A 72,089-nucleotide genomic window follows, 5' to 3' on the forward strand; every position below is an offset into this window, starting at 1 on the left:
ATGTCTAGACTGGCAAGTTTTTCCGTAAAAGCAGTTGCTTTTGAGGAAAAACTTGCCAGCTGTCTACACTGGCCACTTGAATTTCCACAAGAACACTGACGATCTCATGTAAGAAATCAGTGCTTCTTGCGGAAATACCATGCTGCTTCCGTTCGGGAAAAAGTCCTTTTGCGCAAAAGCTTTTGCGCAAAAGGGCCAGTGTAGACAGCTCAGATTTGTTTTGCGCAAAAAAGCCCTGATTGCAAAAAGGGCGATCTGGGCTTTTTTGCGCAAAAGCACATCTAGATTGGCCACGGATGCTTTTGCGCAAAAGTGCTTTTGCGGAAAAGCATCCGTGCCAATCTAGACGCTCTTTTCCGCAAATGCTTTTAACGGAAAACTTTTCCGTTAAAAGCATTTGCGGAAAATCATGCCAGTCTAGACGTAGCCAGTCAGCATAATTGTGTTAGAATTAATGAATAATAGAAAAAAATCAATAAACATTTTTATTTTTACATTGTTCATTTCAAATGCCAAATTAACAAAGGTAAAATTTCATTTTAGACTTCTAATTTTTTTCTACATTGAATGTGGGGAAGAGGGTGCCAAATTTATAGTTCACTTAGACTAGGTCTACACTACAGACTTTTCACGCGAAAGCTCACGGAGCATTCATACCTCAAGCACGCTTTTGTGCAAGTAAAACGAAAGAACAGAGGGGTTTTTCTGGTGTAGGTACTCCTCATTTTATGAGGAATAACTCCTTTTTGTGAAAGAGTTCTTTCGCAAAAAGGTGTGTGTGGACGGGGAAGAGGAGTTTTTTGCGCAAGAAGAGAGAAGAGGTAAAAGCACAGGTGCCCTGGTGGCCATTTTGTCCATAGCAATCACTGCTTACTTGTGAGAGAGCATCCAGGCAGCCTGAACACTCTCTTTCATAAAAGCGCATCACTTTTTCAATGCGCTTTTGCAGTATGGACGCTCTCTTGTGCAAGAAGTTTTCTTCCGCAAAAAGCTTCTTGCACAAGAAGCCTGTAGTCTAGACATAGCCATCACACCTTTGCCAAAAACCTTTGGGCCAACCATGTATGGGGATAATCTGTTGGAGTTCCAGGAGAGGGAATTTAAGAGAAAGAGAGAAGAGGATAAAATGGAAGGAATATACTATGAGTGTGAGTGGGAATAGAAGGATACATTTTTATGGAGGCCTCCTGGAAAAATCAAGCTCGGTAACCTTTATTTTTTTTCCAAATTAACCGTTTTGCAAGTGTGATGTTTGCTGTGGTGAATAGAATACTTGACCTTTAAAAACTGTAATGTTCATATAAAGTTCAGGTACTGAATGTATCATTTTTTCAATAGAAACAGACCTGACAAATTCCACTATAATTAAGCATTTATAAAATATGGACAAAATTTTCCTTGTCAAGCCACAGAGTTGTCTCCTGCCCTCACTGAGAAATCCAGTATATGCTCCACAGCTAATCTCTCACTTAATATTCAATAAGTAACAGCCTGCACAGAAAGAATGTGAAATAGAGATCTATATTGAGGACAAAATAGGAATTGCTAGCCAGACTAGATGAGGTGCATGCTCCATCGAGGTCAGTTTTGCCTCCATCAATAGCCAGAATCAGATACTTCAAAGTAAACAGCTCCTTAGTGAACAGTTGTGGAATAATCTTCCCCCAAAGAAAGTTTCTTTCTCAAGGTGTGTCTACACTGTGGTGCTAGCTCAAAATAAGCTATGCAATTTGAGCACCTTATTTCAAGCTTATTTCAAAACAGCCTATTTAGAAATTTGGCTCTGTCTACACAGCACCAAATTTTGAAATATAGTGCTATTCCAACAAGTCCTTTAATCCTTGTGGAACAAGATTTATCAGGATGTCAGAATATTGTGCCTGTTATTTCAATTACATTTCAAAATAATGGGCTTGATGTCAAGACACAGAAAATGCTATTGCGGTATCCCGAATAGCACCGCAGCGTAGATGTACCCGTGCAGAAGTTAGTGATTGGCTTATGTCCTGAAACATCAAGGTTATATTCATTTTTATATTCATTTATATTCATTTTTAAAACAGGGTTTTTTTCTACATCTAATTAATGTATTTGTGAATATTTTCATTGTTTGCATAAAGGTCTGATCATGGTTAGAATGTAAGTGGTAGGTTTTCATTATATACCATGGCAGTGAATTCTATGGGTTTTGTGCCTTGTGTAATTTTCTTGTACTGGTTTTAAATGTGTTACCTTTCCTTGTTCTAGTGTTATGAAAGGGTCAATAAGAGCTTCTCTTTACTGTGCTTTCTCTTTACCTTTTGTTATGTACATCTGAGTTGGGGGGAGACAATTTAGTACTAAGTTTATTCACCATTCAGATTGTAAGTTCCTGCTATGTATTGTTACTGTAAACATGGTTCATTATTCAAATGGATGCCCTTGAATATTTCCCCTACAGTAATCTATGTGGTTTCCTTTCACTCTACATCAACTAATTTTTTCCATCATTCTACTGCAGCTTGTTTTTACGCTCCTCTGCACCCAACAGTTCTATTTGGCTGCTCCTGTTCTTAGTTCCACACTTTATTTCATGCTGCTCAGCACACTGACACTCTTAGGCTATGTCTATACAGCAGTATTATTTTGGAATAACTGATATTATTCCGAAACAACAAAGAGCGCGTCTACACAGCAAGCCATTATTTTGAAATAATGACAAGCTGGAGGACTTCTTACCTCAACTCCTATAACCCTCATTTCACAAGGAGCAAGGGAAGTCAAAGGAAGAGTGTTCTTCCTTCAACTTCCTGCTGTGTAGACAGCACCAAAAGTCAAATTAAGCTGTTTTGACTTAGGTTATGCAGTTGACATAGCTGAAGTTGCATAGCTTAATTTGATTTTAGCTCTGCTGTGTAAACATGCCCTTAATGTGCTACAAACCCTTAATTTGCACTTCTTTGTCTTCACACCTTCTTGGACCTGAACCATTGTGCAGTTCATGCTATTTGGCTGAGCATGGGCTCAGATCTGCTGAGTTCCAAGTATCTCTTGCAAAATGCTGAGTCCCTTCAGCTCCTGTTGAAATCTGTGGGAGTTGTGTTCAATAGTTTGCAGTATCAGGTCTTCAAATGGCTAGCTCTTATGGGCAGGAAGTTTGACCCAAAAGAACTGCTAACACAACTCCTTTGAAGTCGATGGAGTTACACCAGGGATGAATTTCTCCTGGTGTCTCTTTCTCATTTTGTAAAGGGCATTGCACATTCATCACTCTCTGTAAATAAGAAACATCTTTAAGATTAAAATAACTCCAAACAAAAACTAGGCTTGTGGTACATGGTTAGGTGCCCTTTCACACCCGATTTGCTCCCCACCCATCCACATGAGTTTCTCAGTGCTTAGTACATTCTGTACACTTCCTTTTTAATCATGGCCTGACACTTACTGAGTCATTCTCCACCATGTAAATGATATGGGAGGGGGCATTTCCTGCAGCTAAGAGGCAAAAGTGTTCCTCAGCGGGGATTTGCCTAACTTGGAGTTTCAAGGGACAGCACATGTTCACTGTGTAGGACTGTGGGTTGCAAAAAGACTATTCTAAAGGAGTCAGGCAAAAAAAGAGAACAGTCAAGTATATTTTCCTTTGTAATTCTTTTTGGTGAGTTGTTTCTCAGTTAGTTCCATTGCTGTCACTCTGAATACCACTTTGCATGACCCTCTAGAATGGAGTTTATGTCTGTGTGAGGGACGATAAGACATGATGGGTGGTGGTCTTACCCCACCCACTCTGACCACATAACCTTTTCCCTTCTTCCTTTGTTTTTTTTCTTATCCTCTTCTCTGGATGGCAGGACATATGGGAGGAGGGATAGCTGCCTGCTCTTTATCAGCACACTGCAGAGAAAACACACAGCAATGCATCCCTTACAGTATAGCCACCTTTCATACAACTTCTTAACTTCACTAGCTGTGTTGTATGCTTCACATTGCCAGGCCCACTGCTAAACACTTGTACTGTGGCTGCACTTCAGCACAAAACAGATAGGGTTGCCAGATGGTTTCAACAAAAATACTGGACACACTTGACATTACATCACAATCTACATTACATCTTATTTAGAAAATACCGGACATTTATATTTTCTCAATGTGTTTCCCAAATAGAAAGCTCAAATACTGGACTATCTGGTCAAAACCGGACACCTGGCAATCCTAAAAACAGAACATTCACTCAGAACATGCTATCAGCAACGCACAGGCAGGGCTCCAAACTATGCTCTACGCTCATGCAAAACTTCATTGGGAGTTAAGTTTGAGCAAGGGATCAGGTCGGCAGTATTGTGTGTTCCTAGTGATTGCTATCACTAGAGCTGGTTACCTTCCAAAAGTCTCTCTCACCATTCAGGGATATGCCTATAAATGCTGTGGCTTGTAGTCTTCTCATCTATCCCCTTTGGACGGCTTTACCCTTCTAGAAGCATCCTCCCAGGACTTGCATTCTCAGAGTTCATTCATTTCTTCTTGGCTTCCACAACTAGAATTTATTTAAAGGAAAAGTTTATCCTGACAGGTATTTGTAAAGATCCCACTGCTGTGCTTTCAGTGGCAGGTTAACACACTCCTCAGTCCATTTCTCACTACCTGTAACAACCTCTTTAATTTTTTCTGTTCCATGAGTGCTTTTTACTCTGACAGCAGGACCTCATGTTTATTACTTTCCCTGCTTCCCCATTGCTTTTTCCCACCTGGTTGGTTTTGTCTGAATTTTTACTGACTGGGCTTTTATGTTGTTGGTTATTTTAAATAAAAATGTATTTTGTGTTGTTTTGAGGATATTGCATTGCATCCCAGGCACTTTGATGTAGTTTTATACAAATAGCAATGTTGGAGTACAAATAGGCTAGGGAGAAACCTAGTAAACAAGCAGACAGTGCAGTTCTGTAGATTATGGTGTTAAATTGATCAGTAAGGCTATGTCTACACTGGCGCGATCTTGCGGCAGAGCTATGCAAATGAGGCTAAGCGTAGAATATCGCCGAGCCTCATTTGCATATCTCATGAGCCGCCATTTTGCGGAAGAGGCTTTTGCGCAAGAAGGAGCTGTCTACACTGCCCCTTCTTGTGCAAGAAAAACCCTCTTGCGCAATGCTGTTACGCTGATTATTTTCAGGAACAACAGCATTGCGCAAGAGAGTTTTTCTTGCGCAAGAAGGGGCAGTGTAGACAGCTCCTTCTTGCGCAAGAGCCTTTTCTGCAAAAACGGCAGCTCATTAGATATGCAAATGATGCTCAGCGATATTCCACACTTAGACTCATTTGCATAGCTCTGGCGCAAGATCGCGTCAGTGTAGACATAGCCTAAGAGTTTAAATTCAACAATGATAAATTTGGGAATCCAAAGGAAAGAATTGGAGACTGAGATCGAGTGAGCGAGAGAATTTTCAAAATGGTGTGGATTATCTAGAAAGGAACTAGTGCTTGGGTGGTGATAGTGGCTTATATACTAGACTACAACTGAGGAGATCTGGGTCCAAATTTTGGCTCTGCCACGGGCTTCATTTGTCTGCACTCTCTCTGTAAAATGGGGGTAATAAGACCTTCCTGGGCTATCATATCTGCTTAGCCCCTGGTCTTGCAATGACTTACACACATGCTTAACTTTAAACTTGTGTTTCATTGGATTAGTCAAATTTACGAGTTTGTAGGATCAGACTCTAGACTGTAAATTCTTCAGGACAGAGACTGTGTGTTCTTATGTGTTCATACAGAGCCTAGTAAAACAGGACCCTGATCTTAGCTGGGGCTAAGATACTATTATAATAAAATGATCAAAAGTAGTAAACCTGAAACAGCCAGCAAGGCATGATGACTAATCCATATTTCAACAACATCTCATGATGCAAATCTTTGTGCCTAACATAGACACATTTGTTGCCTCTAAAAAGCTTTCTTAACTAACTTTTTATTGGCTGCGCTCTTTGGCTATAGACTGTCCTAAGCCAGTTTACCATACTTCTTGCTATCTTACCTGAGCAGGAGAAAGGGTATAATTTACCATACTCCAATACATATTAATCTCCAGTCAATCCCCTTTTATTTTATTCAGATTTGCATCATTGATAAGTGTGAGCTTTCTCTGTCCATTCACATTGTTGTACAACATGAAGTATGTTTAATAGGCAGGCACAGAGAGTGCCAGTGCTAGCCCATTGGAGGTCCTAAACAGGAATAACCCCCCTCCCCCGAACACTTGCTGTAGAACTGCAATGTCTGCTTGTTTGCTAGGTTTCTCTCTCACCTGTTTTACCCCAACATTGGTATTTGTATAAAGCTACATCAAAGTGCACGGGGCGTGATGCAAAATCCTCAAAATACATATTTATTTAAAATAACCACTAATTTAAAAGACCACCCAGTAAAAATTCAGACAAAACTCATCTATAGGAAAAAGCAGCAGGGTGGGAGGGAAGGTTCTTATTTAACTAAAATCCCAGAGGCGTCAACAGAATCTAGCTTAAAAATAACAATAGTACCTAGCTCTCATAAGGTGCTTATTGTCAGCAGAGCTCAAAGCACTTGACAAAGGAGGTCACTATAATTATTTTATGAATGGGGTGGGAAACTGAGGCCCAAGGCAGTGACATGGCTTCTCCAGTGTTTCCCAGCAGACCAGTGACAGGGCCACAAAGGACTGCAGGCTCTGGCCCCTTCTCTTCTTTTCCAATTCAAGCAGGAAAGATTTTAATTATGGAGTCTGTTGTCATGTGTCCTAATCAGTTCTCCCTTAGCTATTGACCTTATATCAGTTTACTCTGACCCATTGTGGACATGTTTCCTTTCACTTATCCAATATAGCCAGTCATTTTCGTTTCTCATATTGTCCTTTTTTTTTCAATTTGCCAGGCTTCTGCTCTTTCTGAATTTAATGCTGTTATCTTGGAAGAGGATTTTCCTGCTCAGTTGCCATAACAAACAAGGGATCTACTTGCAGTCTGCCTTGGGTTAGTGTAGGCATTAAGCTCATTTGGATCCCTATTGCTTATGACTGGCTTTGAACAAAGATACGTTTGTGGGAGGTGAGGCTAGTAAATTAGGAGGGGAAAAAAAGCCCTGATACAATTCATTCTGGTGAAACTGACCAAGGAGGAGTGGGGCTGTTTGAAGAAGTGAGAATTTACTTCTGACCAAGAGGTAAGAGGAGCAGCTGTTGATGGAGGAAAAAGAGTGACATGGACAGTCAGGCTGTACAGTATTTTAACTCTGTTTTCTTGAAGTGTGACTGCTCATTAGAAATAACCTACTCAATTTTCTACTACAGGTTGAACCTCTCTGGTTCAGGAATTCTCTGGTCTGACAAGAACCAGGGCCAGGGCTGGAAGTGTAGCCAGGCCATCCGCCTGATGGCAAGGACAGGGGATGGGAGTGAAGCCAGGCTCATGGCCAGTGGCCAGGAGCAGAACTAGGCTTGGAGTGGAGCGCGGTGGCTGGGGCCAACAGTGGGGTCAGCGGCCAGGAGGGGAGCCCAGCTGGGAGAGGCCAGTTGTAGAGGGGCCAGCATTGGACCTCCTCTGTATCAGCACACTCCCTTATTCAGGAATGGTCAGGTCTTGAGGGTGCTGGACCATGGAGGTCCAACCTGTATTACTACCACTTATAAGTATTTCATCTCAAGGGGAATTGGATGAGAGAAGTTCAGCTGTTTTTGTTCTTTGCTTTGTTACACCTCATTAGCGTGGAGACATCAGAATACCTGGCAGCAGTAGAAAACAAGGAGCATTCCGTGGTCCAGCTACTGCTGATGTATCAGTCTCTGAAGAAGGTGGATATGCTGCACGTGATGGCTGGAGAGGAGCTTGCTGACTGCCACTTCTCCAAAAGTTCAGGCTGGGGAATAGGTCAGACAGTCACCCTTTGAAGACACGAGGAGAAAGGAGATGTCACAGGCTGTACCCTATTGTTGTCCTAGATCAGTGGTTCTCAATCTTTCCAGACTACTGTATCCTTTTCTGAAGTCTGACTTGTCTTGTGTACCCCACATTTTACTGCATTTAGAAACTACTTATGAAATCAGACATAAAAATACATCTTAGCACCAATAGCTGAAAAATGGCATATTTTCCTCACTTTTACCATATAATTGTAAAATAAATTGATTTCAATGTATAGCAGATAGAGCAGCATAAACAAGTCATGACGTTTTAGTTTGTATTGACTTTTATATATATTTTTAAAATGTAGCCTGTTGCAAAACAAGGCAAATCTCTAGATGAGCTAATGTATCCTATGAAAGACTTCTGGGTATCCCCAGGGGTACATATACCCTTGGTTGAGAACCACTATCCTAGACAAGGATGAGTTGAGGGCAGAGTTCTGTGCTCCCTAGCACTATGCCTATTGTGGCATAAAAGGAGCTTTGCTGAGCCAGACTGTGCATCTGTGGTTTGAAACTATTCAGGAACAATTCTGTTAGAAAAGAGTTAGAAGCAGCTGAGCTTAGTTAGACTCAGAAATATGCAAAGAATCTGGACTAGCTGGAGGCGTTGTTAGGCAGAATCCAAAGCAGGGAGTGCTACAGGACACTAACTAAGGGTACGTCTAGACTACATGCCTCTGTCGCCAGAGGCATGTAGATTAGGCTACCAGGCATAGGAAAATGAAGCGGCGATTTAAATAATCGCCGCTTCATTTAAATTTACATGGCTGCCACGCTGAGCTGACAAACAGTTAATCAGCTGTTTGTCGGCTCAGCGCGGTAGTCTGGACGCGCGGGTGTCAACATCAAAGGCATTTGTCGACCACCCAGGTATACCTCATCCCAGGAGGCATACCTGGGTGGTCGACAAATGCCTTTGATGTTGACACCTGCGCGTCCAGACTGTTTGTCGGCTCAGCGCGGCAGCCATGTAAATTTAAATGAAGTGGCGATTATTTAAATCGCTGCTTCATCTTCCTATGCCTGGTAGCCTAATCTACATGCCTCTGGCGACAGAGGCATGTAATCTAGACATACCCTAACTGAGTTTATGTTCCTAATTAGTCCTTTGTATAGATTTAAACCTCATGAATAGAACATGGACAGAGCCTGCAACATCTCTGGGGTCTGAAGTGTTGTTTTGCTTTACATGATTCTTGTAAAAACAAACCTGAAAGCTCAGTAATTTCATTTCTGTTCCAATGGCTTTCTGGTGAACTTTCTCTCCAGCCACTCAGACCCTGCCCCTGTCAAACCAAAGCCTGGTTCACCTCCTACTTATACCAATATAACTCCATTGACTTCACTGGTGTCACTTCTGATTTATCACAGTAAACATGAACAAAGAATCAAACTCAGGGGTTTCTTTAGGAATCCGGAGAAGCTCTGGGAGTTTCAGGTTCATAAACTTTTAAACCACAACCCTACTTTTCTCCTCCAAGACTTTAGCACTGATGTTTCAATACATTTGTTTTGAGGAATGTTGAAAGGTATGCGTGACAATTCATGTTACAAAGGTCCAGAGTGGTCTTCACAGTAGTTTGCTGAAATAATAAAAAAAAGATTTCTTACACAAACTATTTATTTTTATTCATTGCTGCCCACGTATCATGCTTCATGAACTTTCCTGACACTTAACATTTGGATTCAATCTGATCTCTGTTGCTAATCGTATACAATATACTTTTGGGAAAGGGATGGTTCACAAGTTAGTTCCTTGATGCTATTTCTGCCCAGAAATCCATCAAGTATACTGCTTCCTTATTGCTCCATAATGCCCTCTGTCCGCATTGTATGGCAGAGGTGTTTTCTTACAATTTCAAACTACGGTCTTTGTGCAGTCGCTGAAACAAGGCATTACATTGTCAGTCTGTCATTAGTATCTCTCAGCTATCACCTGTATAACAAAATATATAGGAACAAAGTCCAGTGTGTAACTGTACTGACTTTAATGTAATTACACCAGATATTAATTTGGCCCATTATTTTTGCCCCCTTGCAATGAGGCAATATTGTTCCTGGTATGGCCATGAGCTGTATCAAGTTTCTGTTTATCATCCCTATGGATACAAAAACCTTGATAGATTGAGATTTCTTGGGTAGGTTTCTGTGATCAAAAAGGTCCATTTTATACCCAAACACTTAATTCCCAGGGAAGCAGTTTACTCTGTATGACTGAAACAACCCAGAGCTCCTAGGCCTAGCAGAAAGCCATAGGTGTTGGAATCAGGGGTGCTGCTATACATCGTGGTTTGAAGTAGCAACAACAACCCAAATACATGGTTTCTGCTTTCAGCATCCCTTTTTTAAAAACTGTTCTAGCACCACTGCAGAAAGCCCCAGAATCAAAGCCAAAGTTTGACTTGATACTCCCATTTTGAAGCCACCATAAATTCATGATACCCTGCTAAAGTCTGTATTCTGTAATCAAACCTGCATATGAAGTCTTTGACAAATGTTGGCATCTGAAAACGGGCACATTAAATGTATCCAGTTATAAATCATGATCTGATTCCCCTAAATGAAGATCCACACTGGTGGATACAGGGAGGTATTTATATGTTAATAGAGTAACTGGTCACTTGACTGTATGTGCAAATATTCAGTTGGCCCTTTAAAAACCTGCATTTGCACATGCAAGTGCATGTGCAGGCAAATCTCGTTAGGTAAGTTTTCAGGGGGTTATTTCAGTTTCCTTTTCAGTTTTGAAAGCTTTAAAGTCAACAGTGAACTACTTTAAAAGTACCTCATTCCCTTCCAGTTCAGTTCCTGCCTCTGCCCTTACACTGCACTGCTTATTTGCTATTCAGAAACTTCTCACTGTTACCCGGTGGTCCCCTTGTCTTCTTTGTAGTCTCCATTTGTTGTCTCTTTTCTTATAGCTAGACTAGCAGACTTACCTGGTGTGGTAGCATATGCACACCCCGTCACAAGTGTGAGGATATCCTGGGGTGAGGCTGCTGTCTGCTCAGCCACCAGGTCATTTGCTGCCTCTATAGTCCGTAAATATCTCCTCACTTCAGGTTAACACAGAATCCGTACACAGCCCTGGCCACAGGGCAGTATGGCATATTCATCGGAGTCTATACACAACTCTTGTCTCAGGGCAGTGCAGCTTAGTAGCCAGAGTCTGTACATGGCCCTCGGTTCAGGGCAGTGTGGCCTAAGGGCCAGAGTCGGTACAGGGCTCTCGGTTCAGGGCAGTGAGGTGTAAGGGCCAGAGTCAGTAGGGTCAGGGCTAGCGCCCTGGTAGGGGCACCCAGGCCCACCCTGCTCTACCAGGTCCCGACCCAAGGCCGTGTGAGTGGCAGATCGGTCCACCACTCCCTCAGTGGGGAATCTAGCCACAACACACCAAGTCGCTCCTGTACCCTCCCTCGGTCACTTCGTACTAGTGCTGCGGAGACATCATCTCACATAGCGGCTGGGTCTCCTGGTCCGTCGGCTGGGGCTTCTCCCTAGGGCTCCACTGGGGCCATGTGGCAGCAACATCCTGAGACTTTGGTGCTCACTGGCTGTTGCAACTCTGGCTGGAGATCTTTCTCCTTTGCTGATGAGCCCAGACCGCATTGCTCTCTTGCCTTTTCTGCTGCCCCAACACTTGGAGCATGCCCATTCTGGTTGAAGGGGGGGACTTCCTCCACCCACATGGTTTTCACCTGTCCTGCTCTAGTGCAGGGTATGCACACCCTGTCACACCTGGCATTGCTCAGGTCCTTCAGGGAAAGGGGCTGGTGATGTGTAGGGTCCAGGACTCAGGGAAGGGCCTTGGGGATAAGGCTGGAGGTGGGGGGTGTGAGAGTGAGGGCTTGGGTGTGACAAGAGTCTCAGGGTGGGTGGTCCCATCAAGCATGGGGCTTTTCTCTCCTCCCGGCTACCAGCGGCCTTTTTTCTCTCTCTCCTCCCCGACCACCTCCAATCTGGCATTGCAGCCAAGGGGAGAAAGGGTTTAGTGCAGGGGGGCTATTTACCTGGTGTGGTGTGCTAATAGGTAAGATGGCAGAGCCCCAGCCTTGCTGGCCACTCCCTTGGGTGGTGGTACAGCTGCCTCCAGTGGACACTTTGAAGGATAGCTGTCTCCTGTGGGCTCACGGACCCCAATGGTCACTCAAATTGCATCCCTCCAACCGGCAACCCTTCCCTTTGCATGTTATGGAAAACAGTCCTTTTTCCAGGGCTTCTAGTTGACCAGGCACAACCAACCCCTGACCTTGCTTTAAGTTATGATAGGAGGAAGCTGTATACCAAATGTGGTGGTCCTAGCTCTTACCATTCAGGAGGAGTTCTTGAACAAATAGACTCACCATCAGACAGACAGACACACTCTACAATATATAGAGAGATTGTAAACTCTGAAGCAGAGACCATCTTTTTATGATATTTGTGTATTGTACTGAACACAGTGGGGTCCCAGTTCCCAACTAAGGTCTCTAAGCTCTGTTACAGGACAAATCATTAGCAATAACAGCAACAGACTCAAGGCATAGCCAGTGGAATTTTCCACACAGCCACTCTTAAGCAACATTTTTGCTATGTACTGAAATAAAGGCTGATTGGAACAAGAATCTCTCTCCTAACTCCCACCACCATCTCCAGGTTACTGTATCAGCAGGAGGGGTGATTGATTGATCAAAAAAGAAGAATGAGGGAAATGAAAGAAAGCTGCAAGGAGCATTTTCTTGCCACTCTTATGCACTTCCCTCATACTGCACTAAAGATAAACAAATGGTTCATTTGTTATGGAGATGTTGCACATCTGTGTCTGTGTCTAATCACAGTTAATTATAAAGAGTGGAGTCTCCATAATATTCCTGGTCCCAGAGCTCTGGAGCTCTGGAGGGCCCATTGCTTTATTCTTCATAGGTTTCATTGCCAACTCTTGTAGCTGCCTTTTTCTATTATAAATCATCAAAAAGGTAGAGACTTTACAGGATCCCTGGCAAGTAACACAAAGTATCCTGGCCTAATACTATAGCAATGACTAATCAGGGTGTTCCATGAGGAAGCTTTGCAATAACTCTTACAAGGGTAATAAGGACAATTTTCACAGCTGTGACATATTTAAGCCAAGCAAAATATAAGCAACCAGGTTTGTTCTCTCCTGGCAAAAGTGTTATGGGACAACAGGTAAATTACCCTCCAAAATAAAAAGGAGTCTCTGTAGGAGATGCATGGTACCAAGAATGACCAAATGACTAGCTGTAATGCTTGTGTTATTTTATCATAGCAAAGCTAATAGCTAAATTCTATTAATTGCTGAATGTTGTTTTGTTTGGCAAATACAGGAAGCAGTTTACATGGCTACGTGGTGCTCTGGTTCATAGTGCCTCTGAAATAGTATTATTGTAACGGGATAATACTGATTAGGGACAGTTCCCTGAGGAAGGAGGGCCTTTTGATGATTGAGTCATTTCCTTTCTCTGCTCTACTTCAGTAAGATAGTGCTTCTCTCACCACAGACACACACCCTTTGTATCCATAGAGTCCCTAGCATGGAGTTCAAAGGTGCACGCCCTGGCCCAAGATGGAGATGCTTGAGTTTACAGCTCCTAGAAAATGCAATAAAGCAGTGATCTGCAGAAATATGTCACAAGTCCAGGTGCTCCTGTGTCACATAAAACTAACTCTATGGGTACTTTGTATTTATCCTTTCACAAAAGAACCTCAAAACTCTTTTTAAAATCCTCTGAATCTCAAAATACCCCTGTGAGGCATTTAAGTAATATGTTCTTACAGTTTAAGGGATTTGCCCAAAGTTACACGTGAGTCGGGGCAGAACTAAACAGAATCCAGAGGTGAAATCCTAATTCCACTGAAGTAAAGGAAGCTTTTCCACTAGTCTCAGTTGAGGAAAGTTTTCCTCACAGGTGTCCTAAGGTCTGGTCCCTGCTGTAACTACTAGATTACACTCCTTATTAATTTTGTATCTATCAGATACCTCTTTCCCAGAAAGCTGTTTAAATGCTATGTTGAAGACTTTTGGCTTAGAAAACTAAGATTCAAAGAATCTGCCTCCATAAATCAGAACTCCTGGGCTAATCAATTCACAAAGAAGAGTGAAGGAGTCAGTGCAGAACTTCACATAGCTTGTCCTTGCATGTGAAACTGGATGACTGTTGTTAGCCTCATGTTTCTGCTTTGCCACATTGGGGTATATCTGGAGTAACTCCGCTGCAGTCAGTGGAATAACTCCAACTGGGGTATGTGAGAGGAGAATCAGGCTCAGGGTTTTTATCCAGTCTTTGAGTTCCAGAGTTATCCAGCTACCATTGTATTAACTCATGAATATAGAGTTTTTGCTAGCCTCCTCTCTACTACTCCATGTCTGCCACTGAATCCATTAATCAGTCTGCATTCTAGAGAGTTCAGGAAGTTTTTGTGCAGATTAGAAGCTGTCAGCCTTGGTTCGCTTGTTTAATGTTTTCTCAAGTGCTTATAACAGGTGCCAGTCCTAGAGTGTGAAGGCCCCACTTCATGCACAAATTACATACAGCATAGGCAAGGTAGTGCAAACTCATCCCAGTCTGTCTTCACCGTACCTTAGTCCTGGCCTGGCCAGACCACTTCCATGGGTTAGAGGGTGTGTCATTCCTTCAGTGTTGGGTTTTGTCATTAAAATTATAAGCAAGGAATTAGTGTGACATGGACAGTCACCATCGTGAGGGACATGGAACTTGTCCAGCAGAGGAAGACCATCAGCTTGTTTTGCATAGACCACTGAACATACATTACATGGTGGCAACTGCTGAACACTACCAATTTGGGGCTAATTCTGACTAGTGATCTAGAGGTGAAAGGTTACATCGCCTGTTACTGGAGAGAGGCCCAAATCAAAACCTCAGCTGCTCTCCTGAAAAAAAAAAGGGGTAGGGGATTCAGCTCCAGATTGAGATATTGCAGCTAAGTCCATCTCTATCCAGTCTCCAAACCTGAGCCCGCCAGCCTGCTTAACATTGTGCATGTAGCCAGAGGGGCTGTTTTAATGAAACTTAAAGCCAAACCATTGATTAGCAAGAAAATGCTTCTCTTACCACTTCCGAGCTTAAAACAGGATTCTCCAAAACTGTTTTCCCTTTCGAGGTGCAGTAATTGTTTTACGATTAGACAGGAAGCTGTACCAGCATTATTGCTCTAAAGGAGCCAGTGTTATCAAAAAACAACACATCAGGGCCTGTCCTCACAGGAAAGGAATTGTGAGTAATCAACAGTGCTATAATCCAATTGGCTGCTGGTCCCTTTGTGCGGACAGTACTCTAGGCAGGAAAAAGCAGTTTAGGGACTCTTGTTTGCAACAGAAGTATTTTCAGAGTCCAAATTCCCCTCTGCTTCTTGTTGGGGCTTTTCCAAACATTTATAGTATTTCCTTAATCAGAGGATCCACAAAGCCACCCCGGTGACTATGGAGTTAAATGATGCCATCTCACATCTGTCCAAGGCCTTTCATCGTGAAGGGTATTTTATAAACTACGAGCCTGACTGTCCCAGGCCACTTCAGCAGTGCAGAGCTGCCCTAGAGCCACAGAAGGGAATTTCACTAGGGAAGGAGGAGCTTGGGTGACATAGCCACAGGCATCAGCTCCTATATCCTGCGGTCTGTGGCTAGCTGGTCTAAGAGTTTTATATAGGGTTATAACGTGTCATGTATCTGTACGTATGTGCTATGCAGAGAGTTACTGAGAGAGAGGCGATGGCCGGGGTAAGGAAGTATGGTCAGTTATACAGGGCTGATTTCCAGCTATCATATTGTCCTCTTGGCAGCTGGGATAAATTAAAACTATGCTCAGACTATTACATGCCTAGGCTCAGAGACAGCGTAAAGCCACCCTGCCACCATCTTGAGGCACACCACGGCTACGTCTACACTGACATGAATTTCCGGAAATGCTTAAAACGGAACAGTTTTCCGTTATAAGTATTTCCGGAAAAAGAGCGTCTACATTGGTAGGATGCTTTTCTGGAAAAGCCCTTTTTCCGGAAAAGCGTCCGTGGCCAATGTAGACGCGCTTTTCCGCAAAAAAGCCCCGATCGTCATTTTCACGATTGGGGCTTTTTTGCGGAAAACGCTACTGTGCTGTCTACACTGGCCCTTTTCCGGAACAGTTTTCCGGAAAAAGGACTTTTGCCCGAGTGGGAGCAGCATAGTTTTTCCAGAAAAGCAGCTGATTTCTTACAGTAGATCGTCAGTGCTTTTCCGGAAATTCAAGGGGCCAGTGTAGACAGCTCGCAGCTTATTCCGGAAAAGCGGCTGCTTTTCTGGAATAAGTGGCCCAGTGTAGACACAGCCCACATGTTCTTTGGTTAGAAGTAAAGATCATGATGACCAGTGAAATGCAGCCATGTCTGGGATTCAGAGTCAGGGGTGCATATATTCCACTGCATAGCAATGGGGGGAACGGATAATTCAGCCAAGGACTGTGCCTGATCAGAAGACAAATGTGATTTTTTAAGGGGCTTTCACTTAACCTTTTTTTCCATGTTATTCCATTATGGGATTCATGATTAGTTGAAGACTTGAAGTTGACCAGTTAGAGGGCTAAGTTCTTGCCTATACTGTCACATCAGGTACTTCTGTCTAAATGGTATGTCTGTGCCTCTGGCTTTGGGGTTGTCAAGGAGACTGTGAGTCAGAAATAACATTGAATCTCCAGCCACTCACTCAGGTGGATTTGTGTCCCTGAGGTGATATAGATGGAGCGTGATGGTCACTTATAACTTGCATAACCCCTCGTCTTGGCATTGTATTAATAGCACTTTTAAAGGGAGGTCTTTCATTCCAAGAGCCTAGCTGAAGCAAGAGTATCAACACCACTGCTGTCTAAAGACATGAGGGCAAAAGCAGGGTATTCTTAGGAGTTTAACTGAAGTTGCTAGGAGCCTGACTATGTCAGTTATGACCAGGACATGGGCAGTTTGACCTTTTGGACAGAGCAGAGGTTGGGAGTCAGGCGGGGTCAGACGCCAGAGAATCAGAGTCCAAGGAGGGTCAGAAGGCAAACCAGGAGTCAGATGTCAGGAGACAGGCAATCAAGTTTCCAGGAGATCAGCAGCAAGCAGGAGGAGCAGGCCTTGCCTGGAAGCAGTCCTAAGCAGGTTGAACCCACTTACATGGACAATTTCTTGTTCCTGGGCTGTATTTAAACAGGATCTGTGAATGAATGAGCCCCGCCCCCTGTACTTAGCCAATCAATTCCAAGGACTGGGGTCCTCTGTCTGGGGTAAGCTCATATTCTAGTGCCAGTTAGTAGGCTAGAGGGTGACAGGTTGGAACTTACTGATTCTAAAAAAGCCCTCTGGCCCAGCATTCAGGATTCATGGTTCCTGACAGAATAGAATGCACAGCAAGGAAATATGTCTCTGCTGGCATAAAAGTGACTAATTGAAAAGATAGTCAGTACAGTTTTTCAAAAGCCCAAGAGTGCAAATGATCACTTACAAAAACGGAACTTACACTTCTGAATCACATGGGAAATTTTGAAAATTGTGCCCATGATGATTAGCAGTGATGAGTGAATCTCAAACTATTTGTGTCCTTGTTCAGTTTGATTAAATATCCCAAGATCTGAATACTGCTCCAGAACTTACCCTGACTAATCTACTATCTTTGGGCTACTAAATACCACTTAGATTTCCCTGATTTTCATTGCTGATAATAATGAGAAGTCCTGTGGCACCTTAGAGACTAACAAATATAAAGGATTCTGCTGATAATGCAAGAATTTGGCACCACCCATCACAGCTGTATTTCAGAAGCAAAGAAATGAACAAAATTGCAAAGTAAAGAAAAAGGAATGGAACAGTTTGGAACCTTCAAAAATGTTTGCTGTGGGAGAAATTCTAGATATGGGCGAATGTGCAAACGTACAATATTATCTCAGAAATAATTTGCCCTTGGCCTAGTGGCATGACTAAAAGAGCATAATAGACAATCAGGCAGCCAGAACTCCCCTCTATTTTGATTATCAGCCTCAGAAAGACATGGAAAGTAATTGGATTTAATAAAAAAATTCTGTCTACATTCTATCTATCCATTTATGGTTTTTCTTAGGCTTAGGTCCTGTAATGTTTGCACACTGTGATGGGGCACTACTGCCCTGCACTTTAAACCCCCCCATGCCAGCCATGTACGGGGCGGCGAGCCGGGGGCGGCGCATGCACAGCATGCTCTCATGCCGCCAGACAGCCGTGCCGGGCGGCGCCCGGGTAAACAGCGCAGGCGAGCGGCAGGAGAGTGACGTGGGAGAGGGGACGGGATCTGGTAGAAGACGGACGAGGGCGGCGTCCGCCGGGGCTGGGGGAAGACGCCGAGCTGGAGCGCAGGCAGTTTAAAAAGGGAGGTAGGAGGAGGCAATAGAAAAAGGAACAAGAGAGTCAGGTAAGGGGAGAGGAAGCAGCCCAGGGCAGGGCATTTGCATATTTCCCGCAGGCTGGCATATTTTGGTGGGAAGCCCTGCCAGCCAGACAGGACCGCGTCAGGTCTGAGTCCTTAGGGCCGTGCGCTGGGGTCCGTGAGTGAGGATAGGCCCGGACCCTCCTCTCCCTGCTGCCCAAAGCGGTATTACTGGACTACATCCCATCCTGATTTAAACTAGATCATGATTGAGAAAGAGTAATACTGGATAGACACGGTGCGGGTCGGACTTTGGGACTCGCAAAATGGGTGGTGGGTAGTGTGGATAAATAAAAACACCGGGTGACAAACATTACACACATGAAAGCACCTCTGTGCAAAGCCCCATTGTGGCAATACACAGAGGGATGCAAGGATCCACTCGTTCAGTACATTGCAGGATTAGGGCCCAAGGTATTTATGCAGTAGTATCCATGCACCAGTGACATGTTTCTCCTTATGTTCATTTCCAACAGTTGAGATCATTTCAGATGCTCTTGCTAACAGCCCCTACATCTGAACTCTGAGGAGTCAAAATCAGAGCATTCCCTCTGGCAGGTATCACAGCTTCCCGGGTGGTCTGACAAAACCAGAGAGCATTGCCTCACAAAGCTCACTGCAAAGCCTATCTACCTCCAGGGGCATCCTGTGGGGCTGAGTCACTGTCACGTGTCATTTGCTCTCCTTGAGTTGACTTTTTGTCAGATTAGTTGTTTGTTTCATCAGTGGTGCCTTTAAGTGGATGCCTCTGCCCAGAGGAGAAGTAAGCCACGAGGCTTTTAAGAACCAAAAAATAAATAAAAATACTATTTTGATTAAACAATAGGTCTTTTTCATAAATTCCATCCATTCTTTGATGGAGACTGATAAACAGTCAGAATTTCCTAGTGCATTAATGCCACAGTGCCAGTTAATAGGAGACCTTACATCCAATACTACTTATGTGACCAAATCAATAGATTGCAGCCCAGCACTTATTTCCTTGAACACATTTCTTTGCCTGTCTTGGCCATGTCAGGCTGCTACTTTCTATCAGAGACATTCTTCCCAAAAGGCTTGGAGCATTGCAGTATCTCAGTGGCCTAAATTCAGCCAAAAAACCAGTAGAATCAATGATTTGGCCCCATATATTTAGAAAAAGCATTGCTTTTGTTTCATCGACTAAATGTTCACATTAAACCTGCAGTGGAATGTGAAATGTGAACAATCCCGCTGCCAAATAATTCCACTTACATGACTGGAACAAATCCTTTCCCAACACATAAATCCTTACCCAGCAGGGGAGGGAACAATGGCTTACTTTTCTGCACTCCTTTCTCTATTGTGCATCTGCAAAATAAAGATGCACCCTTTATAGGATTCAGGAACATACATACACAGGAGCAAAACTGGAATTACATGACAAGAAGAACTAACATGGGGGGATGTTAAACATAGGCCATCTCATTAGAGTATGATATTGAATACTTAGAGCCTAATTTTGAGAGATACTAAGTACCCTGGCTCCCATTGACTACAATGGGGACTAGTATACTCACCGCTACTCACATCTCAGTCAACAATATCCCCAATTATGGCTTAGTTATAATAATGATACAGATGCTTCTGTTGAAGTGCAGGGAATGGAAATTGCACCCACACATCAGGAGCCTATACGCTGAACTCTGTGGTGACCACTTTGACATTTCCTGGAGTATTTTCAAATAACTCTATTTTCTTTCTGCCCTAATTCCCCCCTTACTCCCAGCACTTCAGATTTCTCCAGTGATTAGAGTCTAGCCCCAGGATTTCCGCTTCCAACAAATTTGATCTATGAGCATGTTTTTCCCAATTGTTCTCCATGCTCTAAACCAAGGGCAAGTCAAAACAGACTGCACACCCACCAGAGGTTTTTGTTTTTATAACTCTCCCTGAGCAGGTCACACCCAATTCATTTTTCTTTTTCAAAGTCTCAAAACAAAACACTGTGTACCTAATAATGGAAACATATGCATGCACAACACTGTGCAAGGCAGAAATGGGCAGCGTCCCATTTAAAAAAATACAACCTGTGCAAGTCTGGACGCAGGCAGCATTCTGAATGTGTATATGTGTGTGTACCTAGCTTACTGTTTGTGGCTTGGTAATGGATTACATAATATAAATGTTATTTATTTTCTGTGTTCATTCTGTCATTATTGCTTATTACAGACCTTGCATAGCACTCTAACCAAGATATTTTATCCTGTAGTAACTTCTATAGTATGGTTCAAGTATTCACTAACAATCTAAGGCCTGGTCTACACTACCATGGCTAAAAGTGAGGATGTGGATGAACCATTAGAGCAAATGGCAGTAGCCTGATACATATATACACCTTAGATCTCTTGAAAGGTAACAGGCAAATAAAACTGATGCCAGAATTCTGACAGAAGATGGCCTTGTCCATGCCCTTCAGCGTATATAAATTGTAGTTCATGCCTTTTGAACTCCATGGAGCAGTGACAAGTTCCAGAGCCTATTGTACAGGATACAACCACTTGGGCAGCATGCAGCTAGCGACTGGGATGACCTTGACTATAGACAACAATATTGGGGCAGCTACATAAAGACCTCATAGTAGTGCTCTTGACCCTCCCAGATGCTAGCCTAACAGTTAATCTGGGAGAAAGGTGTCTACAGTCACTAGACAGCCAGGTCCAAGCATTGACAGACTGTGCCCACAGTGAAGAAATATGTCTGGCACTTCTTGAGTCTGGCAGGATGCTATTGGTGCTTCATGCCAGGTCTGCAACCATTACTGTACCTCTACTAACCTTTGTAATAAATGAATGGCAAAGGACAGGACAGTGGCTGGAGGTCTGTGATAAGACCTTCAAGACACTGTAAGAAGGGTATATGTCAAGAACTGGTCTTTTTAATTGGGATTCCTCAAAAGGATTTATTCTGCAAACTTTTGTCTCAGATAATGGGACTGGGGCAATCTTTTTGCAGGCAATTGAGGGCAAAGGACAGAGGATGAAAAATGTTTCCCTGAGAGAAACAGAGAAGGCAATGCTGGTGGTAAAAGGAGCTATGGAAGGTGTGTGCTACATAAATCTCACACAAATGTGGAAGGGGTTAAGGAGCTGTTTGGGGCTAGAATGACCCTGCCCCGCCACACCTGCAAATCAAGCCAGGACTGGAGGAGGAGTTCAGAAGAGGAAATGCCACTCAGACGGTGCCAACCCTGGGAAGGGAACACATTGCTGATCTTCTCCAGTCCTGGAGAGAAGACTGGCAGCCTGCAGAGCCGTCCCCTTGCAGAAGGAGGGTGAAGAACCCCTGAGTTGAAGAGGAAAAGAATTGAAGCCCAGTGAACTCTGAAGTAGACACTGATACTCCCAGAGAGTTCCCTATCCTGGGGGCGGCTGCTTACGGGCTTTTCTTTACTTTTATTTTGCTTATCACAGGGTGTTTGGTAGTATCAGGGGGCCCACAGAAAGAGGACTAGACAGTCAAAAGGCTCCAGCTGGAAGGTAAGCACCCACCCATTAGAAAGACACCCCACAGTGCCTCCTGGGGGGTGGATAAAGTAATTGGACTGATATGGGTGCACTCCCATCCTCACTTTGCCTATAAGTGGTGCCCTACCATGGGCATATTTGCCCTTCTGCATTCTTCCCAATTCTGCATGTCCTGCTGTGGTTACAAAAACTACAGTGTGCCCCGAGATGGGTAACTCCCATTGAAGTGCAGGGAGACATGAATAAATATTTCACCCGCACTTCAGAAGCCTATAAATTGAGCTTGGGGGTGACCACTTTGACATTTCCTGGAGTATTGTCAAATAACTATTTTTCTGCCCTCCCTCTTCCCTCCCTGGGTTTTACATTTCTCCAGTGATTAGAGACTAGGCTCAGGATTTCTGCCTTCAGCAAATTTGATCTATGAGCATGTTTTTTCTCAATTGTTCTTCCCTCGCTAAACCAAAGGCAAGTCAAAACAGCACACCCACCAGAGGTTTTTGTTTTTATAACTCTCCCTGGGCAGGACACACCCAATTCATTTTTCTTTTTGAAAGTCTCAAAACAAAACAGGACATACTGTGTAATTAAACCCTATACAGGCATAGCAAGGCAGAAATAGACAGCAGGCAGATCCTATTTACAAAAAATACAACACTATACAAGTCTGGACACAAGCAGCTTCCAGAATTTGCGTAGATACGTGTGTATCAGAAGAGAACCCTCATCAGACTATTTTGTCCTCTAGTAGCTTTCATAGGTTTAATGGTACTTCACAAGCAACCAAAGAAAATGTTAAAATACGAGAATAGGGAGAAGTCAGACATAAAAATATTGAAAGCAAAGTATGTGTATGAATCCAGAAATGAGAGAATTCTGAAATGATTGGTCAGTATATTGTTATTATATCATAAGAAAAGCATATTAACATCCTAGTAAAAAGCATTGACATTTATCTGCTCTCCTGTTTGTATCAGACACATTGTTTTGTTCCTAGGAAGGAGAGCCAACCATCATAGAGCTAGGACACCCAGCCGAGCATTTGCATGAATGAGCATCAAGGGGATGTGGGTCAGGTGACTAAAAAGTGTATGTGCAGATTTATTAAAGATACAGATGGATTGTTGTTACAGATGCATGAGAGAATTCTAGCTTCTTCCATGTAAAAAGGAATTGAGGAAGCAGTGTTCAATCTGACTCTGACTCCGGAGTAGAGTTAATCTACATTTTGGATGTGAGGTTGAATTAAAACTTGGATTCATATTACATAGTCAATGTAATGCCCCAATCATTAATGCCCCAAATGTCAAAAATCACTCGATATCTATTGCTTTCAGCTTCCCACCATCTTGAACTGTAATTAGCTGAGAGCCGCACTGCAGTTCTTCTCAGAGCAGTTGAACTAAATCCAGAACATACTGTAGATCTAATCTTTTTTCAGTTTGGCATCCTACCCAGAACCGAAAGAACAGGGTCTAACACCCTTTCTGCCTTCTCCCAAACCCTGCATGCTGATAGTTGCAGAATGCGCTCAACTTCCATTCACATCCCTGGGAGCTGAATGCACATCACAGGCTCAGGTTTCTGACGGGTAAACCTGGCTTTGTTATGATCAATTCTCCCAGTCATAATTATTCGGAGAAAATATTGTTCAGTGGCTGTGTAAACAATTTTAATTGGCTCAGGCGCCTAAAATGTGCTTTTTTTGTTTTGTTGCCAAGGTTGCTTTCTCGCTCGCTAATTATGCTGCACTTTACCTTTCAGCAAAAACAGGAAATAAAGCATCCATTACTCGAATGACAACTTTTCAACAAGCCAACATTTCAACATCCGTTGTGTAATTTCCTGACCAGCGTCAGTTAGGAGCTAAATGCCTTTAGAAATTTAGAGCCCCTCTTGTAAAGGCCTGCTTGGCACTTTGTGCTACTCAGCAAGAGACAACAATGCTTGCAGCTCTGAAATATGCTCTGAAAACTTTTCCAGGAGGCCCCACCAACAGTTTCTCCAAACAGTTTGCATCACAGCAATATACTTTTTACAGCTGATTTCCCCCAGTTTGAACATCCTGCCCGTACCCTTCAGAAACTAAGTCTGCCACTTGCACATGCGGATCATCAGTTTCCAAGCTTGGGAATCAGCAGTTCCTCCCATAGCACTGGGAACATGAATGCTAGCTACTGTTCTTCAAGGATTTCCCCTCACAACAGGTATTCAATGAGCCCTGCTGTGAGGTATCAGCTGCCTATAGGGCAGACCCTATGCACCCAACAGACTATGTCCAACAGCCAAAAAATAGGTTGCCAATCATTCTAGTGAGATTTAGTGGCCAGCTGATCATTTTAGACTTATTCCGGTGAGGCAAGAGGTGAAGGAATGGAAGTAGGAATCAGAGAACTGACCTCTGACTGCCCTAGGAAGATGCGATCTACCAAAGAAGAGGAATCTGGGGTCCTTAAACAGAAACTATCCTTTTCTCAGATGCTAAGTCACAAGTACTTGCTCCAAGCAGAGAGCTGGCATGGAAAAATAACAGATTAGTAATATGACTAATGCAAGCCCTTTTTGTGTTTGCTGAAGGTGCACTGAATTTTACATCCCCAGGACCACGATTTTCTGTAGATGCTGCTAGTGCTGCATCCACAATGCATTTTGGGTAGTAGATCTAAAGCCAATGCAATAATGTCATCATGACAAGCTCACTGACAGTTGAAACCATGAACCTCCATCACACAAGATTCCCTAAACTTAGCAGTTCACTGGCTACTCCTTTCACTTTCTCCTATATCCTGGTTTTCAGAGCATACTTTTTCATAGCCAAAATTTCCGCAACATTAATTTGATAATAATTTTAATGAAGTTTCCTTCCTCCTCCTTCCTACACAGTAGTGAGTCATATTACTTCTCCAGTTGTTGATAGCTTGAGTTTGTAAATGCAGCGATGGAACATTCCTCACTTAGGCATTTGTCTGATTTTAGTGTGGACCATTTGGAGCTGGGAAGAGCTACCATTGTGACCAGCTTTACATTACATCAAATATATTGTAACTAATTATTCTAACTAACTCATTTACCTCACCACTTATCCTCAACCCAGTTCATTATCATGGGAAGCTCATGAGTGTGTTTACAGCTCAGCTAGGCATGTGACTTCTAATTTTTAAAAAAAAGGTACTTTCAAAATGAAGTCTTTCTTCTGTCAAATCTCTGGCATAAAGCACAGTAAATTACAGATTTACCCAGGATGCCTGAATGTTAGACATCTTAGACCTTATGAGAAGATAACTTACGCCATTTCTGACACAATTGGGATCAGGTTTGAGTGGCCACTGTGACCCAAGCATCTTGCTGTAAATTCTCACATGGGGCCAGATACAGGAATGGGAAAGAGATATTTTATTTTGCCTAATGTATTAAAAATACATATGGCCCCCAAATTACAGCACAGATAACAGTGATGGGCCGAGGAGGCTGGGTGTGAATTTGTGAAAAGGTGTTGCTTAGGTTTTGATTTTGCAAACCTTGGTTGTTAGGATCCAAGATCCATATTATCCAAAATATTAACATTTAGAGGGATAGGGGGAATTTCAGATCATGGACCAGATCCTTGACCCATTTTTTCTGGTAAAAGGTGAGTATGTGCTCCAGAGCATGGAAATTCCCCTTTGTTCTAGGCCATAATCCTCTTCTTCTAGCATAATCCTCTTAGTTCATGAGCGAGTACAGCAGATCTCAGATTTACTTAGAATCCAGGATTTCTCTGACTTTATATTCTGCCTGACCCTGAACTTGCGAGAAGCATGATGTTGGTGGAGTGGTCAGGGAAGCGATTTTCTGTGTAGGGCTTCAGGAGGGACATATGAAAACTGGCTGGACTTTCAATATTTGGGTAGGTGAAGTCAAAATGTTAAGGAGTTAACTTTTCAATAATTTCAAATGAACCCATTTATTGATGGCCTATTTTGACAGATGGGTGGGAGGATTTGAGATGTTTAGCAGACAGCCAGATTGAGTCCCTCACTCTTAGAGTTGGTGCAAATTGCAATTAATGTTGGTGTGACACTTAAGTTTTTTCTTAACAGCTTTCAGATGCTCCCGGTGAATCTGGTGAAAGTGATTATTGAAGTCTATTGCTGCAGGAATCTCTGAGTCTGCAGCAGTGATTAAATAGAAGAGAGGGGGTATAGCTAGACTGCGAGGATCTATCGGAAAAAGATATGCAAAATGCAGAGTGCATTTTTGCGTATCTTTTTGTCGAAAGAGGCTTTTCCGAAATGTGACCTGTCTAGACTGGGCCAAATTTCAAAAGAACACTCTTTCAAAAGCCGTCTTCTTCCTCGTGGAACAAGGAATACAGGGGCTTCCAAAGGAGTGTGTTTGCTCTTCTGCAAGAAAGTGGAAGTGCAAACGTGTTCCTTAGACATAGCGGAGGTTTTTTTTGGGATACCTTTGGGATCCCAAGAAAACCCTCCAGTCTAGCCATACTCAGGGCAAAAACCATAACATAGGCATAAAATGGTCTTTATAGATAGTGGTATGGATGGAGTTGGAAAGTGACGAGTCATCTTGTTGATAGTTAAGGAAGCATCAGAGGTAGTACTCATTGATTTGATGTATCTGTCTGCCTGTTGGTCTGCAGGCGGACATCTGAGGAGGTGAAAAGTTCAGTTCCTTTGAGTTTACAGAGTTCACACCAAAACTGGGAGGCAAACTGTGGGCCCCAATAAGACACTATTGTGGTTGGCAATGCATGATGCTCAAAAACATGGTTTTGGAAAAGGTGGGCAGAGAGTGAAAAGAAATTAAACATGTCATCTTAGTGAACAGATTGACTGCTGCCATAATGCTAGTGCAATTTTAAGAGCAAGTTACTTCGACAATGAAGTCCAATGAGATCTCACACTAGGATTGAGGTGGGGTAGGCACAGGATGGAGTAGACCAGGGGTGGACAAAATATGACTCGTGGACAAGATTCGGTCCACCAAGCCACAGGATCCAGCCTGCAGCCCATTGGGAGCCTCAGCCAGGCCCCCTGCCTGCCCTGTCCCCACAGGCTGCTCAGAGCAGCCATATGCAGGGGCCATGTGCTTCTGTGAGTGCTGCGAACCTGGATGGAACAGGAGAAGAGGTTTCGCATGCTGCCTGCGCTCCTCCCATTGGCCAGTTTCTATTTCCAGGACAGGCAGCACACTAAGTACCCCTTCCCTGGGGCTTGCAGTATTCAGAGAAGCATGTAGACCCCACAGCTGTATGAATTTGGGCAATAGCTGATCTGGTTTTCCTGTTATCCTGCCCCACAGACAAAAGTTGGGGTGGACGGAGGAAATCATGAGTTCAAAGTATTTTAAGCAGTAGAGCCAGGAGTTCCCTGTTCACAGAACAAGTACAGGCTAGTAGCAGGGCAAACTTCCATCAGACTGTAAGTTAGGGATGCCAACACTGTATTTCAGAATTAAGGGATTGTTTTCTTAGAACCCCTGTTCCACCCTGTCTCCTGATATTAGTAATGATTATTATTGCTAATAATAATATTAATAATTATTAAGCAGTGCTCCACTCATTTGACAGCAGTATTTCTTGCTGATTTTGTACAGAAATGAAACAAATAAGGGAAGTCCCTTGTAATAAGGGACTGTTGGAAACCCTAGGTAAGCTCTTTAGGGTACTGATAGTCAATTGTTATGCGTGTGTACCTTGCACAATGAGACCCAACCTGAGTGTGGACTTTAGAGGTTATTTTAGTATAAGTGTTGTAAACAGTAGTAACAGCACTGCCCAGCTTCCAGTGTACCAATGTCCCATAGCACCATCAGTCCCTTTGTGCTTGGAAGTCTGGTCCCAAAGGCCCTGGCTTCTGTGGTCTTAGAAGACTGTCAAGGTCTGTCTGTACAGCAATTAAACACCCACAGCTGGCCCATGTCACTCCTGGGGCTCTTGGGGCTCCTTCTGTGGGGATGTAAAACCATGGTGCAGACATTTGGACTTGGGCTGGAGCCTGGTCTCTTGGACCCTCACCCATCACGAGGGCCCAGAGTTCAGACTCCAACCTGAGTCCAACTACATGCAATTTTACAGCCCCGCAGCCTGAGCCCCATGAGGTCAAGTCAGCTCATTCGGGCCAGCTACTGGTGTTTAATAGCCATATAAACATATCCTAACATTAAGACCTAGAACCATTTACTAGTCTGGGTGTCTAAAGGAGGTTCACATTCTCCTCAACCAGCATTCTCAGTTGCAGCGGGCCAAGCAAGCAAGAGGTATATTCAACATCACAGAGATGAATGAGGATGCTCTTTAAATTACCTGTAAAACACTTTGATTCAAACTGCTGAGGTTGGCATGGACAGTTTGCTAAGCTTATTGATCATCTTCTGTTTAAATTAAAGCTCGATGTCCTGGAACAGGCTATTCAGCACAGAGAGCTAATGGGATGGGATAAGATACAGGCAGCAAGAAAGAAATATACACATAGGGGAAATGGATGATGTTCAAACAAACAAAAAATAAAGAGGATTATGTGCTCAATAGGTTCTGTGGATTCATTGATAATGAATACAATGCCAATAAAGAGTTCAGCATATCCTGCAATGAAGGAGGCTTTTGCCTTGTGATTAAAGGCAAAACAGGCAGTTTATTAGACATTTAAAACATCAGCGCAAGGAGAAGAAAAGGAAGATTGAGAGAATGACTGTAAACGTGCATACAAGCTAGGAAATTTCAGTCAGAATTTCAAGGCAGTTTTTGGGGAGGTGGCTTATATGTGATTCTGTTAATATATAAATACATACAATAAAAGAAAGGCTGGTAGATGACAATATTTTGTGCCTTCGGGATAGACCCTCTTTCTCAACCCCTGTTTATCACACTCATCAGCATGTTATGAGGAAGAAGGGAAAGAACCATTAAAATGGAAAAAAAATAATTGGGTTAGGGAGAAGAAAACAGAGATTGTCAGAAGAAGGAAACAGTCCAGGCAGTGAAGAAAAATGCAGCAGGATGCAACATGGCAGGGACAGAGAAAGAAAGAAAGAAAGAAAGAAAGAAAGAAAGAAAGAAAGAAAGAAAGAAAGAAAGAAAGAAAGAAAGAAAGAAAGAAAGAAAGAAAGAAAGAAAGAAAGAAAGAAAGAAAGAAAGAAAGAAAGAAAGAATTCATGACTGGCAAATGAAGGCAGTTTTAATTTAAAAACTGCCTGCAAATGTTGATTAAACAAAATTGTTAGTGGAAAATCCAGGCAAAGTAGAACACACACACATTGAAAATGTTCTCATAGATTTAGGATTAGGGGGATCTGGGAACAAACAGAAAATATCATATGCAAAAATATAATACCAAGCAAGAGATGGTATAGAATAGATGGTATGAAGAGTGGCACACAACAGTCTTGGGCAGATGTGATGATTGTCACTAGCTTTATGTGACTTGTTCTTAGCATAGGAATGTAATCACTATTCAGAAAGTAGGGAGACGCTCAAACCAAAAGTCTAGATTGCTGCATGCCAAATTTGAGAAAAGTTCAGCTATGAAGATCAATGTTGTGGCTTGGGTCATAGCCAGAAATAACACTCAAAGCCAAAAGTTTAAAAAGTGTCCATTGACTTTGACATCTTGTTTTCTGGTTGCCTACTTGAGACACCTAAGGGCTGATTTTCAGAGGTACCATACATGCTGAACTCTATCTTCGAGTAAATGGGAACTGCAGGATCTCAGCACCTCTGAAATAAAGACCCCAAGTGTCTAAAATTGGACACTGCAAAATTGGGACACTTAAAATTGGGGGCTGCTTTTGAAAATTGGACTACACATTTCCAGACCTGAGCAATGCAATAAGCTGCTTTTTAGGAAAGGAAATTAAAAACAAAGTGAAGAAGAAAGCAAAACAGCTTCCGCTACACATAAACCAGTATCCACAATTACAAACTCCTATGACATTAATTCAACAGCAGTGTTGACTTTTCTTTCCTGCACCAGTACTAAAGATGCAAGAATCCATAAGGAAGTAGAAGGAGATGAAAGGAATCAAAATAAGGTTTTTAAAATGTATACAAATAAAAAGGTTCATCCTGGTGATTTAGAAAATGTCTTGCCTCTTGCCCTTCTGCCAGATTTACAGTCTTTCCTCCAAACGTAAATCCAGAAGTAACACATAAATCCTTGCATATTTTTTCTATTCCATCTCCCTAATCACAGCTCTAGGAAATGCAATAACATTTATAAGTCTAATACTGATGGCCACATGAAGCTAGAATAGAATGAAAAGTTGTCTGCTCTAATTAACATACCTCCTGAAATGGGCAGAAAGGGCTCGATTCTCTTTTGCCTCTCTATGCTGCTTCAGTACCAGGCTGTGGAGAGCTGGAGGACACTTCTCTTGGCCTGTATTACCAGCACATGGAGCCTAACCCAGCTGGCACTGAGCCAGGAGAAGCTGACTTGCGCTCATGGGGCTCAGGGAACTATAGAATTGTGATACAGATGTTTGGGCTCTGGTTGGACATGAGCTCTGGGCTCCCATGATTGATGAAGGTAGGGACAGGAAGGGATTAATTCCACTGGTAGGGTGGAGGAGGCCACATCCCCTGTAGCTTACTGGGCTTGCTCCAGCTGCTCTGGGATAAAAGAGGGCTACACAGGACAATTGGGGCAGACCACCAGAAGGAGCTCGGTTAGGAGCATCTGATCAGCCATCGCCGCAGCAGCCCCAGGAGCCACAGACTCTGCAGCAGCCACAGCTGCAGCCACCCCAGGAGCAGCAGACGCAGCCTCCACGACAACCCCAACCCGGGAGGACCGCTCCGAGGCCCCAACCCGCCGAGCCTGGCCCCAAGAGCGGAGCCACGCTCAGGGGCGGCAGGAAGGAGCCCAGGGCGGGGGATTGGCCTCCGGGAGCTCAGCGCCCTTCGGATGGAATCCCGGCTGAGCAGGCAGCAGGGCCCTGGGCTGGGACCTGGTGGAGTGGGAGGGCCCAGGTCTCCCTACCACCCCCTCCCCATGGCAACCCAGCTCCCAGGCTCCTCGGGAGGCCTACCAGTGAGCCAGGCCTGCAAGGGCGTCCGTACCCTGAGGAGGTGACTAGGCCAGAGAGGCCGTATATACCCTAATAGGGGTGGATCAGATTTGTGACTGGATCTGAGAAGCCGCATATACCGGGGTGGACTAGGTTGGTGTGAGGCCATATTGACCCTGCTAGAAGGGAAACCAGATTTGGGACTACAGCCCGTGAGGCTAAACTAACCCTGACACTAGGGGCCGCACTTGGCGAGGGACAACAAGGGGTGTTCCAGGTACTACAACACCCCAGGGTCCCAGAAACCCAAATATCTACCCTGAAATTTTACAGCACAGTACCTGGAGCCCCAGGTGTACAAGTCAGATGACACGAGCCAGCTGTGTAGACATACACTTAATGTCTTATGAAGCCACAAAAGGGGTTGAAACCCCTTCTCTCCCTCCCCCAGTTAGACGTTAAAATCAAAGTCTGTCAGGGAAATAGATAAATTAAAATATTCAGATGGTGCTGTGGGACAGTGGGGCACCAAAAGGTGGACAGTGTTAATACGGCACATAGCATTTATGTTGAAGTAACCTCTAAAGTCCACAACCATGTAAGGTGTGGGCCAGAGGCGGGAAGGGACACCCTTGGAAGGGGGAAGTGGCTGGAGCACAATGCATTCTGGCTATTCTCTGCTTCTCATGGCCCATAGGGTCATTAGAGTTAGGCTGCTCTAACTTACAGCAAAGCATGGGCCAGCCCCTGACTACTCCAGAATATGGGAAGGGCAAAGATGGCTTAAAGGCTTCCCCCATTCTATTTCTTTACTGAGTAAGAAAGTAACTCTGAATCAGGGCCAATATGTCTGTTACATGCACATATGGCTCTCTGTGTCTGTGTGCTCGCTCCAGAGTGGATCACACATCTGACCTAATAACGCCAATGCTTACAACAATCCAGTGGGTCTGATTCTCCTCTTTATTCATTGGAGGAAATCAGAAGTGATTAAATCAGTGGAGTTCTCTCCAGAGCAGCTGGAAAACAGTCAATGGCATGTTTTTCTGTTGAAAAATATTGATTTATCAAAACCAGATTTTTATGGACAATGGCCAGCTTTGACACTTTTCTTGTTTCAAAAAAGGTGTGGGGGAAAAGAAAACACTTAGAAACAGTCAAAATGTCTCATTTTTATATTTTTTAATTAAAATTTTCAGTTTTTGGTTCAAATTGGCTTTTTGTTTTGAAAATTGTTAATTTTCAATATCAATAATTAAAAAGGTTAAAATCTAAATAAAATGTTTGGATTGACCTGAAATGAATTTTTTTTGGGAGGAGTGAGGGGGATGGTTTAAGAAAAACAATTGAGAGTTTTACTTTTTTCTGTATTGAGGATGGGAAATTGTTTTGAAATCTTGCAATTTTCCCCAGGATAGGGAAACTTGTTTCCCACTCAGCTTATATCAGTGGATTTGAGAGAAGAATGTGAACTAGTAATTTCTTTGAACTTTTCTGAATATAACTGAGAGGGTAATTTGGCCTAACAACTATAAAGAGTGGAATTCACTTCATGTGAAGAGCTATGCAATGCCCTCTGTGCCACTATAGTACAGCTGGTCAGGGGCACTATTGGCAGAGTAGCTGCCTTGGGAGTCCTCTCACACACTGTATGCCCTAGCCTGGGCCCTCACACCAGCCTACTATAGGTGTTGGCAGAAGATGGTTTTGGGAACAAATCAGGGAACAGGCAGTGGGATCAGCCTTTGTGTGGATCCAGTGATGTTAATCTTGTGCAAGAGATATGGAGGGGTGAAAGCTATTATTCTAGCCCAGATGAATGAATCTAACTGTATGTGGCTGAAATGAATTTCACCAAGTCTTATCATCAGGTGATTCGAGAGCCCTCAAAGCTTGTGAAAGCTGAAGTAGTCTCGGTAAATATTAGATCTGAGAGATGTACACTAGCAAAGCTACCTCATTATTCAAGAGTCATGCATGCCCAACTGACTGTTACTGCTCATTTGCATCAGAAAAAATAGGGGTTTGTGCCCCCTGTTCTCTATACTTGCCAACCCACCTCCCTCTGGGGATAGACAACCCCAGCTCTCCCCCTGGCCACCGTGGAGGGCCGGGCCACAGCTGTGCCAGCCCTGGCTCCCTTTCTTTTCTCCTGCCCTGGCTGTGGCCACACCAACCCCGGCTCTCTTTCTCCCCCACTCCCGTCTGCTGAGGCCCAACCCTACCCTCCATCCCCTGGCTGAGGCCATGCCAACCCCAGCTCTGTCTCCAGTAGCCAGGAAAGGCCGAGGCCATAGCACATCAGCCCCAGCTCTGCCCCCGACAGCCAACCCCAGCTCTCTTTCTTCCCCCTGTACCGGCCATGGTCGCACCAGCCCTGGCTCTGTCCCCAGCCTCCGGGGAAGACAGAGGCCGTAGCACCGCAGTCCCAGCTCTCCACGTAGCCACCAGACAGGGCCAGGCTGGCAGTGGGTGGGTCTTCGCTTCAGGGATGGGGCCACTGGCAGAAGGGGCGGGGCTGGGAACTGGACTTATCCGCCCATGCCTACCCCCCCAGCCTGTGGATGCTGTGACATGATGACATTACTCTGTTGTCCTGCAGGAAAAAATGTTTATATATATATATAGAGAGAGAGAGAGAGATTACATTGTGCTATGAGAAATCACTGGGGAGGCAAATATTTGTTTTCAAATGGAAAATATGTATGAAGTATAGGCCCGTTTCTACATTCTTTGCACATCCTAGGCCCCCATCAGCTTCCATAGGAGTTTGAGTGTGCATGAGTGGAGTGCAGGGTTGAGCGTAGTGTTGGCTTTGCCTGAATAAAGCTGAGAGTTATCCCAAATACCAAGGAAATACTTTCTACTCTTTTTTGAAGGTGGGTAGGTTAATGCCACTGTATAGATCCATGGTACCCCCACATCTTGAATACTACATGAACTTCGGGTTGTCTTGTCTCAAAAATGATATATTAGAATTGGAAAATGTGCAGAAAAGGGCAACAAAAATATTTAGGGGTATGAAACAACTTTCATATGAGGAGCGATTAAAAAAAGTAGGACTGTTAAACTTTGAAAAGAGAGCTGACTATGGGGGACTAAGATAGGGCAGAGAAAGTGAATAAGGAAGTGCTATTTACTTCTTAATACAAGAATCAGGGAAAGCCAAATGAAATTAAAAGGCTTCAGGTTTAAAACAAACAAAAGTAAGTTTTTCTTCATGCAGCGCACAGTCAACCTGTGGAACTTGTTGCTTGGGGATTTTGTGAAGGCCAAAAGTATAACTGGATTCAAACAATAATTAGGTAAGCTTATGAAGGATAGGTCCATGAATGGCTATTAGCCAAGGTGATCAGAGTTGCAACCCACCTGCTCTGGGTGTACTGAAACCTCTGGTTGACAGATACTGGGATTGGATGACAGGGAATGGATCACTTGATAATTGCCTTGTTCTGTGCATTCCCTCTGAAGTATCTGGCCCCAGCTACTGTCAGAAAACAGGATACTGGGCTAGCTGGACCATTGGTCTGACCCAGGACAGTCATCCTTATGGCTCCGGCAGGATGAAGAATCTGCCTCTCTGTTAAGAGCCACTGAAAGCAACATCAAACACGGGTTCGTCTCTCATTTTGACTTTAAATGAGGAAGAAATCCAGCTGCATTTCTAACCCCAAACAGGAGCCAGTCCCAAAGTCTGCAGCACTGTCAGTGGCGCTCAACAGTGAATGACTTCAGTCAATAAAGGTGATTTACTATATCCGCAGAGCACTCAGAAACCAGGGCATTCAGAGAGCAGTTGCTTTGCAGCTTACACACACAAATAGACACATGTATTTTACTCAGAAATATGTGCAGTCCCACCAATGGGTCTAAATGGGAGAATTGCACCAAGTGCATCATTTAATAGTATTGAAGAGATAACACTGAGTTTTCCAGCTCCAAGGAATGCTCCCCTGCTCTCCTGGACAAAGACGCAGACTCTCAGGCTCTCGTTACAGTCTAGTGTTGATCATCTTTTCTGAAGCTGCTTCTTTTAGTAATGTATTTCTGGAAATAAACCCTGCTTTGATTTACATCCTATGTTACCTACCATGCTGTGTTACCGACCCATCCATAGGATGGGGACAGGAAAGAAAGTTCAGTCACTAACCAGTCCTCTTGCATGTCACAACCTCATTACATTGGTCAGCTTGTGAAGTAGAATTGCTGTATGGCGTGCCCCATTTATATCCACATTATAGTCTGGAAATCAGCATCAGAAAGTTAACAGTGTAAAACAAACAAATAAACCAGAAAAAAGGCACGTTTTCCTGCAGTGCAAGTGAAAGGCTAATAGCTGTGTCAGAATGAGAGCAGGCACTGGCTATCTTTCCTTGCTCAGTTAACGCACCTTAACCTTGCTCTTATCCTTGCTATAGCAGCCCTGTACCTTTCCTGGGAAAGCAAAGGGTGTACACTACAGTATCTGGGAATTTCACACAGGAGCTCTGAGCAATCGTACTGCTCACAGTGCAACTCTTCCACCTTTTCTCCCCCACCTGTCCTTCCTGAACAGTTTCTATCCATCCATGACAATGTTCCAGTCATGAGAGTCATCTTGGTTCCTTGGTCCTGCCAGGATAATTAAATGACTGCATACCAAGAACTGTGTTTAGCACTTGAGATTCAGGTCATTCAGGTGTGGCCAAAGGAGCTGCAGCACTGCAGTGCTTGTATGGAAGCCTGACCAGGAGATCTGGATATAGGTCTCAGGAGAGGCACATACAGAAGGTACAGCCCAGAAAGAGGAAGGGAAAAGGCTGTGATACAGTTAAAAGGATAGAATAGAAAGGACCACAAGGGTCAAAGAAGGGGCTGAAAGATGCAAGATTTGTGGTGTCTAAACCAAGACATCCGAGATAGATGGCTATGAACATTATCCCACGTTTCCAGCTCCTGGAGTCTAGGCTGCTACAGGGGCCCAAATGCCTCCGGGTATGTCTACACTAGAAAGTTAGTTCGAACTAACGGACGTTAGTTCGAACTAACTTTCCTATGCGCTACACTAGCGCTCCGCTAGTTCGAATTTGAATCGAACTAGCGGAGCGCTTAGTTCGAACTAGGAAAACCTCATTTTACGAGGACTAACGCCTAGTTCGAACTAGCTAGTTCGAACTAAGGGCTGTGTAGCCCTTTAGTTCGAACTAGTGGGAGGCTAGCCCTCCCCAGGTTTCCCTGGTGGCCACTCTGGCCAACACCAGGGAAACTCTATGCCCCCCTCCCGGCCCCGGACCCCTTAAAGGGGCACGGGCTGGCTACGGTGCCCGTGCCAGGTGCAAGCCTGCCAGCACCCAGCTAGCAGACCCTGCACCTGGCACGGCACAGAGCCACCCACCCGATGCCTCCCAGCCCACCCCCTCTTGCCGGGACCAGGCTGGCGGCTCCCGGGAGCTTGCCCTGGACCGCAAGAGGCGGGCACCTTCCTGGGCTAGTGCGGACATCGTGGACCTCGTCCACGATCTCCGCACTAGGCACAGGAAAGTGGCCGTCTAGGGCAGGAGAGCTGCCAGCCTGGCCACCCAGGAGCAGGTGTGCATGAAAATCAAGGGGGTCCACTGAGACCCCCGACCCTGAGCCCTGAGCTTACAATGGCCGTCCTGGGTCAGACCAAAGGTCCATCTAGCCCAGTAGCCTCTCTGCCAACAGCGGCCAACCCTAGGGACCCTGGAGGGGATGGACCGAAGACAATGACCAAGCCATTTGTCTCGTGCCATCCCTCTCCAGCCTTCCACAAACTTTGGGCAGGGACACCACTCCTACCCTCTGGCTAATAGGACTCCATGGACCCAACCTCCATCACTTGATCTCACTTCCCTTTAAACTCTGTTCTAGTTGTAGCCTTCACAGCCTCCTGCAGCAAGGAGTTCCACAGGTTAACTATTTGCTTTGGGAAGAAGAACAACTTTCTCTTACTAGTTTCAAGCCTGCTACCCATTCCTTTCCTTTGGTGTCCTCTAGTCCTTCTTTATGGGAACTCATGAAGAACTTTTCTGAATGCACCCTCTCCACCCAACCCCTGCTTTTAGAGACCTCTATCCTGTCCCCCCTCCGTCTCCTCTTTTCTAAGCTGAACAGTCCCAGTCTCTGTAGCCTCTCTTCATCTGGGACCTGTTCCCAACCCCTGATCATGTTAGTTGCCCTCCCCTCTCCCAGCCTTTCTCTTCCCCTCTCCCACCTCCTTTTCCCAGTCTCCCCCAGTTTTTTTCAATAAAGACAGAGTCAATGTTGGAAGAAACATTAGCTTTATTTTGTACATCAATAAGAAGGGGGGCTAGGGAAGGGCAAGTGGAAGGAGGTGAGGGAGGAATGGGGTACGAGCCCCCGATGGGGAGGACTGGGCTGGCTCTGCGGGCTTCTGGGGGTGGAAGCTCTCCTGCAGCCCCCCAATTACTCCCTCTCCCCAGATGGCAGCCTGCGGCAAGTGCAGCCGGGCTGATGGCCGAGTGGTGTGATGTGCCCAGTGTGGGCACTCAGGGCACTCCAAGCCAGAACTTCTTTGCAAGCGGGGCACCCCTTAGAACTGTGTGTCCGGGGTGGGGGTCGGGACCCTTTAAGCGCAGCCCTCGGCTAGCCTGAGACAGTATCTCCACGCTCTAAGTCCTCCTTTTATGCCCTGCCGGCACTGCTTCCGGCCATCATTAAGCCCTGTTCAGAGTCCACTCAATGTGGACTTACTAGTTCGAACTAGCAAAACGCTAGTTCGAACTAGTTTTTAGTTCTAGATGCGTTAGTTCGAACTAGCTTAGTTCGAATTAACTAATTCGAACTAAGTTAGTTCGAACTAGCGCTGTAGTGTAGACGTACCCTCCCAGACTAAGAGCACTCCCAGTGGCACATTCAGTGCTAGAGGGACATCTCTCCCATTTTCAGCCTATACCATACTAGCAAGGTGGGGACACCGCAGGTCTGCTTACATTGGCTCAGATGCTAGAGGAACTGTCCCTTGGTTGCCTGTGGTGCCTATGATGATGCAGTGGAGTGGAGAGTTACCTCCGTGCTATGTATCAACTCAGGTAGAAAGTAGAAGAAACACACAAGATGGTGATCTTTTTATCAAACTATGATCAGAATTCACAGAGTAGCAAAGGAATGGGTAGACTTTGGACCCCAAGTCACAAGTCATAGGTCCTTTTTCAGCTCGCTCTGTGACCTTGAGCAAGTCACTTAACTTTTTTGTGCCTTAATTTACTTTTTTGTGAAATGGTTGGAACACTATTTGTCTACCTCACCTGGGTGTTATGAGCCTTACTTCATTATTCTTTGCAAACACCTTTGAGCTGCTCAGTGGCTGGAGCTAGAGATGTACATAGTAAATTTCAATGAATATTGTTCTAATGAGATTTAACAGAAATTTCCAAGTGTGAATAACTGTGCCAGGGTCACAGTAACTTGAGGACAAATATGCAGATGTTTCACAAATATAACATGCTCATTGCTGATATATATTTGTCTCTGTATCCAGCAGGCTGTGGTGACCAGGAAGAGCTATCACAGGAAGCCATCTGTACAAAGCTAGCCTATCAAAGTGCTGTTTGCAGTTGGGGGGTCTACAGGAAGTCAGCCATACAGGAAGTCAAGTCAGACCAGCTGCATTCTCAAACATGTTTCTGTCCCTAACAGTTTTCTCCTCGACATTGTCCATAAATGACACCAGGGAGGAAGTAAGTTGTCAATTGAAAATCATCACCTATTATTGGCTGTGTAATGCAAAGTACTTTAGTACTGAGACCAATGCATAACAAATTTTGGTTTATTTCTTCTAGAGCTTTGTTGATGGGAAGTCCATTTGAAGTAGAAATAATTACAAAAATAAAATGATGCCCTTTTCCTGGGAAGAGGAATTTTTTTTCCATGCAGAACTTTATGCATTTGTGGTTCAGTTAATTCACAAGAACACAGGGGAAAAAATAGGAGCCGTTTTCTGGGCTAAAAATGACAGGGAAACTGAGACAAGAAGGTTGTATACATAGGGCGGGGTGAAGTCTGCCTAGGACCCTCAGCTGCTCAACACATGGGAAAGCAACACTGAAGAAAACTCCCATCAGGTCCCAATGGAGGGTCCTTGTCCAGTGTTGCCAAAGAAAGTGAACCAATTGCAGGTCTCCTGCTTCAGAATTAACAATGTATTTTCCAGGGCTAAATAATGACTATTCTCTTGCTGCCCTTAATTGTTCCTACTATGGTAGGCAGGAAAATGCTAGGGAATTATGTTGTTGAGAATGAAAATAGATAAATTGTTCATAACTATGGTGAGAACAAAACATATCAGGGAAAATATTCCAACTTGTAAATATTATTCCTAAATTCAGACTACCTGCTATTTAATTGTTGTGGTTTTTGTCCTATAAAAATCTTCAGAAAATCCTCAGAACAAGTGTTAAGAAAAAGACATCTTCATTGAGAATCAAATAAGTTGTTTACATTTATCTCATATTGATCATAAATCAAGAGGATTGTGTAATCATTTCATCAAAATAGTGTAGCCAAAAGAAATAGAAGAGACATGGCTTTAGCATAGCTAGAGTTTTTCTTTATAACATCTGAAAGTGAACAAATGCAATTCACTCTTCCTACAAAACATGAATTTCTAAGCTGAAAGCATGTCATATCTGCAACACTTTTCTTAGAAAGGAAACAAAGATGTTTTCCCCCAAAAAAGCTCATTTTTGCTATATCTACTGCAGTTGTGTGCATCAGGTTGATGCATACTGAAACAACATATTTCAAGTGAGCACTTCTGTGAATAATAGCAGGGAGAGCAAATACAGATAGGCTACGTCCAGACTGGCATGATTTTCCGCAAATGCTTTTAACCGAAAAGTTTTCCGTTAAAAACATTTGCGGAAAAGAGCGTCTAGATTGGCACGGACGCTTTTCCGCAAAAGCACTTTTTGCGGAAAAGCGTCTGTGCCAATCTAGACGCACTTTTCTGCAAAAAAGCCCCGATCGCCATTTTCGCGATCGGGGCTTTTTTGCGCAAAACAAATCTCAGCTGTCTACACTAGCCCTTTTGCACAAAAGCTTTGCGCTAAAAGACTTTTGCCCGAATGGGAGCAACATAGTATTTCCGCAAGAAGCACTGATTACAGACAGTAGGAAGTAAGTGTTCTTGCGGAAATTCAAGCGGCCAGTGTATACAGCAGCAAGTTTTTCCACAAAAGCAGCTGCTTTTGCGGAAAAACTTGCCAGTCTAGACACAGCCATACTGTTTGGTGATCTTTGGTAGGGCACAGGCTGTGTTGCAAAATCTAAGTTCCCTATATAGTAAGTAAGAAGTAAGGAGACTAGGAATGCAGAAAATAAAAAAGGCATTGAAAATATCTCTGATTCTAAAATGGAAAATCCAAACATAGCGATTCCCTAATAAATAGTAACATTAACTATCTTTCTGCCACAGTGTCATACCAAGGTGGCATTAATGACCTACCAGCTTCCTCGCTGCAGAACACCACCACCATCTGAGCAGGAGAAATTGTGAAATAAACTCAATCGGTGCAGAAATGAGGAAGGAAACAAACGTGTTAAATCATTTTATTTTCTAGGCTCACTCTGTTCCTTACAGATAGAGACTTAGAATTGGAGCTGATTACAGTGCAATGATTTGATTAAAACAGAAGGGGGGGAGGGGGAGAGAAAGATCTAACAGTGCGATTTCTATCAGTTTCAAAGAATTCCCTGATCCTGCATTTCATTTTGTATGTTGGAATCAGTAACTCTTAAGGGTATTTATCTTTAAATCTGTATGGATCACATACTGACCTCAATGACACTCATGTAACTCTACTGACTTCACATCGCAGTAACATCAAAGTTAGTCCAAATTTACATCCATGTATTTCTGTGCAGTATTTGACACTAAACGAATTAACAAAGTTTGTTTTGAAGCTAGTTGATACAATGCTAGTTTCCTTTCTTGGGGGCTATACAGCATTTGGTGATAATTTACATTGCATTTCGACCTTACAGATTCTATCCATCAAATTTACTTTTTAATGCAGTCCATAGTTTGAAACATTAATGGGCTAAACTCTGTTCTCAGTAGATAGAACTTCTTGAATGCTATTGATATCTAGGCACTGTGACCATTACTCCTTTTGCAGCTCCTGAGCAATTTGGGCACCTCTGTACTGGTGCAGAAGGTTAAAGCAGCATTTCTTTTGTATTACCCAGTAATCTTTATGCTTGGTGTTAAAGGTAATGTTCAGGACTGTCACTCACTACATAGGTTGCTGAACAGCCTTCAGAGTAAAATGGCTTTCAGTTACTTTCAGCCTAGAGCAGATATGAATCAGTGATCTAGAGGCAAAAGAATTACACACCCATTTGTTTTTCAGTTGCAGAGCACTTCCAGGGTAAGGAGCAATCACCAAATAGGAAATAGAATCACCATCATTTTAAATGAACCACTAAAAATAAACTAGGATTCCTTATTCTAGTCCCCTGTTATACCCACTAGTAAGCACCTCTCCCCCCCTAAATGCAGTCAAAGTCTGCAGTTCTCTTGAGGCTTGGTAAAAAGAAAATTGAGGGGTAGAGGGTGGGAAATGTTTTTTAGACAGCTCTGTTTTTTGGTGTGCTGTTCTTTTTAATATAGAGGAAGACAGGATTCTTAAGGAGAGCATTAGTTGCTCCATACACACACGTGCACAGGGGAGAGAAATTGGATTCTGGCGAGCATGCAGCCATGGGATAATACAAAGGAAAGGCTCCTTTAATCTTCTGCAGCAGTATAGCAGTGCCCAGCCTTGTCAGGAGCTGCAGGAGGAGTGATGGCTTTGTCGTTGACAGTCTTCTAATTGGATGGTAGAGGGGGGCCAGGAGAGAACAGCTATAAAAGATGTGTGTGCACCAACAAGTGTGTCTGACATCAAGAGAGATCTATTGAGAAGTGGGTAGGGAATGTACAGCAGTACTGAAATGCTGAGTGCACTTATAGTATGGCAGAGCTTGAGCTGCATGACCTAGAGAGACTTTGTTAATGCCAAAGATATAAGCAGGTAATGGACAGCCAGAACAAGAGGCTTGACTGGAATCAGTAACAACCAGAACCAGTGCTAACTGACAGTCTGACTGCTCAGTGCGAAAAGGTGCCTTGCAAACAGGACCTGGAGCTTCCAGCCAGATTGGGGGATGGGAACCACACAAGCTACCAGACAGGGCTGGAAATGTGAATCCAATGGCATAGTTCAATTTGTTCTTGGCCTGCTGTATTCCATCAGAGAAATACATCACTGCCCAACAGCCTAAGCCTACACTGCATGGGTTATCAAATGTTTCAGTTTGCAAACAGCCAGGAAGGCCACTATTGGTCCATACACACTCTGCCTTAGCTCCAATGGTAGGGCTGTGAGGGGCTTCTCAGGTAGAACAAGGGAAAACCTTTTACAAACCCAGGAAAGAAGGGTTGGAAACACCAAGGGGGTGATGCATGAATGTTTACTGCAACCTGAGAGAGAACACACTTTCTAGAGTTACTGATCAACCGAGGTTGGTTGAAATATTTGGCTGCTCCAGGTCTTGCCCACATGCTCAGGGTCTAACAGCTTGCCCTATTTGGGGTTGGAAAGGAGTTTTCTCCTGTCTTCGACTGACAGAGACCCCAGAGGCTTTTCACTTTCCTCTGCAGTGTGGGGCATGTGGGTCACTTGCAAGTTTAAACTAGTAGTGGTTTAAACTCTGTGGCTACGTCTAGACTACATCCCTCTGTCAGCAGAGGGATGTAAATGAAGCACTTCGAAAGTGCAAATGAAGCTGGGATTTAAATATCCCACGCTTCATTTGCATAATCACGTAATGGCGCTCTTTTGAAAAAGCGCTATTTCAAAATTAAAACCACAGTCTAAATGCAGTTCTTTCGAAAACAGGGTGCTTTTTCGAAAGATCCAGTAAACCTCAAAAAATGAGATTTACTGGATCTTTCAAAAAAGCGCCCCGTTTTCGAAAGAACCGCATCTAGACCGTGGTTTCAATTTTGAAATAGCGCTTTTTCAAAAGAGCGCCATAACGTGATTATGCAAATGAAGCATGGGATATCATTTGCACTTTTGAAGTGCTTCATTTACATCCCTCTGCGGACAGAGGGATGTAGTCTAGACGTAGCCTGCATCTTGAAGTTTTAAAATCACGATTTGAGAACTTCGGTAACTCAGCCAGTGATTAGGGGTCCATTACAGGGTGGGTGAGGTTCTGTGGGCTGCAATGTGCCAGAGGTGAGACTAGACAATCACAATGGTCCTTTCTGGCCTGAAAATCTATATCTGTTAGGGCTAGATTTGGTGCTTTGTTACCATGGAATTTCATGGATGTCACTGAAAGCAGAGTTTAGCCTGGAAGGCTCAGACCCTAATTCATTGCAGAGTGAGGTGTCTGATTGAAAGATGGGCAAGAACCAAAATTCTTGCTGAGATATCTGCGAACATCTCTGGATACAGCTGCTTAACTCACACCAACCCTTAAAGTACCTCTCTCATAACCTCCCCATGCTAACCAGGCTTTCCAATGGTACAACGTCCATTCTGTAAACACCACATTTCAAGAGACCACTTCTGTGGATAATAGCAGAGAGGGCAAATACAGACACTGTTTGGTGTCCACGAATAGGAAGGAAAGTACTTAACAATCCAGCCAGAGATCCTCAAAACCTCCTAGCTCTTCTACATTCGTTTATGCAGCCTTATTTGCTGGCAAAGCAGAGGTGGCCCCTGACAACAGCTGTAGAGGCCATTTTGAGATGAAACAGATGCTGCATAGCAGCAATTAGTGCAGAAAGCAAGGAGGTAGAATAACAAGGAATTGCCAGGAGCTGAATTCTTCTCTTGATTACTTTGTGTGATCCCTGGGAAGTCAATGGGATTGCACTAGTGTAACTGAAAGGAGAATTTAGCCCCTCATTTACAAGACAACCAGAATTATATTATCTAAGGAGTTGTCAAAAGTGATGGGTTCTTTGACAAATACAGCAATTTGATAGGACCATTGTAAATAGCCAGAGGATGTAATAACAGCATGAAAAAAAAAGTTATATTGCAGCCAGCTTTCAGGCTTCACACTGCCAGGATGCCTATCCGCACTCTTGTGTGAACTGAGAGGAAGCCAGACAATTTATGGCCACAGTATTTAAAGAGACTAATGATCTGGTCAGTGGTGAAGTGCAGTGTTGTGCTGATGTCTACGGTAACTAAAATTTACCCATCCAATTTGCTCCTCTGCACCAGCCACAAAGGGAGATGACTCCAATTATTTTTCCAACAGTACAGAGGCTGGTGTTTACCATTATCTCCTTGGCAACCCCTTTCGCGTGACAACATTATGCAACGTAATTGCAAAGCTGCCTCAGCTCACTGGGGCTGTTATTAAATGCACTCAGCTTTTTTTTCCCAAGGTCAAGGATAATAATTAGGTGCCTGGAATGCCTGCAACACAACCTCGTTATGTCCAAATAATAACTCAAAGGATGCATCAGACATTCCCTGGAGAGGAGATTTCTGTCCTGCTAAGAAGTGTTAGGAGATCAGTTGAAAGCAGGCTTGTGGAATAATGTGTGTGGATCAGGATAAAGGCCTGCAGTGCAGTGGCCAGAAGATAATGCTGCAATCAGGAGGGCACATAACAAGGGGTTAGATGGGTACTGGGTGAATATATATAGGGACAATGGAGGGAGCATGACTTGAGAGATTAAGGAACAGTGCAAATGCCAGAGTCTGAACTTTGTGCTACTGTTTGTATTACAGCTGGCTTTGGTGGTCTAGGCATTGCATGGCAGGGCACTCCCCAGTGCTATTCTTCAGACACCCCTCTATAATAATAGTTAGCACTTATTTACCGCTTTTCATTAGTAGATCTCAAAGACCTTCACAAAGGAAGGTAATACCTCCTCTCCCTCCACTGTACAGGTGGGGAAATGGAGACACAGAGGGAGCCGGTAGTCTAGTAGCATCGTCAGGAATAGAGCGCAGGTTTTCTACCCACTATGTTTCATTCACTAGGTCACCCAGCCACTCCATGGCACCAGCTGACTATGTAGCTCTGGTGGCAATGCAATCTATTTGCAGGTCTGTATTATGGCACCCATCACCACAGTATTTAAATGCTCACAAGTAATTAAAACTAGGAATGGAAACACTGTGTGAGGTGATAAAAAGATCAATATAAGTCCTAGGTGACATTAGAGATGTGATCAGGTGATGCCAGGGTTAACACATCTTAAGGCTATGTCTAGACTGCAGGCTTCTTTTGGAAGAAGCTTTTCCAGAAGAGATCTTACGAAAAAACTTCTTCCAAAGAGAGCGTCCACACAGCGAAAGCGCATCGAAAAAGCAATCTGCTTTTTCGACAGATAGCGTCCACACTGAATGGACGCTATCTCACATGTAAGCTGTGATTACTATGGGCAGAATAGCCACCAGGACACCTGTGCTTTTTCCTCTTTCCTCTTCTTGTGAAAGAATTCCCTCTTCCCCATTCACACATGCCTTTTTCCAAAAGAGCTCTTTCAGAAAAAGGCTTCTTCCTCGTAGAAAGATTACCAATGTTGGGAAAACCCCTCTGTTCTTTCGATTTACTTTCAAAAGAACATGATTGTAGAGTGGACGTTACTCAGGTTTTGTCGGAAAAACGGCTGTTGTGTAGACATACCGTAATAGTGATACCAAGGCTATTTCGTCAACCAGGAGACTCCGTCTACTTATGGATGGGCTGAGCATTGTGTTTTCCACCTAATACCAGAAATAACTTTACAAATCTGTCTTTGTACTAAATAGCCTAGTGAACAGTACAGTGAAACCATGTAGGCTACTTCACCCAGATTATGCTATTGTTTGTAATGCAATTAAAAAATGAAAACTGCCATATAAGTACTAATTATTATCATTATAATAGACAGAGTCTTCCCTGGGGACATTAAACTACAGAATCTCTTGTTGCCCAATAATTCCGTTGGGCCTTCCACTGACAAGGGAACCAACTGTTCTGTATTCACACTCAGTGGTCATTTTCTATTAGCAATAATTATTTTAAGACTGATTCCATGCCCACTTAGTCCCTGGGTATCTTTCCTTTGACTTCGGTAAGGTTAGGATCAGACCCTTAATAGTAAAATAAGAAGTGTGCGCCCATTAGGCAGAAAGTGCTCCTTTCTCCCCACACCCAATGGTGTAATTGTATGCAAGAGTCTGGTCCCAGAATAGGTGAAAGCTAGCTCACGTCTGTCTACAAGTGCCTCAATCATACCTCTTGATTGCAGTGTAGCCATGCCCTGTGACTCACATGCAGAGTGAGAGTGAAAGTACTTACCACAGGTAAAGTGCAAATTACTTGAAAGGATGACACTGAAGAGCAATAGCCGAGTGGAGGAAGGAGCTAACGGTAATTGGATTGTGCTTGTGCGCAAGGCAGCAAAATCTTGACAGGAGCAAGAGAAATCAATAAAAAAGAGAGAGAAAGAGAGAAAAGAACTTTACACATTTCTCCAGTGAAATATCCTTTCATCTGGCTGCCTATAACTTACTTTTCATCATCAGTGGTGTGTCCTGCCATGAAAACTTTCTCTCGGTTGTCTATTGAAAGAAATAAGGCAAAACATTTAGTCACTAGATCATCTTTCTGCACTTTATCGTCTCTTCTGAAAGTCTAGACAACACAATTTCAGGGCAACCATCTCCCAAAGTGCCAACATTGTTCTTTTCTTCAGTTGAAGGTAAAGGTTAACCCTGAAAAAAAGACAAGTATGTCCTTGGCTGGGAGTCCGGAACTTTTCAAGTTCTCTGACATTCAGAATCTGAATCGTGATTTACCAAGAGTTTCAAAAGTAACTAGGGCTAGATCCTGCTCTCCTCACTCAGAGAAACCTTCCTAATATCTGATCACCATCAGCATCCATAGAAAACTTAAAAAGAATGATAGCAACTAGCTCTTTTTAAAGATGTAGAGTCCTGCATATAAAAGTACCTGCATATGAAAGATGCAGTGCATGTTGCCAAAGTTACTGGGTAAAAGAGCATTCCAGATACTTGAAAAGGTAGGAAAGGAAAAAGAAAAAGACTTTGGTTTTATATGTTGCCTTTCACATTTAAGCTATCCCAAAACACCACTTTGTAACGTAGGAGAAGAGGACTGTTAGGAAACATCTACACAGCAGGCTAAAGTTGAATTAAACTTTGCAACTTAAGCTACATCAATTGTGTAGCTGAAGTCAAAATAGCTTAATTTGGCTTTTGGCGCTGTCTACACAGCAGGAAGAACACTATTCCTTCAACTTCCCTTACTCCTCGTAAAATGAGGGTTACCATGAGTCAGAGTAAGAAGTCCTCCAGCTCAACATTATTTCAAAGTAAAGGCTTGTCATATAGATGCATACTATGTTATTTCAGAATAACATTAGAGTAACATTATTCTGAAATAACTCTGCTAGGTAGACATACCCTAATGGAGTAGCCAATATGATCACAAGTAGGGCACATATAGTTTTCATGAAGTATATTTAGTTCTTTAATTGTCACCACAGGTGGACACGAAAGACCAATTCTCCTAGTAGAAAGCCCGCACTTCTCACAGTGCAGTTTGCACTGTAGTGGAAGCCTTACACTTTTATAGGACCTTAATCCAAGCCTCTTCGAGGACTGTACAGTCATTATCACACAGCTCATGTCAAGTAGGTATATCTAAGGACTCCGCTACACATGAATTGCTGCACAGCAAATCAGGATGTAAACCCAAATGCACAACTTTCCGCACGTGCTAAGACACAGTACCATCACTGAGTCGTAGCAATATCCATTCATACAGTGAATTACTGTGTAGCAAGCTGCTGTGTGGTAGATTTAGATCCTGGCTTGCCACTCAGAAACTTACCAGCTACGTCTACACTGGCATGATTTTCCGGAAATGCTTTTAACAGAAAAGTTTTCCGTTAAAAGCATTTTCAGAAAAGCGCGTCTAGATTGGTAGGACGCTTTTCCGCAAAAGCACTTTTTGCGGAAAAGCATCCATGGCCAATCTAGACGCGCTTTTACGCAAAAAGCCCCGATCGCCATTTTCGCGATTGGGGCTTTTTTGCAGAAAACAGTACTGTGCTGTTTACACTGGCCCTCTTGCGCAAATGATTTGCTCAAGAGGGCTTTTGCCCGAATGGGAGCAGCACAGTATTTCCTCAAGAACACTGACGATCTTACATGAGATTGTTAGTGTTCTTGCGGAAATTCAAACGGCCAGTGTAGACAGCTGGCAAGTTTTTCCGCAAAAACGGATGATTTTGCGGAAAAACTTGCCAGTCTAGACACAGCCACAATGTATAAAAGTCCTGATTCACCCATTTTGCAGATAGGCAAACTAAAGTAAAAAAGTGAGGTGATTTTTCAAAGTCACATAGCAAAACAGTGACAGAATCAATAATGGAAGCCCGGAGTCCTGACATCCAAATCCCTGCACATCCTAATGGTGAAATTGTACACAAGCATGCATACAACTTTGCAATCATGTCCTAACCACTAGACATGGTTTTGATTTTTAACCTTTCTGATGTAATGGCAGGAGGGCTAGCAACTAATCCACCACACAGTCAATGAGATTCTATTCTTGCATCAATGGCTCATTAACTACACTTTAAGGGGAAAGCAAAATGATTTTCATCCATTACAGCTGAAAGAAACAGATTTAGTTCTCAGCCTTTGCATCTATAAACAGGTATGATCAGAAATGCAATCTATGGGAAATGCTCAGATACAGTCAGCCTTAAAATAATGCTACCGTCTGGCTGGGCTGAGCTCCTTTAGTACAAGAGGGAGTCCTAGTACCTGGCATAAAGCGAGATAAAAAACAAGGATAATGAGGGCTCCAACAGGGGGTGCCACCTTTGGGAATTGAACAAATGTAGCTCTTTGCTTGGATGATGCTGTTCCACAGGAGCTGTGAAACATTGCATAAAAAGCTCTTGTTGAGAAATATGCTGATGTAGCGAGCCAATTTATTCACAGCCCTTTAGTGCACACATTCTGTATGATATATACAACCTGCAACATTGGATTTGATCTAGGCCTCGCTTCAAGAGCAAATCTACAGGCTCATCCATCTTAAAGAAAGTTAATTGAAACCAACACTCATCGTTCATGATTTCCAAGCAATCAATGATTATGAAAAGCTATGTTAAACACCCGTGGAAAACATGGCCTTCTAGAGAAAGATACAGTGACAAGAACAGATTATACTAAAATGATACTTGCCTGTTAGTCCCCATGCAGGAAACGTAGGCACAGCAGTTTCTAGCAATTAATAAAACTCTGTACTGTTGTAGCATTCCTTGTATGGAGATAAAAATGAATTAATTAACCCAGGGCCAGCATGATTATTTGTGAGACCTAGTTTGAATATATGGAAAGGAACAGGGCCTATACATATTAACCCACTCAAAATTCCAAAAAAGACATTAGTCCACTGTGTATGACACACGAACATATTTCTATATTACAGCCTTCATTATGGCACTTGGTTTAAAATGGAGATGCATATTTTGATCTTATTTGTATATGTCATAACGTAGATTTTACTTCTACAAAACACATGAATGTACACAGGTATTTTACTATAAATTGAATTTTTAATCTTTTGTTTTAATATGTAATCAAATAAATTGTTGAAATCTCCAATACATGAGAACAGAGCCTACAGCAGGGCCAATAATAATATTGCAGGGGAACCAACTACACATGCCTCATGCTGGCCCTAAATTAACCTGGAATTCCACTGAGGGAGGTAAGCATTTTACAGATGGGGAAACTAAGGCATAGTTGGTTAAAAGACATACTCATAGGCTACGTCTAGACTGGCATGATTTTCCGCAAATGCTTTTAACGGAAACGTTTTTCCGTTAAAAGCATTTGCAGAAAAGAGCGTCTAGATTGGCACAGACGCTTTTCCACAAAAGCACTTTTTGCGGAAAAGCGTCTGTGCCAATCTAGACGCGGTTTTGCGCAAGAAAGCCCCGATCGCCATTTTCGCCATCGGGGCTTTTTTGTGCAAAACAATACCGCGTTGTCTACACTGGCCCTCTTGCGCAAAAGCATTTGCGCAAGAGGGCTTTTTCCTGAACAGGAGCAGCATAGTATTTCTGCAAGAACACTGACAATCTTACATGAGATCGTCAGTGTTCTTGCAGAAATTCAAGCGGCCAGTTTAGACAGCTGGCAAGTTTTTCTGCAAAAGCAGTTGCAGTTGCTTTTGCGGAAAAACTTGCCAGTCTATACACAGCCATAGTGTGGAGAGGGGAGAGGGAGGCCCATCCTGATTCCAAAACTTGTGCTCTGCCCAGTAGTATACTGTCCTCATATGAAGATTACCAGTTTCACTGTGCAGAACCAGTATCTATCATCTACAAACCTGGGAAGAAAAAACTGAGTTGTCTCACAAAATCCACTACTTTTCTATGTGCATTTTCCTCACCCTAATACAGCTGCTAGAAAATCAGTTCTTAATTAGGATGGTGAGAACTTTCTCACTTAGCTTTTAAGTCTGTTAATCCACTGGGACTTGGTCTTGAATCCTGCCACTGAAAGTTCAGGGAAAGGCACTTATTTTAGATGCTAATGGCCTGTGCTTAATTTGTTATGAAAGAGATGTGGAGGCTCAAGCAATATTTTTATTTACATTATTGACACAGCAAGCCCAGAGGTGTAGGGGCTTTCCGCCAAGCCTACAGGCATCAGAGCTCAGCCCTGACAAGCCTGGCACCTAGCACAAATTAAGCACTGCTTATGGAAATTCCACTCAGACAAATCCTGCAGTCAAGGGCATGCCCATCAGTGCAGGACACTTCTTCCTGACAGTTTGTCTTCAGCCACTGTGCTATCTGCAAAATGACCTCCTTTTAGTTTAGCTTGAAATTACACCTGCCACATGGAGCCTAATGTTACGTTGTGTCTTTGTAGTGCAGCCTATTTAAGGTACCACAATGACTTTAATCCTTGTGCAGTATTTCCTGATTGCTGTTTGTTTTATTTAGATGGAGTTCAAGCACTCTCTCACCAGGCACAGTGAAACCAACATCTGTTATCTTACACATCAGAGAAGTGATCTGCTTTTTCCTCTGTACACAGTTCTCTCAACCCTACCTCCTGCTGGCACCTTACTTCCATGGAGAATAAGGAGATTGAGAGAGCTTCTTCTTTTGGTGGTCATCATTTTTTTCTTTAGACTTGCAGAGAGCTAGTATCTGTAATAATCATGTAGCACCTGGCTTCAGCACTTTCACAAGTTGTCTACTTAAGCAGCTAAGCATATCATCTTCTTTAGGCATTTTGCCCAGGATCTGAAAGCCTGAGTCAAACTCTGTACTCGAAATGCATATGTAGCCTGATTCAACTTCTTTGCCTATTAACCAGATGCTTTGAACCTTGTTCTGCCATTTCCAGGTGGGAGAGATTCCTGCAAGGTGCTAAAGTTTCCAGTTCCGTTAAAATTAGGGACCTAAAGGTCATTGAGTCCAGTCCCCTGCCTTCACAGCAGGACTAAGTACCATCCCTGATGAATTTTTACCCCAAATGGCCTCCACAAGGACTGAACTCACAATGCTGGGTTTAGCAGGCCAATGCTCAAACCACTGAGCTATCCATCCTCCAACAAATACTCTTGCCTCCTCCAGCAAAATCCATAAGCACATGCTTAACTTGAAGCACATTAGGTGCGGTCATTTACTTCAGTGAGCCTCCTTTGCTTGGAAGCCAGCTCCAGGCGTGGTCTGAGGAGGTCTGACCAAGATCAGTGGCCTCTTAGCAGTGCTAAACTAAAAGGAGGCTACTTTGCAGGCAGCGCCGTGGCTGAAGACAAACTGGCAGGAAGAAGTGTCTTGCACGGATGGGAATGCCCCCGACTGCAGGATTTGTCTGGTTGGAATTTCCATAAGCAGTGCTTCAGAGCAATCCCATCTAGAACATTTTACGTCACAGATGCAGTGATAAATTTATTTTCACAACCAATCCATGGTTTATTTTTAAAAAAGCTATGAAGTTATACAACCTGCTAATGGGTAAAAAGTACCAAATGCAAGACACAGGAAGGTGCAAATGCACTCTAGTATGTAGAGAATAATAAAATACAGTAGGCTAAATTGCATTCTCAGTTACTCCTATACATCCCCACTGACTGGCATTTTATCAAGGTCCTAGCAATTGCATAAAGTTAACTGAGGGCAGAATTTGGACTAATATGTTTATTGTAAAATATTAAATTTCTTTCAGTTTCACCCAGTCCAGCCACGCCTAAGCGCATGCTTCCATTTAAGTACATGGAGTGTTTCATTGACTACTTTGAGCCTTTGCTGTTTGGCAGCCAGCATGATTATTTGTGAGACCTAGTTTGAATATATGGAAAGGAACAGGGCCTATACATATTAACCCACTCAAAATTGCCAAAAAAGACATTAGTCCACTGTGTATGACACACGAACATATTTCTATATTACAGCCTTCATTATGGCACTTGGTTTAAAATGGAGATGCATATTTTGATCTTATTTGTATATGTCATAACGTAGATTTTACTTCTACAAAACACATGAATGTACACAGGTATTTTACTATAAATTGAATTTTTAATCTTTTGTTTTAATATGTAATCAAATAAATTGTTGAAATCTCCAATACATGAGAACAGAGCCTACAGCAGGACCAATAATAATATGTGGGGCCACATGCAGGGGAACCAACTACACATGCCTCATGCTGGCCCTAAATTAACCTGGAATTACACTGAGGGAGGTAAGCATTTTACAGATGGGGAAACTAAGGCATAGTTAGTTAAAAGACATACTCATAGGCTACGTCTACACTGGCATGATTGGCTACTGGCTACTGCAGCCTGGCCAGAGGTGGTCTAACTTGAGGTCAGTAGCCGGGCTCCATTCCTGGCAGGATGGAAGCCTTGGTATTTTGCTTTTTATTCCTTTTTAAATAAATGTTTGAAGCCCTTATATTTATCCTTGGTTCATCTTAAAATTCAGTTACTAATCCTTCAAGCCATCTTAATATAGTCCCCAACAGTTTAATTATTCTGTCTTTCTGTAGCTCAAGTATTCTGTCTTTCTAGAAGGTTTACTTTTTTGCTCCTGATCATAGAGTAAATATATCTGACATGAAATATTTATCACACCATTCTATCCTGTGGATGAAAGCTACGTGCTTTTACCTTTAGTAAAAAATGTTGGCTTATGAACATATCATACTGTATAATACATTAAAATATATTGGACACAGTAAATTTAAACAAAAAGTATGGGTTTTTCCTACTGATCCCGTGGTGGCTTCAAAGGTTTGGTAGGGCCTGATCCAATCCCCATGGAAGTCAACAGGAATTTTTCAGCTGACTTCACTGGATTTTGGACCAAACCCTTAATATTTCTCTGGTGTTATTGCTCCAGTGACCAAAGAACTGGATTGGGGGTTAATAAAATGAGACTGGGGTAACAAAAACAGACTAAATATATTCCTGAAATGGAAATAAAAATATAAGTGAATTATTTCTCTCATTCTTCACTCAGACTTTATTTCTGATCTTTTTACATCACAATTACTGGAACAGATGGTCCATCTAATCCCGTGCCCTGCCTCCAGCAGTGGCCAGTACCTAATACTTCAGAGGAAGGCAACATGCTGTAACTGCAGTAGCAGGTTTAATTCTACTTCGTGTAAATCACTCTGCTCCAGGATGCACTATAGAGAGGATCAACCTACCTTGTGAGAGAGCAAAGGATGAGGACTGACAAATGGCAGGGGAGAGAGCTGACAGGTTCACACAGGCCTTTCCCAGCTCTAGCGTTTATGTGATTCATTACTGATCAATAACCTCCTGCTCCAGAGCTTTCCTCGCTAATTAACAGCAAATAGCAATGAGGTATAAATGTGTTATATTGCCTATCGTGAACTAGACGAGGATCAATTTTGCTGATGCCCATGACTATCAAACTGTAGAAGAAAAGAAATAGAGAGAGGGACACAGCTTAGCTGGACCTAGCTGGCTCAGATAGCTAAGTAGATAACAGCAGTGATAGGCTAGAATGGTGTTTGTTTTTGGATCCCAAAGCACTGATCAGAGAGAGACACCATTATCCTATTGTGCTCTTGGGAATATTTGTGGCTAGGATGCCAGTCAGGGTGTGTCTGCACAGGGAAGTTATTTTGGAATAACAACCGTTACTCCGAAATAACTATGTGAGCATCTACACAGCCATTCCGTTATTTCAAAATAATTTCAAAATAACAGATGGCTTATTCTGACTTCTGTAATCCTCATTCTACGAAGAATAACGCCTATTCCGAAATACTTATTTCGAAATAAGGCGTGTGTAGACGCTCCACTTCTGCTATTTCGAAATAGCCCCTCACCGGGGCCATTCTAAGTTATTCCTCCTTGGGCTCTAAATTGAGATAGCACCTCTATATTAGGGAAGCCTGCCACTGACTAATTTTGAGGCTTCTGTACTGTGTAGACGTGCTATTTCGAAATAAGCTATTTCAGAACAACTATTCCGAAATAGCTTATTCTGAAATAACTGTGCAGTATAGACGTAGCCTAACAATGGTCCTGGGTACTTGATACACGCCCAGAAGACCATTCTCAGGCTGCATGTCTGCGTGCTCAGCTCACTGCAAAACTGTAACATAATCTTAAATTGCACTGGGCTGCAAAAATGCAACGTCAGCTCCCAGCACTGGCTCCGTGGCGAGCGCCCGCCTGGCCCTTTAAGAAGCCAACTCAGTCGTGATGCTGCTGTTTGTATTGCTAAATCCCCAGGAGTCCAGTTCAGAAACGGGCAGCTGTCTCTTTAAGTGTGATTTCCTTCTATTGTATTTGAATCGTGATCAGGAAAAAGGAAATGAAACCAGAGACTCGGGGCTGAGCTAAATAATAATAATGATGCTGCTGATCTCTGCATCTGCGGCAGAGGCACCCTCTCTCAGGGTAGGGCATGAGCAGAGCTGTCCAGCCAGAAAGCATACGCCGAGCAATTAGCACAGGGGACTCCAGGGTAAGCAGCAGTGACAGCTGAAAGGGTCTATTTCCATCCGCGATCGGAACAGCAGCTGCAGCTGGGGCTGCCCTGCCACGCAGCAAACAGGAGGAGCATTGCGAGGATGGGAGGTTAGATCCTAAGGGTCAGCCTTGCGGAGACACAGCCCGGCGGCAGCAGCAGCAGCAGGAGCAGCAGCCCGTATTTCTTTCTCTCTTTGGTGTTACAGGAGGAAATCCTGTGAATGTCATTGGGGGGCGGAGGGGAAACTCAGCTGGTGAGAAAGCATCAGGAGCAGACAGCCTTTGTAAGGGGCAGAGGGGGCAGATCCTACCACAGACACACTACAAAGGAGAAAGCCCTGCCAATGTCATCAGCCATCGAGAGGAAAAGCCTCGATCCTTCCGAGTAAGTGGCCTTTTTTCTTTCCTAGCCCCCTCTGCCTTTTGATGGCTCTTGAGCTTCTCCAACACACGGGCTGGGAAAGGACTTTATGAGCTTCCAGAGTCCTTCATTGTGATCATTGTTGTTGCTATTTTGGGTAAGTGCCAGTTCTAGGAAGGCGCTTTGGAGATCTTCTTCTGGGGGAAGGTGGTTTAGACATATGCCAGGGCTGCTTTTACCTTCGAAATAATATTCCTGCGTGCAATAAAGTCCTAAGCACAACCACCGCTTGCCCCCTTCCATACACTGCTGCCCTTGTAATATTACAGCCTGGGTGGATTTGGTAGAGAGTGTCACTCTGGTGCATGCAAAGGGGAGGGTTGGTAGATTTCATTGAGTTGCTGCTGGAGGAGGCAAGCTGTGTAGATATCAGTGTGCTACTCATGTGGATGGCAGCACGAGCCCAGAGACATCAGTTCCCCATTTTGAGTTGAAACCAGATTATAGATTCATCAGATTTGTCAGGTTTTGTGAAATACCTGCCAGGATAAACCTCTCGTTTGAAAAAAATCTAACAATCCCCTTCACACTCCCCCTCTGTTCTTGAGATGCAGTGATGCTGATGAGAGTGATTCAGAGATATGGGGTGCATAATACTTTCCAAAGCTTAACTTGTTTTCAGGCTCTGCTCCCTGTTTAATCTGCCCAACTAGCTGACTAGACCAAAAGGTCAAAGCTGTTATCTGATGGTGTACAACTTCCACATTTTCATACTACAAGTCAGTTTGAAACTTTCAAGAGATTATAATGATGGTGTGGGGGAGGGAGATCACAAATGCATAAAGAATTGATACACAGAAGGTGTGGGAGAAGAAATTTGTTCTTACTTACTACCTTTGTGGAAGAGGTTACATAAATTCAATAACTGATTGTAGCATTACGATCTGGCTCTTTCAGTAGATTTCCTGCAGCCATCCGTTTGTACTTGAATGCTGGCATTTAGTTGCAAGAGGAGTGTGAACTCAGCTACACAATGCACCGTGTCATTCCACTGAATTCCTGGGCTCTGCGTCTCAAGAACAGCATTAGGTGCACTACACTTGTCTGTGTCTCAGTGGCACTGTGATAATACAATAAGGAAAAACACTTGTAAAATCCTGGTTTTCAATGTAAAACTTAAATTTTATTTCCGCCTATAAACATAATTAATTTTTAATTTGTTTCCTTTAAGTCATTAAAATGTTGTCTTCTGAAGCCCTCATCTAAGGCATGTAAAACATAACTAACTCATGATCCAAGGCAGTTAATACGTCATATCAGACATTTTGCATTTGTTACCATTTTTCTCATTTCCCATTGATTTTAAGAAATTGTAATTTAACTTCTAGGTAATTTTTTTTAAAGATTTCAACTACACAGTAGTCGCAATATTTATTTATTTGCTTTATGTTCTAGTGAATAACAGCTGGCTATGAAATCCAAGCACATAAAAAAGCTAATGCATGAAACCGAAATTCTGTTCAAAATAAACATAGAATCATAGGTTCCAGCAGGGTCGGAAGGTAGCTCAAGACCGCATCTGCCACAGTGTGAGACTATGCCTGACTTAGGCTTTGAAATAACCAACCCATCGATCCTGATCGGTCATGAAAAAGGACAATTTAACAATATAAAATATGGGTGCATGTATGCATCTATATGAACATCTGCACTCACAAAAGAAGGGATTCATTAATTGTGAAAAAGCTGCTTCCTTATTTCCTTGTATCCTCAAAATATTCTTATGGACTTGTAGTATTTGCTGCAGATAAACACAGTGTTTTGTTCTATGGATATAATGCCCTGTTTATATTATTTGGCTTATGTGTTATTTAATGCATTGATGTTTTCAAGCCAGCCTCACGGAAACAGCATGCATTCCTTTATAGTTATATATGTAATTGGTTGGTACTGCGAGTAGCAGTGCTTGCAAAGCATAGAGCATAGAGGTGTATGCTTTGAAAATCTAGGGTCTGATCATCTGTATGTAGAAACTCCCACTGACTTACTGACAAGACTGTGTGTAGAGAGGTCTGGTAGGCGTTGGATCGCAAGTCATAAGAATGTTAGGACACAGCAATATAAACCGTGAAGTGAATATGGAAGTAAGAGTAGATGCTGTTTTAAGATTGAAGTCAGAGGGAGATTTTGCCTAAGTAAAGCTGCACTCATTAGGACAGAAGTTTTGGAGCACTGTTTTCAGAGACATATGAAAGTAACTTTTGACAAGGAAATTGTTTTTCCAGTAAGTAAAGGTGGTAGAAAAATGTTAGTTTCTATGGCCTGTTGGAACGCTAAACAGCCAGATTTCTATCAGTGTAGTTACAGTCTGTCCTCACCAGTCCAGTTGTGGTATGTAATAAAAACAAATTGCCCACAGATTGTGAAATCAATAACTGAATAAGGTACTTAAGAATATTGAACTAGATTATGTCAGGTGTTGAGTGCCCTAGCTCTGGTTCAGGAATGCACTTAAGCATGTGCATCTGAGTAGTTAAATTCAAAGCAGCTAGGCATTAGACCCTTTGGCCCATGTGCTTAAAAGTCTAGTTCAGTGGAGTCCTATTTCCACAGATTTTGCTGGACCAAAGCCAGGGTGCTCAGCACATTGCAGGATTAAGCACGTAAACAATTTTAAAACATTTTTGCTGGTAGTTTCTGATAGAATTTCCAAAGTGGTACAAACAGGCAACAACCAGACTATTAAAGTGTATTTGCGGCAAACAATGGCTTTATCTCCTGTGTTAGGAGACGCATCCCTTCTTTTTCTTGTTTAAAATGATGCAGTCTCATACTGGTATATGAACAAAGTACTGTGAATGAATATTTGGTGCAAAAGGACACTTAAGTTACTACCACAAATACAAATTTGAGACCAGAGTTTCTTCTCATCCCATGTGTATAAAAGAGGCATAACTCCTTAAAGCAAGTGTGGTATAAAACCAGTGTAGGTCAGATCAGAGCCAGGCTCCTGGTTGTGTTCACACACACAGACACACATATTGTAATAACATTGGTCAAAATTCTGGACCAGCTGAACTCAAGAGCAAAACTTCCATGAGGCCAGAGAGACGCCTTTTGTATTTATTTGTTTTTAATACTATTCAACTAGATATCATCTCAGGCTTTCCTTCAAATTTACCTTCCTTAGAAGACGTTTAAATCCGTGCAACAATTCTTGAAGACTCTTAATATATATATCCCAAACCTGCAGCCTTCTTTAAGGCAGCATTCCCACCGATTGCAGCAGTTGTGCAGAATGAGGTCGAGCCCAGAGACCGAGCCCAGAAGGAGTGTATTTTTTTAAAAGTGTAATTGTTTTACAATGTGATTTAGGGCCTTCATCAATGTAGAGATAACTCATAGGGTTCATACAGTTTGATGAGTGTCACTTTTAAATGCTTACTGATAAACTTACTAGTCTTATTGAAAAACAGCATGTAAGCTATCCCTTTCATGGTAGGAATGGTACAATATTGCTACATTTTGCTATGGGCAAAAGGGAACTACTTTAAAATACAATACAATAAATAAAAGAGTACTATAAAAATCCCAGGATTTAATTGTTGTCATTAGGTTGTGATCAGCATATAGAGAAGCACATTCAGAACATCACTGAGACAGCAAATCCAAACCCTCTTGCTCCAAAATCATAGTCCCTTACCTCGTTCATTAAAGGACAATCTTATTTATGTTATAGCTGTGTGGTGACTATGACTCATAGTTGGGAGATTTTTATGCTCACCAGTAGAGGGCAGTAGTACACATATACAGACTATTCATTTATAACACCTTAAATGTGCTTACTGCAATGAATGGCTGGAGGTGTTGTACAGATTGCCATGTTTCCTCCTAAGACCTTTCACAAGGAAAAACAAATAATTAGCAACGTTTTTGCCGCCTTTGGTGATTTCTTAAATATTAGGCAGTTATATTTTAAAACAAAAGAAAAGCCTACTCCTGCATGCTTTGACGATAAGGAAATGAAGGGGGATGCCATTGGCTTCAATGGGAGAATAATCTGGCCATAATTCCTGTTCTAATTAGGCAATCAACTCGGTTTTTTTTTTTTTTTTTTTTTGGCTTGATTGGTTAATTTTAAAGGGTTTCCCTTCTACAACAATTGTTTCATTCTCTCAGGGAGCCAGTTGATGAAGTACTCCAAATCCCCCCTTCACTGCTGACATGTGGAGGTTGCCAGCAGAACATTGGGGACCGTTATTTCCTGAAAGCCATCGATCAGTACTGGCACGAGGACTGCCTCAGCTGTGACCTGTGTGGATGCAGGCTTGGAGAGGTGGGGAGACGATTGTACTATAAATTGGGCAGGAAACTCTGCAGGAGGGACTATCTCAGGTACAGAGCCTCTCTACCCTACACTAGCCTATCCTAATTTGCCTTCTTTCTGTAATTTCGGGTTTATTTATGATTTTTAGAATGAAGGTAGGACCCTAATGATATTGCAGCACAAGAATCTATTAGAAGTTTATATTCAATAATTTAGCCCTAAAATCTAAATGCTGAGGTTAGTCATAGTGGTTGTCCTGATCAGGGAAGCGAAGCGGAGCTGAGCTGTGTTCACATTTGCATTGGGACACCTTGAGAAGGTGTTGAAGAATGAATGCTGTTCTTTCCTCTGAGTGATGAGCCAATGTCCCAGCATGTTGTTAGAGGAGTTGTACTTCTGCAAGATGTCCATTGTCACTTTAAAGATTAACAAATGTAGTAGGCCACTAGGGCATAGGCTTTCATGAGATACAACTCACTTCATCAGATGGTTGAAAAGAAAAGAAAAATAAAAAAGGAAGGGATACAGGGAATGTGACATCAGCTCTAGGTGATGGTTTATGGAAAAACATGGAATGGCTATCACATTACAAGAAGTAATTTCCCGTTCAGGTTCCCTCAATCTTTAAAGTTCTCTAGAATCTGTCAGGCTGAAAGGCACTATTCTGTTTACATTTAGATGTTATTATAATACTTATGACTATTCGTTGTTTTTTAAGTTTTTTTTTCACTGAGGCCTAGTTCAGGAGAACTTGAAATCAATTGAATTTAAGCACATGCATAAAGTTAAGCACATGCCTAACCACTGTCCTGAATAAATGGACTTAAGCATTTGCTTTGTGGCTTCCTGAATCTGATCCTCTAAGCATCTGTTACAGTTTTTGCATTAGTAGATCCTGGCCCATTTTTCCATGTATAAATTTGAAAAATCAGATAAGTTAAAGTTTAATATATTATTTCCGTAATAACTTGATAACAAAGAACTGGCGTGTTCCTAATTAAAACTAAATGTATTCATTTTTGCTGTGCTCCTTATAGATCATTTATTGTAATGTATGCTTTGTGCTCTAGGAGCTGGTGGAATGGATTAAGTAGAAACTTCCACTAAGCAGTGGAAGTGTTGGTAATGCTTCTAGACAATATTGACCTCCCATGGCTCAGCACATTCTCTCATCAGGTCCCGAGGGTTCGACCTATAGTGGCTTAGACTGTATATATCCATTATATGAAGCTTTCTAACAATGGTCCAGTCTTGTGTGTGCGTGACACATATTCATTAACTTTGTAATGAAAGAATAGCCCCGCTTATGAGAACAAAACTAATATGTTTTCTGTACAACGAGAGTTTTCAGAAATGAAGGAATTCACAATCTTTATATAAACTGATAAGACTAGATCTTTTGTTATGCAGAAGTGAACAGTGACATCTCCTGGTGGACAAAAGAAATTATTTCTTTCTCTTCAGAGATCTGCGTCTACGTTTTTTCTCTTTCAAACCTAGCAAGTTATTTGAAGCAGGCACAGCCTATGATAAACACAGTAAAAATGCAGGAAATGGACTTGCTAGTTCTAAAATTAATGTGGCAAAGCAGTTAAGCACAGAAGCAAATATTTCAGACAAAGAATATTTCTGAATTCTCCCTTTTTATTAAAAATATGTTCTTGCTTATGTATTAATTATAGGGTTTATGAACTCTGCAAGCTGTGGCCTACAGTAGAGATGACATTACATTATGCCACATAGCTGAATAGATCTTAATGTTACAGCTGAAAGCAGTAGAACTTTTGTGAGAGGGATAAACGTGTAGCACATGCAGTAGAGGGTCCTTTCAATAGACAGTCAAATAATGATGCTCTCAGTAGGGTTTGTTAATAAGGTATAAAGAGCAATCCAGATCAGGAAATCCTTTGGGCTAAAATTGATTTCAGAAGGTCATAGAATCTAGCTCTTGAAACCTAGCAGAACTGATTTTATGGGTAGAGAAACATTTGAGTTTAAAGGAAACTCAGATACCCTGCAGAATCTTTAAAATCCTGCAGAATCCTTGTAGCGTAGTGGGGACTAAACTGAACCATAGCAAGATTTATCAATCAGTAGGAAATGTCAAGTGAAGATACAAGTGAAAGCAAGTATTAGGGTTTTAATTCATGATCTGATCTAGAAAGGTTCAGATCTGATTGAAGTTGCTCATCACATTTCAGAATGAGGTCCTTACTTTGATCACAAAAAGCAAGTATATTCTTTGAAAAAATAGATGATGCCCTTGGGTTTTTGACAGGTCACCACTGCAGCTCTTGATGCTGGAAAGTGTCCCTGCTTGTTGGATTTCATCAAGCAAATATTTAACCCTGTACATATCTTTATAATGCACTGTTAATCATGGCAAAAAGTTTGTTTTGTACTTCTTTTGTTTCTGTTCTATCTCTCTTTCCCTCTGCCCCCTCCCATCTTTTTCTCAAAGGAAGCTTTACATAACTCGTTGTTGTTGTTGTTTTAGACTCTTTGGCCAAGATGGCCTTTGTGCTTCCTGTGACAAGCGAATCCGGGCCTATGAGATGACTATGCGAGTGAAGGACAAAGTGTACCACCTGGAATGCTTCAAATGTGCTGCTTGCCAAAAACATTTTTGTGTCGGCGATAGATACCTCCTCATCAACTCAGACATAGTATGTGAGCAGGACATCTATGAGTGGACTAAGATAAATGGGATGATATAGCCAGGATGTGCCTCATAGTCCTCAAGAGGTATCTCATGGGTGGCACGAATGCATAGCTGCAGTGAGGAGATAATCACGCAGACTATGTGCTTTGTCTAAGCTGGGAGGGAAAGACTTCAGTGTAGGTCCTTTTCAGGCAGTGCTACATGGAATCTAAACTACAAGCAATAGCAAATAGACTGACTTCTATTAACAAAGGCGTACTGACAATAACTGACATGTAGATGAGTGTGGGGAACAAATACAATGTGATAATGGAGTCTCATAACTGGAAATGCAGTAGCCACTTGTGTAAAGAAACATTATGACTTTGACACTCGCACGCTAGGATTGTGCAATTGATTTTTTTTCTTCCTGTCTTTTCTAGTTACTCTGTTTAGACAATAGTTCCCAATGTAGACATAAGAAAGGATGTTGGAGATGAAGAATCAGTCAGAGTCTCCAAAGTCTTAAGCTTCGTGCAGGAGAGAATTTTTTTTTTTTTTTGCATGGAACTCTCCCCCTCTTCCCCTGAAAATGAAAAGTGCAACCACTAGCCCCAAACAATTTTCAATAAATTCTGATGAATCGTTCAGTGGCACTGTTTGAAGGTGAGATGCTTCACAGATAATTTCTATACAAATATAAATCTAAAGAGTTGTTAAACTATTTTATTAATTTAGATTATATCAATGAAATATTTGTTGTGTGTAGCAAGAACCTGAATGCTTTAATAAAAACTACAGAACGTTTGAGTGTTGTTATTTCTTTTGATAATGTACAATTGTTTGGATGTGAGTTTGCTTTTGCATTGCTCTTGTTTATTTCATTTATTTGCACCAGGTCTGCATTTGGCTATGTCTGGTGTACAGTTGATTATCAATCCACTCAAGCACATATTCCACAGGGATGTGCCCTAGTCTAAGGAAGTGACATAAGAACCCAGGTTGCTCTGAGTGAATTTTATGTGGCTCTTCCTGAGGAAAGAGAAGGCAAGAAGTGATGTGGGACAGTGAATGTCCCAGAGCTGACTGCAAAGCAAAGAAAATCATTGTTGGGCTAACAAAGCCAGAGGATGTCTGAACCCAACAGAGTCCATGAAGGACAAGGGTCTCCTAAGAACATGTTTGGACCTGATGTTCTCATCTGCAGATGTCATTCCTGAACCTAATACAACAGATCTGCAGCCACCCAGTCAGTATTCACCATGTTTAGAAAGAATGAAATTGCATCCCTTCTTGCAAAACCATAGTCTCTTGCCATAAAGGTCAATCTCTTTTAACTACAGCAATATTAAGGCTTATGACAAACACTCGAGGAGGTCTGACATTCTAGTTAGTAGAAAGTTATTGTGAAAATTCACACCATGCAATATTAGAGTGCAAATTAAGGAGTCTAAGGCTCTCAACACATAGTACATCTGCCTGAGGGTACGTCTACACTAGCCTCCTAGATCGATCTAGGAAGGCTAATGAGGGCGACTGGAATTGCAAATCAAGCCCGGGATTTAAATATCCCGCGCTTGATTTGCATGTTCCCGGCCGGTAGCCATTTTAGAAATTGACTAGCCCGAAGTAACTGCCCGAGTCTACATGCGGCAGTGAAACGGGATTCTGGAATGCCGTTATTCCTGAGGCTCGGCAATATTCCACGCTTAGCCTCATTTGCATATCTCTGGCACAAGATCACACCAGTGTAGACATAGCCTGAGTGTTTTCAGCAGCTCTATTGCCATTCACCACATGTTGTTACACGCCCCTGCATTTACAGTTTTACCATTTATATTCTCTTCTTTGATACAGCTCACATTGCTGAGGGGCAGTAAAGCCAGCAGATCTCCCTGTATCCACATAACTGGGGACCCAAGAAGAAGGAGCATAATAAGGACATGGAAGTGGGGAGACAATATGGCCAGCGTGTGCTACTGGGGTCCAAATATTCTCAGTTAATTTATTGGCATGGGGCTTGTAACAGAGCAGACCTCACCACCATGGCACCTCCTGCCTGTAGCTCAGGGAATTAGCATTCTTGGTGCTGAAGCACCCCCTTCTGGCAGGTGTCTGACCCACTGTTATTCTCCACCACTCTAGGTCAGGGCTTACATCTCTCCCTCAGACCATGGTGCCCTCCTACCAGGGTACTGCCCTACCATAGTGCCCCCACATTCTGGAGTCCTCCTCTTCTGGGGACCCTCAATCCCCCTATGCCCATCTTGCTTCAGTGATCCACTGCCAGTCTTCATCTAGCCCCTGCCACAGGGGGAAACTGCAGTCTGAAATGGCCACTCATCATTGGCAAAGGGGTGTGGACCTGCTGCTTTTGCCTATCCTGGCTGCCTCCCCACAGACCTAGTAACCTGATGCCTTGCTTCAAGAACAGCAGCCTGGGAGCTTGCCTGGCCAGAGCTTCCACAGCCCTGCCTGCCTTTCCCCAGCTCTGCTCTAAATCAGGAAACCTCTAGCTTCCCTCGCCTCTGTTTCTCTGGAGGTGGGTGACGGGAGGGATCACACGAGGATTACCTGTTGTGATCCCTCTCTCTGGGGCATCTAGTATTGGCCACTGTTGGCAGACAGGATACTGGGCTAGATGGACCTTTGGTCTGACCCAGTATGGCCTTTCTTATGTTCCCTAGCAGCTAGGTCCTGCTTCCCAGCCAGAACAAGCATTATTCCTTTCCTGCCTCCTGGAGCCCTTATTTATACTGCTCTCAGTTGGACCCTAATTGGCTACCAGCTACAGTTGCTAGCTCCACAGCTCCAGCATTCCAGTCCTCTCCCTAGGCTGGGTTTTAACCCTTAAAGGGCCAGTGTGGGGGCAGACACCCCATCACAGGCCTATACACAACTGATGTAGTTTCATCAGTTTTAACACTGCTTTATGCTATGCCCAGGGCATGGGAGGCATAGAACTAGCCTCCAGAACAAGGAGCTACGTCTGGTGACTTCATCACACCCTCAGCAACACCTAGCAAGTACTGAGCACAGCTGTGAATGTAAGCCTTAATATTCTTCTCCCTTAGTCCACAAACCCTATTGACAATGCCTCCTAACCACTTGTGAAGTGCTAGACTTTGCCTATGCTCTGCAGCATCTCTACCACAAAAAGTGAGATGATCATCTTCTACTAATCTGTGGTAAAATATGCTGTAAGGATGCTAGCTACAAGCAATAAGGCTGACCCTGCTGTTTACACCTATCAGTGATCTATATAACAAAGAAGACTCATAGGAAAGAGCATCTTCTGCATAACAGTACAGTGCCATAACCACTAGGCATTCTAGACCTTTGGCTGAAGGATCACTGACTGGTTGACATATGTTTTCATTAGGTTGTAGATTGCTGCTTCTTGAGAACCTTGGTTGAGATTTATGATTGTATTAGTAGAAACAAGTACCAAAGTTAGATTCACTTTGACAGACATGAGCACTGTGTTTTTGGGATGTCTGTAGTGCTACAAAAGAACTGGATTCATATCTCATTTAGGATGAATAATTCCACTGAAGTGGATGGTGTTACAACAGTATAAAACTTGTGTGGCAAAAGCAGCATCAGCATAATTAATTATCTCACAAGAAGTGAAAGCTTTGATAATTATGTCCTACTCATTTAATGGTGTATAATTTGTGAGTCTGACTCATACATTGAACATCCTTTAAAATGATTAATTTCGGAGATCCTATCTCATATAGATGTTTGTCTGAAATACTATTATAAATTAGTTCATTACTAGCTAGATTGATGTTGAATAATGATTTCAATAGTCCGTGGAAATGATGTATTTTTAGTGATTATACTAGGGTTTGGAACTCAGAAGATATGTATTGTTTCCACCTCTGAGAGTGGTTTCCTGTATGACTTTTGGCAAATCATGTATACATTCTGTGGAATATTTACACCATCCTGAACTTCCCATCTGTAAAACAGGAATAATAACTCTCACTGATTTTTGTAAATTTTCTTGTTTACTAGGGAAAGATTAAGATTTCTTCAGTATAACCTCAAATATGAATTTAGTCAGATACAGTTGTACTAATGTAACACAACCCATATAAAGTCCCTTTGTTTTGGTTTAGCTAGCCACTTGGGAAAGGCTTTATGCTAAATTGTAAAAAGATTATCTTAAACCAGAATAATGGGCATATAGTGGTATAACTGTAGGTATATAACCATACCAATAAAATTGGTAAAGCTTTCCAATATCAATAGGTCCTTAACTCCAGTACACCAGTGTGTGTTGGGGGAAGGACAGTCTGAGGACAGTAGGTAACTGAAAAGTAACTTTAAAAGTCTAATGCATATCACATGACCCTACAAGAAAACTTACGCACATTCCTGCTGATTGCTTTTTGCTTTCGAACTCCCCACTTCTTCCCACTATGAGTGTAGATTGCATTTGTTTTGCTCACCCAATTGCCAAATTGATGCAAGTTACTTTTGCCAATTTATACCAGTTTTTTTGACTCACCAAAGTTTGACTTACACCACCTTGAAGTCATTAGTAAATTGATTCCTTAGAGATCCATGTGAAAAAGACAGTAGATGTCCTACTCCTTTACCAGAAAGGACCAATATAGTGAGGGGATTAACTTGACAAGAATCTCACCCCTATTCCTTACACAAGTATATTCCTTAAAATAGGGCATCTCTCCAGTAATTACAGGAAAAGAAAATGTTCCACCACCACCAACAAAAATAAAAACAAACAATTTTCAAGTAGTAGGGAATGCATATTAATGTGGACATTATTTCATTAGCTGATGTTCAAATGCACGGTCATTTAGATGAGTTTAATAGCAGCATCATTCAACATTTATTTCATTGTCCAATTATTCAATGTCATGGTAGGAAGATGAGAGTAGCTGCCAGCAATATCACTTTTTAATTTTGTGCCCTTGAAAAAGGGCAATAAGAGCCCAGCATAATAGACTTTTCAGTGGAGAGAGTAATTGGGTAGAAGTTGTTAATGCAATATCTTTCATGAGTATAGGATACTGCAGCTGTCTCGCCCATCTCTTTTCTCAAGGTAATACCATGCTTCTGATTGTCACTATATCCAAGAATCAAATTATTTGAATTCTGGACACATCAGCACAAAACTGAAGACTCCCTCATTTCATAGCCAGCTTGAAAAAGAACACTGCGGTCTATCACTCATTTATACAGCTGCCAGTCTGATGCTGTAAATTAAGAAAAGAAGACGGTCTAAAGTGCTGCACTTTAGCTTGTCTTTCCATTCCTGGAAAGACCCCTTACTACCCTCATCAGATATAAGGTAACATTTCACCTCTGAGAGCCAAGGCTTTCAAACATCTGCCAGGATGCACATAGATTGTATGTGGCCTGAATATGAAAATATTCCTTCTATTAATTGATTACAGTAACTTGTAACACTGAAGAAGATTCATGATTCTTGGAAAAACTAATCTCCAAAGATTGCCGTTGCTCTATACAATGCAGCCTCAACTGATTTCAATTGCAGCAGGTTCATCCCCTTCACAGAGGACACTCCATAGCAGGAAATGGAAATTTTAATGGGCACTGAAACAATTCATCCATCCTTCTGTTCCATGACAAAAAACCCACACAAAAACAAAAAACCACAAGACATCAAAAATAGAGATTGAGACACTATATAAGAGAACATTTAAGATAAAACCATTACATTACAATACAAAGGTTGTATCAGATAGATGAATGGTAAGCTGATCTACGTTTAAGCCTAATCATAAACAGCCTATGTCATCGTGCTGGAAGTTTGTTCTCTCCCAGCCTAATGAGAGGGTGTCACGGTGAAAGGTATGTAATAAACCAGAAAAGCAATGTGAGGAATCATTTAATAAAAGTGCATTGCATGTCTGATGTTATCCATCCAAGGACCTCCAAATATTTTAATGGAGGCTTTCATTGAATTAAATATAAAAATTATTAATAATACATGTTGGCTGTGTCTAGACTGGCCAGTTTTTCCAGAAAATCAGCCGCTTTTCTGGAAAAACTTGCCAGCTGTCTACACTGGCTGCTTAATTTCCGCAAAAGCACTGACTTCCTACTGTAAGAAATCAGTGCTTTTTGCGGAAATACTATGCTGCTCCCGTTAGGGCAAAAGTCCCTTTTGCGCAAAACTTTTGCACAAAAGGGCCAATGTAAACAGCTGAGATTTGTTTTGCGCATGAAAATGGCGATCGGGGCTTTTTTGTGCAAAAGCGTGTCTAGCTTGGCCACGGACGCTTTTCCGCAAAAAGTGCTTTTGCGGAAAAGTATCCGTGCCAATCTAGACGCTCTTTTCCGAAAATGCTTTTAACGGAAAACTTTTCCATTAAAAGCATTTCCGGAAAATCATGCCAATCTAGACGTAGCCATTCAGATACCAGCATGAGAGGCACCTGATAAAATCATTTATTTCAGTGGGACTTATCTACTCTCTATTTGAGAACGTTTGTCTCTGTGTGTTTGCGTTTGTATGTCTGTCAGTCTATCTATTTGTTCAAGAACTCCTCCTAAATGGTAAGAACTAGGACCACCAAATTCAGTATACAGCTTCCTTTTATCATATCTTAAAGTAAAGAAAGGGTTTGGTTGTGCCTAGAAAATGGGATGTGCCTGGAATGGGAGTGCTTCTCATTAAACTGTACAGAAAAGATACAGAATCACCAGGCAGGTGAAAGGGGCTGGCTGGTCGTGCCCTCCCATCCTATCTGGGACTGCCCCAGTCCTAAATCTCCCTCTCCACTCAGGCACCCTTTAGGGAGGATGAGGGTGGGGAAATGAAACTCCTCCCCCCCCCCCCCCCGATTCATACAGGAACATTGGTCCACGACAGGACCGATCACCATCTATATAATCCCTGATAGATGTCTATCTAACCTGCTCTTAAATATCTCCAATGATGGAGATTCCACAACCTCCCTAGGCAATTTATTTCAGTATTTAACCACCCTGATAGATAGAAATTTTTTCCTAATGTCCAACCTAAACCTCCCTTGCTGGAATTTTATGCCCATTGCTTTTTGTCCTATCATCAGAGATGAAAGAGAACAATTTTTCTCCCTCCTTCTTTGTAGCACCTTTTTAGCTTTTTGAAAACTGCTATCATGTCCCCTCTGTCTTCTCTTTTCCAAATTAAACAAACACAATTATTTCAGTCTTCCCGCTTAGGTCATGTTTTCTAGATCTTTAATGTTTTTTTTGCTCTTCTCTGGACCTTCTCCAATTTCTCCACATTTTTCTTGAAAGGTGGTGCCCAGGATTGGAGCCTAATCAGTGCAGAGTAGAGCAGAAGAATGATTTCTCATCTCTTGCTTACCACACTCCTGTTAATGCGTCCCAGAATCATGTTTGCTTTTTCTGCATATTTATCTTGTGGTCCACTATGACCCATAGATCTCTTTCAGCAGTACTCCTTCCTAGACAGTCTCTTCTCATTCTGTAATTGTGAAACTGATTGTTCCTTTCTAAGTGGAGTACTTTGCATTTCTCCTTATTAATCTTCATCCTATTTACCTCAGCAGACAAACCTGGACCTGCCTCAACTGGGAGACATGCACCCTTCCCCTGGCTGTTCCTGCTGGAGCTGCAGCAGCCATGGAGAGGTGCTTCTCACCTGGCCCCAAGCTGCTATGGTGAGAGAAGAATGAAACCCGCATCTGTGGCCCGACCTCAGAGCAATGATTCAAATGAAGTATGTACATTTTTCATTTTATTTTCCAAAAACCAAAAATTAATTGAGTTAAGGACCCAGGCAATGTCAGTAAATCTTTTAGTAGTATATTAAGTTAAGCACATGCATAAGTGTTAGCAGAATCAGAGTCTTAACCTTGATGAGACCACATGGACTTCTCAGGGTATACTTCTGGTATAAGACTGTTTATTACTTTTATAGTGGTTTGTATGAGAGATCTGCTGAAGTTTAAGGGTTCTGGCAGCATCCATACCATGAAGCAGAGAATCCCCTTGTGCTAGAATAAACAGATGTGATCACATATACTGTTTGGTTTTTCCCCACCTAATTGTAGTAATGTATTTAGTGTTTGTTGTAATGCTTACAAACCCTTAATCTGTGTTTCTAGCCAGCGATGAAAAACAGATGAAATAGACACTGCTGCTAGAGACTCCATCTCAGGCTACATCTATACTGTAGCCCTCTTGCAGAAAAGCATATGCAAATATGCACATGGAATATTGCCGCACTTCATTTGCATAAGAAATGAGCAGCCATTTTGCGCAAGAGGCTTTTGCGCAAAAATGAGCCATGTAAATGGCTCCTTTTTGCACAAAACCCCCCTCTTGTGCAAGAGCCATTCTTCCTCAAAAGGAGGAGCCATCTACGCTGCTCATTTTTGCACAAAAACCTCTTGCACAAAAATGGCTGCTCGTTATTTATGCAAATGAAGCACGGCGATATTCCACACCGTGCTTCATTTACATATGCTTTTCTGCAAGAAGGCTACAGTATAGACGTAGCTCTGACTTTACTCAGTACCAGGGCTGGTCAAACATTTTCTATGTACAGTAGACTTCCAATAATCCGGCATCTTTGGGACCTAGGTGGTGCTGGATTATTGGATATGCCGGAGTATCAGGAGGTACTGCATACTCCCAACCCAATCCACCCCCCCCCCCCCAACCTTATGCCTGGGTCTCCGGAGCCACCGGTACAGCCACGCATCTCCCTCCAGGCACTGGGGCATGTGCACTGAGCGTCTGGCTTTTCAATCAGCTAGCCGGGACGCTGTGCTTTACCCAATCTCCCTCCCCCCCTTTCACAGAGCCAAGCACCTCCCCTCCCTGCTGTAACCCACGTGAGAGCGGCTGACCTGAACGGTTCCGGGTTCCGTCCCGGTTCCATCAGGAGCGCTTGCCATTTTGATGCCAGACTATTGGGAGTGCCAGACAATTGAGTGCTGGACTATTGGAGTTTTACTGTAAACTGATTTCAATGGAAAACTGGGTTTTTGATTAAATAAAATTTTCTGCTGAAAGAACTTCATGTTAAAATATTAAACCTAAATTTTTGGTTTTCAGCCAAACAGTTGATTTTTTTCCATGGAACCCCTCTCCCCAGTCCAACACTCTCTGACAATCGCTATCTAATTCCCAATATACCTGAGGTTTTACTATTCAGAATTTATTCTTGGTGTAGTTCACTTGAAGTCTAATAATGAGGAATGATGTTAGCCCCTAGGGATTTTAGTTCCATGTAGGTACCCAGCCAGGGGGACATTGTAACATGGCTACTGGAATCAATGGACAGAGACCTTTATTCTACCACATTCAATTGTTCCTGCTTTGGGTTTTCTTGTTCTGTGGGGTTAGTTTGTGAGTGAAAAAAGTGACTATATTATGAATGGCAGGGTAGGCTTTTGTTTTCTTTCTTTCTTTTTTCTTTTTTTAAATCTTTCATTTTTCTATCTAAAAGATAAAATAGCAAAAACATTGCTCCTGAGTAAAAGCTGCTGTAGATGGTTGCCAGGCTACTAATGACAGGATAGGCCAGATTACCCACCCCCTGCTGGAAGCACAGGTGCAGCAGGTTAACAAATGAGAAGCTGAGGCACAAGAAGCAGGATTTAAAAAACAGCAACTGCAGAAGTAGTCCAGATCTGGAATTGTTAGTGAACATCACTTTATTCTAGGAGCAGATCCTTATGGTATAATTTATTGTTAGCGCCTTTGTTCTTTATAAAGACAAGCAAGGCAGTTGGGGTATGTCTACACTATAGCAGTAATTCGAACTAACTTAGTTCGAATTAGTTAATTCGAACTAAGCTAATTCGAATTAGCGCAGCTAGACTTAAAAACTAGTTCGAATTAGCGTTTTGCTAATTCA

At 42.7% G+C, this 72,089-nt stretch overlaps 1 protein-coding gene and 1 long non-coding RNA gene across 4 annotated transcripts; one reads left to right on the top strand and one right to left on the bottom strand.

Moving 5' to 3' along the window:
* Positions 1-393: 393 nt before the first annotated feature.
* On the bottom strand, positions 394-30,267 carry LOC112546458 (uncharacterized). 2 transcript variants are annotated; one of them, XR_012903546.1, is made up of 4 exons: positions 30,102-30,267; positions 19,612-19,667; positions 7,730-7,888; positions 394-4,513 (listed from the first exon to the last, which is right to left on the bottom strand). It is a non-coding gene; the product is annotated as an uncharacterized LOC112546458 (long non-coding RNA). The 2 variants fall into 2 exon arrangements; XR_012903547.1 differs by lacking the exons at positions 19,612-19,667; positions 30,102-30,267 and adding an exon at positions 14,983-15,422.
* A 24,363-nt stretch (positions 30,268-54,630) lies between these two features.
* Positions 54,631-63,016, top strand: LMO2 (LIM domain only 2). 2 transcript variants are annotated; one of them, XM_006127309.4, is made up of 5 exons: positions 54,631-54,875; positions 55,087-55,265; positions 59,421-59,636; positions 62,066-62,234; positions 62,653-63,016. In XM_006127309.4, the coding sequence occupies exons 2-5, from the start codon at positions 55,102-55,104 to the stop codon at positions 62,707-62,709; spliced, it is 606 nt and encodes a 201-aa protein (XP_006127371.1). In that variant the 5' UTR covers positions 54,631-54,875; positions 55,087-55,101; the 3' UTR covers positions 62,710-63,016. The 2 variants fall into 2 exon arrangements, with proteins under 2 accessions (XP_006127371.1, XP_006127372.2); XM_006127310.4 differs by lacking the exon at positions 54,631-54,875 and having other exon boundaries at positions 55,210-55,265; positions 62,066-63,016.
* Positions 63,017-72,089: the final 9,073 nt, after the last annotated feature.

This window comes from Pelodiscus sinensis, chromosome 4 (genome assembly GCF_049634645.1).
Source record: "Pelodiscus sinensis isolate JC-2024 chromosome 4, ASM4963464v1, whole genome shotgun sequence".
NCBI classification, from domain to species: domain Eukaryota; kingdom Metazoa; phylum Chordata; order Testudines; family Trionychidae; genus Pelodiscus; species Pelodiscus sinensis.

Coding starts and splice junctions, on each gene's coding strand:
- LMO2 (XM_006127309.4), top strand. CDS start 55,102: ATGTCATTGGGGGGCGGAGGGGAAACTCAGCTGGTGAGAAAGCATCAG. Junction 59,637..62,065: donor TGCAGGAGGGACTATCTCAG/GTACAGAGCCTC, acceptor TTGTTGTTTTAG/ACTCTTTGGCCAAGATGGCC. Junction 62,235..62,652: donor TCCTCATCAACTCAGACATA/GTATGTGAGCAG, acceptor TGTCTTTTCTAG/TTACTCTGTTTAGACAATAG.